This window comes from Pongo pygmaeus, chromosome 9 (assembly GCF_028885625.2).
Source record: "Pongo pygmaeus isolate AG05252 chromosome 9, NHGRI_mPonPyg2-v2.0_pri, whole genome shotgun sequence".
NCBI classification, from domain to species: domain Eukaryota; kingdom Metazoa; phylum Chordata; class Mammalia; order Primates; family Hominidae; genus Pongo; species Pongo pygmaeus.
This window is the reverse complement of record NC_072382.2, coordinates 15279987-15352075: the sequence shown is the minus strand read 5'-3', so window position 1 is coordinate 15352075 and position 72089 is coordinate 15279987. Positions and strand designations below refer to the sequence as shown.

Below are 72089 nucleotides of genomic sequence, written 5' to 3'. Positions count from 1 at the left end.
CAACAATATATTCTTCAAGCTCTGATATTCTTTCTTCCACTTTGGCCAATTCAGCTATTGATACTTGTGTTTGCATCATAAAGTTCTTGTGCTGTGTTTTTCAGCTCCATCAGGTCATTATGTTTTTCTCTAAACTGGTTATTCTAGTTAAAAGCTCTTGTAATCTTTTATCCTGATTCTTAGCTTCTTTACTTTGGGTTAGAACATAATCCTTTAGCTCAGCGAAGTTCATTATTACCCACTTTCTGAAGCCTGCTTCTGTCAGTTCATCTATCTCAGATTCAGCCCAGTTCTGTGCCCTTGCTGAAGAGGTGTTGTAATCATTTGGAGGAGAAGAGGCATTCTGGCTTTTGGAATTTTCAGCATTTTTGTGTTGATTTTTCCTCATCTTCTTGGATGTATCTACCTTTGACCTTTGAGGCTGTTGACCTTTGGATGGAGTTTTTGTGGGGTCTTTTTTTGTTGATGTTGTTGCTTTCTGTTTGTTTTTCTTTGAACGTTCAGACCACTCTTCTGCAAGCCTGCTGCATTTTCTGGGGGTTCACTTCAGACCCTGTTTGCCTGGGTATCGCCTGTTGAGGCCGCAGAACAGCAAAGATTGCTGCCTGTGCCTTCCTCTGGGAGCTTTGTCCCAGGGCAGGACTGACCAGATGCCAGCTGTTACTTTCCTGTGTGAGGTGTCTGGCAACCCCTGTTGGGAGGTCTTATGCAGTAAGGAGGCATGGAATCAGGGACCTGCTTAAGGAAGCAGTCTGGCTGTCCCTTAGCAGAGCAGGTGCACTGCACTGGGGTGAATCCCCCAACCGCTGACTAGAGCTGCAGTAATGGTGGTGGCCCCTCCCCCCAGGTACTCAGTCATCTTAGGCAGACTGCAGGCTGCTGTGCTGGCCAGTGGGGATTCCAAGACAGTGGGTCATAGCTTGCAGGGTTCTGTGGGAGTGTGATCTGCTGAGCAAGGCTGCTTGGCACCCTGGCTTCAGTTTCCTTCCCACAGTAGTGGATGAATCTCTTGCCTCACTGGAGTTCCAGGAGCTGCTGGAGTAGGCAAAAACTCCTGCAGCTTAGTGCCTGCCTGAGCGGCTGCTGACCTGAGCAGCTGTCATGAGTCTGCAAAGCTTTGTGCTTGAGACCCAAGGCCCTGGTGGTGTGGGCTCATGAAGTAATCTCCGGTTCTGTGGGTTGTAAAAATCCATGGGAAAAGTGTAGCTCCCCAGATGGGTAGCACAATCTCTCACTGCCTCCCTTGACTAGGGGAGGGACGGCCCTTTTCCCTGTGCAGCTCCTGGGTGAACCATCACCCCACCCTGCTTTTTCTTGCTCTCTGTGGGTTGTACCAACAGCCTAGTCAGTCCCAATAAGAGAATCTGGGTACCTCAGTTGGAAATGCAGAATTCACTCACCATTTATTTCCATCTCGGCGGGAGCTGCAGACTGGAGCTGTTTCTACTTGACCATCTTGGCCTCTCCTCTGCTCCACTTCTATTTGTTGGGAGATTTTGTGAAGCACTGGTTCTAATTCTTTTTTTACATGTTTGATAGAATTGAGTAGTGGAGCCTGGTGGTGCCTGGACTTTCTTTGTGGGTAGTTTTTGGTTACTAATCCAATCTCTTTACTTGTTATAGGTCTATTCCCCTTGAGCACATTCAGAGTCAAGTCAAATAACCAGGATTTCAGGAAAAGTCAAAAAAATGACAATTCTCTGAAGATGGGGCTTTTAAGGAGCTCCAAACCATCTGTTTCCTCTGGATCCTGCTAGGCTGTTGGCTTTCATAGATACTGTGTACTGGGAAGAGGGAACTTGAAATAGAACAAGTTACAATGCCAAAAAGCTATCATTCTTACTGAGAGTCTATCATTTTTTTCTTGAATAAATGCTCCTTGAATTGTTGCAAGACTTAGGATAATATTCAGAGTCTTAAAAATGTTGAATTTGATAATTTCTGCCATTTTCTTATTGTTTTATGAAGAAGTGGATTTTTTGGTGGTCTTTAGTTTGCATACTAGAAATCACTATTGAATACATAATTACCAAGAGAAGTAAGGAGCATATAATATCTATTTTCCACACTTTACATACAATTTATATACTCAACTAAAATAACCTTCAATAGCAACACAATGGGAAAATAATCATGTTATTGAATTCTATATTTCTATTCATTCTTTTTGGAAACATTTTATTTCTATGAGAATATTTGCTGCATTATTTAACAGGTTGAAAAATAGTAATTCAGTACGACATTTTTGTAAAAATTATCAATAGAAAAACATATACCTAAATGTATTTACAGAAGTTATTCCTGTATTAAGATTATGAATCTTTGACCATAACCGTAGTGGCTTTTTTTTCTTTTTTGACAGAGTCTTGTTCTGTCATCAAGACTGGAGTGCAGTGGCATGATTACAGCATGATCACAGCTCACTGCAGCCTCCACCTCCTGGACTCAAGTAATCCTCCCATCTCAGCCTCCTGAGTGGCTTGGAACCACTCAACCCGGTTCATTGTTTTTTGATTTTTAGTAGAGATGAGATCTTGCTATATTGCCCAGGCTGGTCTCCTGAGCTCAAGTGATCCTCCTGCTTCTGCCTCACCTTCCCAAAGTGGTGAGATTACAGGTGTGAGCCACCACGCTGGACCAACATAAGTGTTTTTGACATCTCCACAATGAGCATGTGTTCAGAAAACACAAATCTTCAATTGGTTCAATATTTTCAGACATCTGGGATACAGCACTGTGATAATGTTTAAGAGCCAAATCAGAAAAAAAACTTGTTAAGTAGAAGCTGTAGCTCTTGTTCCTAGTCTGGCATTTCAAGATTACAATCTTGTTATTTTATTTCCACACATATTAACTGATTGCACTGATGATCAGAAGCCTTGGATGGTGTTTTTTTAAAAATTTTTCTGGTGAATCAGTTTTCTTTTTCCAGCTCTCTGCAGAGAGACCTTGGTGTAGTATAAAGAGATTACATCTTATCTTGATCTGTTCATTGTTCAAATGTCTTTAAAACTCCTGTGTGAGATGACATCAGCTTATAAAGTATTTTTGTCCCATTAGGTTTTCTCATATGGAACAGTTTTTTATTCAGCACTCCACTGTAATATAATGCACAAAGGAGTCACTGGCAAAATTCCTTTCATGTGTATTGTATACGGGTGAGTATAATGAACCAGATGGTTCACAGTTTACCCTCTAAGAACTAATGAAAAGGAAAACATTTGGAATATGAAGCTTTACATCATTACAACCCTGGAGCGAGGTTGGTTTGCATAGTTTCTCTGTGCAATGATGAGGTATTTATCAATGCCTTTTGGCCATTACAGATGCTCTGCCCAAATGCCCTGGGACCCCTCTTGCTATTTCTGTTTGTCCCTCTCCCTGCTTCTGTGTGATCTGGCTTTCAGTGATACCAATCGGGCTTGGAAATTTAACAAATACTTCCCACTCTCATGATTGAGTGATTTGGGGGCATGAAAAGCCAGCTCTGTTTCTTGAGTCAGGGATAAACTTGGAGGCAGGATTTAACTTTGGAGCTCTCTTGAGGGTCCTACTGAGGCTAGGACTCTGCCTTAAATAGCATTCCTGCTTGTTGTTGTCTTTACCTTCTATGTCCTGCTTTTCTCCCATTCCCTTACTGGGAACACTTCTATAATAAATCACCTGCACATAAATATCCTTGCCAAGTCCTGCTTTTGGGAAATCCAAGTAAGATATGGTAAAACGGGTTAAACAGAGCTCAGAGGTGATTGTCCCCATGATCATGTAGCTAGGGAATGGCAAGTCAGGACTTGAACACACCTTCTCACCTAACTGCCACCCCGCAGATCAGGGAATGCTTGCAGAAACAGGAATAGTAGCCAAATTTCTCAGTTTTCAACCCTTTAAGATCAAATTAAAAAAATCTTAGCCTAAGTTGTTCTTTATTCTACATAATACCTAACTTTTCCCCCCTAATTTTGATAGCTTATATAAATCAAAGGGCTTGAATGGGCATAATTGTATTAAAATATTTTAAAAAAGCAATAATTTAGATGTTTTCTTAATATACTATGGCCTTATGACTTTTGGGGAAATCCCTGAAACTTTGCTGTATCTTCAGGATCAATGGATGAACGCTGTTAACCTTTTAGTAGTTTATGAATGATAACTTCTAAAAGAGCCAGGATTCTCAGTTTATACTTGTAAGAGATTGTCTTGGGGATTTTATTTAGCTCACCAGAGCTGATGTTTTTTGTTTAGAATACAATTTCCTATGGTAGGACTTTTTTTTTTTTTTTTTTTTTTTTTGGACTAACACCCCTAAATGGAGGTTTGTTAATCCTTAAAAAAAAAAGTCAAGTAGAAGGCAGAGAGGTAGCAGTGGTAGTAAGTCTACTACTGATAAGTAAAAGGAAAAAAAATGAATTCAGACAAAATGAGACTTACTGGTTTGTTTATTTTTAAACGTAATCTGATGTGCAAATTGTGTCTTCTTTAAAACTTTCAGCTCATCGTCTTTGGATACCACTTCAAGCACTATCCATAACAATCTTACAGAATTCCAAAATGACCCTCTCTCTACCAATTCTCATTCTCCCTGAAACTTAACCAATGCTAGCTTATTTGGATTGACTCAGATTCCATATTTTCAAAACTCCTCAGTGAGGATCCTTAGAAGAGACAAAACATGGCAGTGTCCACATAGAAATGATCATATTGACATATGGAAGGAAAAGCTCAAATCTCTGCTAAGGAGGGTATTTGTTGTTTAAATAGTGTCTAACTACATGATGAGTCTCACATTACATTTCAATCCTGTTTAGAAAAAATGCTACTTCCATGTGTCTACATATATCCTGGTCTTGTCAATAAGTCTCCCTTTACCCTAGTTATGACAAATAAATGAAAATCTCTAGTATAGTTTAAACATAATCTGAGTTGATAAACCACTCACTTTAAATAGTGCTCAGACACTTGAATAAAAATTTTCAACTCTTTCAACCCTTCCCTCTAATCCCTGGCACATAGTAGGTCCTCCATGTTCACCGGTAAATATATTAGTCAGTGTGTTTACTGTGCCAAGTTTATCAAGGGGTTACATTGGAAACTTTTTATTAACTACCTTTCTTTTTTCTCTGTAGGTAGAGGCATCTCATCAGTCACTTCTACTTAATATGTCTCATCCATTAGTCAATGAAAGTGCAAATGTAGCTATATTCTAGGTTTTTCCATGGCAATCCTGAAAACTCTGTTGCTACAGCTTACTTAAAATTTAATTTTTGAACCACTCACTACAGATTTATCACTTTTTGATGCCACTTCCTGAGAGGACATTGGGTTGGGATAGTGCCCAGTGCTTCATATGTTTTTAAAAAGTGCCCCTTTTAAACATAGGCCATTATACCCGTGCATAGTCTCTTATAATACAATGACTATGTATAATTTTTATGTGGAGTTGATCTTACAAATAAAATGTGCTGTGCCTTTGGCTATACTTCTTGATGACTGGATTATAATCTCAAAACAGAACCTAGGCTGGGATGTAGGCATGGAAGGGTCTCTGTCCTCCACCTGCTGTTAGTGTACAAGTCGTGTTTCAAATACAGTAGACTGATAATAATTCTACATAGTTGTTTAATTCCTTTAAGAAAGATTTAGTATCCATGATAGAAATGAACACCATCAGATCAACCAGGAAATAGAGTAGAAAGTTTGACCTCCTGTAGGCCCATGGCTTTGGGAAACAGCGATAGCAGAATATTTCTGTATCTTTCTTCAAGATCAATAGGGTGAGACTAGTTTTTATTCTTGGCATTCTAGGAACTAAACCTTTAGTGATCCCTTAGGACCATCCTTCTTTATTTCAATGACCACTCTCCAGTTAGTAAGAACATCATTCTGAAACATGCACATGAGGATCTTGAGATGTTTCTAACAAAACCTTCAGCTCAAGTCCTGCCTGTGTGATCCTATTCTTCATATTGGGAAACCTTAGGCAATAGGGTTTATTGACTAGATATTTGTTATTTGAAAATAACTGGGTGAAGATAGACATCTTTTAATGTCCATCAGTGTTTCCTGCTGGCAGAACCTAAAGGTGAGGCTTGAAAATCTAATTTTTGAACTCTTGGCTCCAACATTGTAGGGCAGAGAGAGGCACACGTGGTAGTGAGACAACAGGTAAGCAACACATATAGGCTTGCTGCACCAACAGAGCTTCTGCTTTCTATTTTAGTAAGGGGACCAGTAAGGATTTGTGTGTTAATTAGGACTAAAGTTGGTTACAGTTCACTTATTCATTCTTCCTTTCTTCCTCCCTGCCTCTCTCTCTTTCATATCTAGTACTCATTTGAAATGAACGAATCCCTGTTACTTTCGTAGAAAACATTACTTGACATTTTCATCATCCTTTAAATATAAACAGTATATTCAGACTCCTCCTGTCCTTCTTCAAAAAAACCCAGTAATTTAAGAATGAAAACAAGCTGGAAAACTCAGAAAATGGTGATAAAAGTGGGTAGTTTCCATTTCAGCAGTGAAGACATGCAAGAATTTTTGTATTAATTAGGACCAAGAGTGGATAGAGTTTGTGTATTTAATCTCTCTCTTTCATATATAGCATTCATTTGGAAGGAACTTACTACTTTCATTCATAAAATATTTTTTGTTTTTCCATTGTCCCTTAAAGTCAAAAGCCCACCAAGTCCAGAATGGGAGCCAGGGGTGGTAAAGGCAGACAGAGAGTGATAACCCTAGTCACTGTCCCAAAGCTGTGGTGCTTCATTCTTGAAAGGAGGATTGCCAGGCGTGATGGCTCACACTTGTAATCCCAGCACTTTGAGAGGCCAAGGCGGGCGGATCACCTGAGGTCAGGAATTAGAGACCAGCCTGATCAACATGGAGAAACCCCGCCTCTACTAAAAATACAAAATTAGCCGGGAGCAGTGGCGCATGCCTGTAATCTCAGCTACTTGGGAGGCTGAGGCAGGAGAATCGCTTGAACCAGGGAGGCGGAGGTTGCGGTGAGCCGAGGTCGCGCCAGGCGGCGGTGCCGGAACGCGGAACACGGGCGCGTAGGCCATGGCTTCCTCCGGGAGAGCCGAGCTCTGGGCGCTGAACCCGCTGCTGCGCTCGCTGTGGCTCACGCTGGCCGCTGCCTTTCTGCTGACCCTGCTGCTGCAGCTCCTGCCGCCCGGCCTGCTCCTGGGCCGCGCGCTCTTCCAGGACCTGATCTGCTTTGGGAAAACCAAGTGTTGGGGCGCCTTTGATGTCCCCAAGAGATATTTTTTCCTACTTTTCCCACTTCTATATCATCTCAGTGCTGTGGAATGGCTTCCTGCTTTGGTGCCTTACTCCATCTCCGTTCTTGGGAGCATCTTTTCCAAGCTGGCTTTATGGTTTGCTCAGAATTCTCAGGGCAGCACAGTTCCAGGGAGGGAAGCTGGCGCTGTCTGCATTCTTAGTGCTGGTATTTCCGTGGCTGCACAGCTTACGAAGAGGGCTTCTACCTCAGTGTCTTCTCTAATGGCACGACTCACGTCGTGCAATACTGTTTTGGACTTGTCTACTATGTCCTTGTCGGCCTACCTGTGCTGAGCCAAGTGCCAGTGGATGGCAGGAATGCCTGTGTAATAGGGAAAAAGCTGTTGATGCAAGCGCGGTGGTTCCATATTCTCGGGATGATGATATTCATCTGGCCATCTGCCCATCAGTGTAAGTGCCATGTCATTCTCGGCAATCTCAGGGTAAATAAAGCAGGAGTGGTCATTCACTGTAACCACAGAATCCCATTTGGAGACTGGTTTGAATGTTTTCTTCCCCTAACTACTTAGCAGATCTGATCTACATTTCCATGGCTGTTACCTTTGGGTTCCACAACTTGGTGAACAGTGGTGACATATGTGTTCTTCAGTCCAGCCCTGGCTGCCTTTCTCAGCCACAAATTCTACAAAAGTAAATTTGTCTCCTACCTGAAGCATAGGAAAGCTTTCCTATCATTTTTGTTTTACGTTAACCTCAGTCATGAAGAATGCAAACTAGGTGATAGTTTCCATACCTAAGGACAATGAAGTCTGGAGTCCAACGTACAGTTTCTGCAGAACTGCTTGAAACTCTCTGTTCCATTTCTATACCCCACAAGTTTTCACTGAATGAACATGGCAATGCCACTCAAGAAAATGAATCTCCAGTGTCTTCAAAGAAGAAATACTAATGGCAGATCTGCGATTTCTGTGTCCACTTTCTGAGATGCTCTATAAAAACCAACCGATAAAAAGTAGATAAGACTTCTCCAAGCTGCTTCACAAGCAAACTAACCAAAAATATACAGTGTCACACATGCGCGCGCGCACACACACACACACACACACACAAACGAAGAGATAAGTACAAGGCTCTTGTATTGGTTCGAAACCCGAGAACGTGCCAATAAACACCGCAAGGCGGTGTGGAGCAACAGGCTGTTTTAATGAGCACGGGGGGGCAGACGGGCTGAGGCCTAAAATGGCGTCAGCCCCAAGGGAGGTCAGGGCAGGTGTTTTATAGTTTCCTATAAACAGGAAGTGTCCCAGTCTGACGTAACTGCTACGTGGTACCCGGATGGCCTCTCTCTCCAACTCCAGGGGGTAGGTGTCTTTGGGCCAGCTCACTTCCTGCTTCTGCTATCTTGCTGAGGTACACTGCTGGCGCAAGTGGCCTCGCGCCTTGGGACTGGGCCTGAGGAGGGAGGAGTTACTCATCCCCTTAAGCTTTCAGGCCCTGGGGAGAATCTTTCAATAAGATCATCAATGTCTGTAACAGCTTGGTAGGAATGGAATATATAATAATATAGCAGGTGCTCAATAAATATTTGTTGCATTTCAGTAAAAGCAGAATAAACTTTGAAAATAATAAAAGGCTGGGTGCAGTGACTCACACCTGTAATCCCAGCATTTCGGGAGGCCCAGGTGGGCAGATCGCTTGGGCCCAGGAGTTCGAGACCAGCCCGGGCAAGATGGCGAAACCCTGTCTCCGTCAAAAAATATAAAAATTTGCTAAGACTGGTAGCACGCACCTGTAGTCCCAGCTACTTGCGGGTGGGCTGAAGTGGAAGGATCGCTTGAGCCCGGGAGGTTAAGCGTGCAGTGAGTCGAGATCACACCACCTTACTCCAGCCTGGGCAACAGGGCAAGACCCTGTCTCAAAATAATATATACTTTTACACCAAAAGTTTCAGGGAAAAATGAGTTTGCTGGAGTTAATTTATACTTTCACGCATTACCACAAAGATCTCCAGTTATGTAACTATCAATAGCCATTTCCACTCATCTCCCCCTCGAATCATAGCCTAATGGAACGTTTTGAAAGCTCCTTTATTTAATATTTTTTTTACGTCCTTTGAAGGGAGCACTTCAAAAGTGAAAGCATCGGAACAGAAAATATATTTATGCATAGCAAGCCTTCTTGAATGGAAATGACACACTCTGGATTGAATAATACTGTGGCCTCATTCATATGTAGTTATTTAAATTGGATTAATGTCTGCCTGAGTTTATTTGAACTAACAGAATGTATCTGAAGATATTCAGGAATGAAGTTTATATTTAAAATAGCTTATGTTAAAGAAAATACCTGTGATTAATTCAGAGGGAAATAAATGCATGGTATAAAAGAAAACCCAAAACTTGAAAAATAATACTGTAGCCTGGGCAACACAGTAAAAACTGCACATTTGTGCAGCATAATATCTTCTGGCTTATTGGCTGAGGTGTTAAGTTTATTCCTTTTATGCAGATGTCCTATTACAGTCAGCCAAGCACTAAAGCTTTGCATTTATGTGTACTTTGCTATGCGGGAAAGAACCTTATGATTAATAAGACACATATCAAATGTGTAGTCAATCATCCCTGCCCCCATCCCTGGAGCTGTAACCCAAAACTGTTAAACTAAAAATCTTTTTAGTATATCTTTAAATACATGCATGTCAAGAACATTCAAAAGTTCTTACAGCAATTCTGATAGAACATTTTCTCTCCCAACAATTAACACCACTTAATTAAGATTAATCTGTGACCCAGTCTATTTAAATAAATGCCATATTTGTTTTACTTATTTAGAATTTGCCATTCTCAGGAACAAAACTCTTTGTACATTGGAAATGAAAAGCATATTGCAGTTTGGTCTTAATTTCCACGTGATTGTCATGCATAATTTTAAATAAGTTATTTGGGGAAAAATGTATTTTATTTTTAGCATGCAATTTTATGCCCAGGTTAGACTAGGGATTGGGCTGATGTTCTGGAATCTCATTGTACTGTTAAGTAATGAGCATGCTCCATGACACACCCTGTCAGGGGTTGTGAGAAAGTTGCAGTGTTCAGTTTCCCACCTGTTTCCTTTTCCTGCTGTTTGTCTCTCACTCATCCCTGCTTCTTACTTTCCCTTTTCCTTCTTTGGCCAAACATTACATTTCTAGGCAAAGATAAAAGAGGAAATAGTGATGTCCTGAAAGGGATTCAGAACAAAGTAGCATGGCCTTTGGTGAAAGCTTCACCTATGGGAAATAATTGAGAATTGTGCTGTGCTTGCAGTGTCAGAATCAGTACTGTTTTTTTTGTGTTGGTGAAAATATTCCATGTGCCTAAAGGGAGAGCATCAGGGAGTTTGCAAATTCTTCACAAGGATCCAGAAATAGCTTAGAGGTGGAGAGTCATGATTTTCCTGTTGGCTTAGTTGAATAGCCGTAATCTTTCATTTTCTACTACCACTAAGTTAGGGGGAATGACATTGAACTACCTCATTAGCAGCCTTGCCTGGATTAACTACTGACTGAAAAAGTGTGCTGAAAATAGCCTTTGTTTTTGTTGAAGCTCATCCTACACACTAACATTTGCTTATAGTAAGCATGGATTATTTTGTCTCTGCCAAGCTGTGTTCTGTATTATATTTTTACTTCAATGTGTGGTTATTGCTAGAATTCCTGCAAAAATGCCTTTGCAGATATTTTTGTATGTAGTTTAATAGATATTTGGTTTAAGGAGGCTGCAACATTTGCATAAAGTACTTGAAAACTCAAGAACCATTGGTAAGTGAGATCTCTCAAAATGAGCTGATACATTAAAGGGGACCTTAAAACAGAAAAAAGTAAATATATATAAAAAAGTTCTAAAGAGAGAAAAAAAGCACTTCCATTGATTCCCCACCCCCCTGGATTAGTCCCATCCGTGGGAAGTTATCTATATCTTATACATTTATGTACATATCTTCCATTTTTGAAAGATAGAGTTATAAAATAATAAAAATTTCAGAAATAAATAGTGTCTAGGTAGGTAACATAAAAAAAAAGAAAAATGATGAAAGCTGAGGTAGTTTGGAAAGCCTAAACCATTTTTTGAGGGTATAGTCCATATTTAGCCAAAGCACAAATGTACATCTTCTAATTTTGAAAAGAATGCAGAAGTTTAGATAAAATTTCCTGCTTTTTAATGTTAGTTATAAAACATTTAAAAAGCAATAATAATAGGAAAGAGTCATCAATATTTGATCTTTGATAATAGAATAAATGAAGCAAAATGACTGTCATATGGTAGCTGCTCAATACATGTTACTTCTCTTTTGCACACTAGTTCCAAAATACTTGCTGACTGCAGGACAGCTGTTTTGGTTGCCAAGCCCTGAACTTCCCCTCACACTCAGGCGGACTCTGGGAGTATTTGCTTTATTGTCTGCCTTGAAGTTTCCGTTTCTCTAAGGAGCTCTGTGAGTCTGTGATGGCCCTTCAGAGAACATGTAACACGAAACATCACATTCTTTGCCAACTATTCATGTTGTATCTTTCTCTTTTTGACCCTTTACTCTTTTAAGAAACTGGCCATGTGTAGAAGTGGAACATACTTTGCTTGCTTTGCCCTACCATTGCCTGATATATTCATGTAAGTAGCTCCAGACACTCCAGGGAGTTTACCTATGGAACCTTCCAGGAGAATAGGCTCCCCCGTGCCATTCTGGCTTGAAGCTTCCTCATATAAGGTGCTGCATCATTTGCAATGAGTAGGAAACCATGTAACAAGTCTCCAGAGTCATCTGATTTCAGTATCTAATCGCTCCAATCACTGGGTGACAGAGTTTAGTCACAGAAAGCCATCAGCTTATGAGAGTTGAGGTAATTCAATGTCTGTCTTACATTTAAAAGAATGAGGCAAAATAATTTTTTTATAGTAATATACATATCTGGAACAGCCAAAGGGACTGGCTTTTAAGTAAATTTAAAATAGGAAGAGAAATCAGTAAATTATCCTTTTAAAAGTAATGACAGTCAATAGAATTAATGTACTTAATATACATGCATATTAAACATAAAATATAGAAAATGTATGATATGTATGATATGTACTATATATAGAAACTATATACAATGATCACAAGCATAATAAGTACGTTTCATGTTTGTTATAGGTTACAAATATTGCAGAAATGAAATTTTGGTCACAGTAGCAAACAAATGTACAACATTTAGAAAACAAATATAAGACACATGCAGCACCTTTAAAGAGGAAGTCTTAAAAAATCTGGAATATAACAAGATTGAATAAAGAGAGATAATACATTGCTACTGGATAGGAAATACTATGTAAATACACCAAAGTTTCTTTAATAAATCTAAAAATTTTATGGAATTCCAATAAAAATAACAATGGGAACTTTTGGGGGAAACTAATACAATGGTTATAAAGTTGATTCAAAAGAATAGACATGGCAGAAGTTCCGATACATTTTTTTAAAAAGAAGCAAGGCTTTTTTCTATATTAAAATATATTATGAAACTAGAGGGTTTACACACTTTAATAGTGATGCAAGAATAGATACTCAAAAGAGCAAAGAAACTTCAGGAACAGAACTAAATATGTAATGAAATACTATGTAATTATTGGCTAATTAGAATCAATGGATGAGCCAGGTGCAATGGACTTTGTTCTGTGGAAACAGTTATATACATGTCCAACAAAATATATTTTAGGATATTAATGTATAATAATGAAAATATGAAAATTGCTGAAGTATTCACCAAGAGATCATGGGTTAGTCATATATTTCTATAATATATTTTTATGCAACTTTAAAAATGTGGTGGATACTTAGCTACTTGTTCAGAGTGGCCGTTGATCTGGAGCTTAAATTCACAGCATAAGCCTCTGCATGCTGCTCTGTCCAGAGCTGCAATCTAGTCCTGCCTCCTATTTATTTTTAATGGACAAAAATTGTATATATTTATGGTATACAAAGTAATGTTTTGATATATGTATACATTGTAGAATGGCTAAATTGAGTTAATTAACATATTCGTAGTTCCACATACTAACCTTTATTGTAGTCATAACATTTAAAACCTCCTCTGTTAAATTTCAAGTAGATGAGAGGAATAATTTCAAGAGATATATTGTACAACATGGTGACTACAGTTAATAACAATGTATTGTATTTTGAAAATCACTGAGAGAAGGTTTTAAATGTTTTTTGCTGCAAAGCGTAAGTGTATGAGGAAATGTGTACGAGGTATGTTAATTAACTCAATTTAGTCATTCCGTATTTTAGGTTGATGCATAAGTAATTGCGTTTTTTTTGTTTTTGTTTTTTTGCCATTGAAAGTAATGGCAAAACACTGCAATTACTTTTGCACCAAACTAATACATATTTTAGGCACGTTTGGGGTGGTGTGGCCACAGACTACATATATGTTTTAAAACATCATGTTGTATATGATAAACATGTACAATATTTAGTTGTCAAAAAAGAAAATATAGTAAAATGCTCAGCAATTTTCAAGTATACAATACCTTGTTATTAATAATTATATAATTGTATACAATTTTCAAGTACGCAGTACATTGTGACATTGTTATAGTCACCACGTTGTACAATAGATCTCCTGAACTTATTCCTCTTGTCTAACTGAAATTTTGTATCCTTTGATCAACATCTCCCCAGTCCCTTTCCTCCCACCCTCGCCCCATGGAAACCATTACTCTACACTTTGCTTCTATGAGTTTGACTTTTTAAGATTCTATATATAAATGAAATCATGCAGTTTTTGTCTTTTTAAATTTTACTTTTAATTGGTAAATAATTATATATATTTGTGGGGTACAATGTGATGTTTTGATACCTGTATACATTATGGAATGATATAATCAGGCTAATAAACATATCTATCACATACTTATCATTTCTTTGTGGTGAGAACATTTAAAATCTGATATTTTAGTCACTTTGAAATATAGAATACATTATTATTAACTACAGTCACTATGCTGTGCAAATGGAACACCTGAACTTACTCTTCCTAGCTGAATTTTGTACCCCTTGACTAATATATCTCCCCTTTCCCTGTGTCCATCCCCACAAGTCTGGTAACCACTATTGTATTTCTATGAGTCGGCATACTGACCTTTCTGGAGGACTCACCTTAAATTTGAAATAACGACTTCAAGTGCACTATCGAAGAACTCCATCAATGAAGACAAAGCTCTATTGCATCCCTAAACTGATCCCACAAAGGGCCCTGTGAATCAGTAGACCTGTGCATGATATCCTCTCAGGTATTTCAAAAGTCCCCAAGAAGGCTTGAGATTCATGGGCACCAAAAGCAGCCATTTAATTGTATGGGATGCACATTTACTTTTTAGTACCAAAGTTGTCATAAAATGTTATTTTTCTAGAGGCTAAGTGATAGTGGTGTAAAAGTTTTCTTTTGGTGTGTGCTTGCTGTAGGAGGGAATTTCTTATACTTGAACAATGTGACAGGCATAAAATAACTTGAGGCGTCCCAAACCTTAACCTCCTTCTGTTTCCTGAACAGTCCTTGCTGTGAGCTTTAGCAAGATGAAGACCTCTCTGTGGTTAAAAGGGTGGATTCTTTTTCTTTCCTTGGTTTTTACTACTTCTGGGCTATTGTCAGGTAGGTGAGAAACTTGGGTTTATGGTGGTTTGATTGCATGACTGCCAAAGGATGGGGTTTCTAGTCTGGTGTTATTGACAGGATCATTTGTTGCTAATATCCAAGACCAGAGGGTCTCAGTCTGACAAGTTAACTGGTTAATGTCTTTGGAAAATGGTGTTTTTTCCAAGTTCATCACTCTGTTTGGTTTATGCCTCATCCTTCTTTTTAACACCTTCCTGAATTCTTTTGAACTATCTTCCTAGCCCATCTCCTTTCCTTCGTTTTCCATTTTAATGCTATGATCAAACTTCTACTTTAAATCTTCCTCCCTTTGACACCAAAGGTCTGAATGTTCCTCTAAGGCTGTCACAAAATTTTGTGATCTGGTGAGGTGTGAGTGATCTCTCTCAGGTAGCTAAAGAAACTCTGGCTAAAGAGAGAACTCAAGTGCCATCAGCGTGTTTTCAACTCTTCCTTTGAACCTGGAGAATTATTTTTTTGGGAGGCTGCCATGGACTAATTGGAGGATTCATTAATTACTTCCTTTTTTCACTCTCACACTCATTCAGAAAATACTTGAATACTCGTGACATGTCAGGTACCGTACTCAGTGCTTGGAATTCAAAAGGGTGTGATTCCTGTCTTAGGGGAGTTTGCAGTCTAGTTGGGCAGACAGACATTAATTGAATCCTCCATACGTAAACTGCTAAGGATCAGAGTACAGGGAAATGTGGACACTTCAACAGGAGGCTTGACCCACTCTAGAAGGACCATTCTCCTTGGGAAATGATGAGTTAAGATCTTCGGTAAAAGTAGGAGTTGAGTTGGATAACGTGCAGGGGAGTGGATGGGAGGCAAGTGCCAGGCAGTGGAAACAGAAGGTACAGGAGCCCTGAGGTGGTGATGTATGTGAGGTGGTGCAAGATAAAGGGTATGGTGGGATCATGGAGAGAAAAGGGAGCTGCCATGAGATGAGACTTGCTTAGCAGGCAGTGCAGAGAGGGCTGGATGTGGCAGTGGCACAAAGACAGGCCATTCTCCTTTAACTTACTTTTTTTTTTTCTTTTTTTGAGATAGAGTCTTGCTCTGTTATGCCCAGGCTGGAGTGCAGTGGCACGATCTCGGCTCACTGCAACCTCCGCCTCCTGGTTTCAAGTGATTCTTCCATCTCAGCCTCCTGAGTGGCTGGAATTACAGGTGCCTGTCACCACACCTGGCTAATTTTTTTGTACTTTTATTAGAGACGGGGTTTCACCATGTTGGCCAGGCTGGTCTGAACTCCTGCCTCAGGTGATCCACCCACCTCGGCCTCCCAAAATGCTGGGATTACAAGCGTGAGCCACCCTGCCAGGCACCTTTAGCTTTTGACAATGGTGCACCCTGGCAATAACATGACACATTTGCCTAGTGCCTGGCCCACCAATTGTGATTTTGTGATCCTATTGCTAGTGTTCCTCAAAGTGTGGTCAGTGGAGCATCTAGTTTGAGTGGTGGCAGAGAATACTTACAGGCCATAAAAAGGAGAAAACAAACAAACAAACAAACAACTCAGGTTATAGAACCAGGAGAAATAACAGGATAAACTCTAAAAGAATTGCCTAATCGGCATCTCCAACTGAGAAGTAGCTAGCATCTTAAGAAGTTGAGAGCTGAGGCCAGGCGTGGTGGCTCATGCCTGTAATCCCAGCCTTTGGGAGGCCAAGGCGGGCAGATCACTCAAGGTCAAGAGATCGAGACAATCCTGGCCAACATGGTGAAACCCTGTCTCTACTAAAAATGCAAAAATTAACTGGATGTGGTGGCACACGCCTGTCGTCCCAGCTACTCAGGAGGCTGAGGCAGAAGAATCGCTTGAACCCAGGAGGCGGAGGTTGCAGTGAACCCAGATCATGCCACTGCACTTCAGCCTGGTGTCAGAGCAAGAGGCTGTCTCAAAAAAAAAAGTTCAGAACTGAATTTATAATTTTGTCCCCAGCCCCAGCCTGCTCCCCTCCTGGATCCCCTCCTGGCTCCCCTCCTGTATCTCAGTACATGGCAGCTGTGTTCCATCTCTACACCATATTCAGTCTGTCAGAAAGTTCTGTGGCTTCCACCACTACTAACTTGTGACAGGCTGCTGTATTTCTCAGATAATTGCAGCTGCCGCCTAACTGGCATTTTTTCCTTGGTCCTTGTGAATCTATTAAATATTCTCAAGACAGCAGCCAGAGCCATTCTGTTAATACCCAGTGTATTTATTTTCCAAAACTGCTGTAACAAAGCACCAGAAATGGGGGGGGGGGCTTAAAACAACACAGGGTGCTTAAAAAAACTGGGGGGCTTATTCTTTCACAGTTCTGAAGTCTAGAAGTCCAAAATAAAGGTGTCAGCAGGGCCATGATTCCCCTGAGAATCTTAGTAGAGTCCTTTCTTGCTTCTTCCTAATTTCTGATGGTTCCTCCAATCCTCAGCTTCCTTACCCTGCAGCCATATCACTGCAATCTCTGCCACTTACCACATGGTGCTTTCCTTTGTGTGTCTGTGTCTTCACGAGGCTGTGCTCCTTCTTCTTATAAGGGCATCAGTTACATTGGATTAAGGGCCACCCTACTCCTGCGTGACCTCATCTTAACTAATCACATAGGCAATGACCCTATTTCCAAACAAGGTCATATTCTAAAGTACTAGGGGTTAAGACTTCAATATATCTTTTTGGGAGACACAATTCAATCTATAACACCAAGTTAGATCATGGCATCCTCTGCAGAAGACCCCTCATTCTATATCTATCCAGCTCATAGTAAAAGTCATATAGTCTTTATTATGGCCCACAAAGCCCTAGCACTCTGTATTGTCTCCCAGGGAAGAGGGCTAGAAAGTGCCATCCCTTATATACCTTGCTGCTCCATCCTCCTAACTCAACTTTAATTACCCGATGTCCTTGCCATTCATTGAATGCATGCTCCTGCCTTAGAACCTTTGCATCTGATGTTCCTTCTGCCTGGAATTCTCCTTGGCCCTCTGTATTAGTCTGTTTTCATGCTGCTGATAAATACATACCTGAGACTGGGCAATTTACAAAAGAAAGAGGTTTAATAGACTTACAGTTCCACGTGTGTGGGGAGTCTTCACAATCATGGCAGAATGTGAAAGGCACATCTCACATGGCAGCAGACAAGAGAGTTTGTGCGGGAAACTCCCGTTTCTAAAACCATCAGATCTCGTGAGTCTTATTTACTATAATGAGAACAGCATGAGAAAGACCCTCCCCCATGATTCACTTACCTCCCACTAGGTTCCTCCCATGACACTTGGAAATTTTGGGAGTTACAATTCAAGATGAGATTTGGGTGGGGACACAGCCAAACCATATCATTCCACCCCTGGGCCCTCCCAAATCTCATGTCCTCACATTTCAAAACCAATCACGCCTTCCCTACAGTCCCCCAAAGTCTTATCTCATTTCAGTATTAACTCAAAAGTCCACAGTCCAAAGTCTCATTTGAGACAAGGCAAGCCCCTTCTGCCTATTATTCTGTAAAATCTAAAGCAAGTTAGTTACTTCCTAGATACAATGGGGGTACAGGCATTGGGTAAATACATTCATTCCAAATGGGAGAAATTGGCCAAGACAAAGGAGCTGTAGGCCCCACGCAAGTCCCAAACCCAGGAGGGCAGTCAAATCTTAAAGCTCCAAAATGAGCTCCTTTGACTCTATGTCTCAAATCCAGGTCACAGTGATGCAAGAGGTGGGCTCCCACAGTGTTGGGCAGCTCTGCCTCTGTGGCTTTGCAGGGTACAGCCTCCCTCCTGGCTGCTTTCATGGGCTGGCATTGAGTGTCTGTGGCTTTTCCAGGTACACAGTGCAAGCTGTTGGTGGATCTAATATTCTGGGGTCTGGAGGATGGTGGCCTTCTTCTCACAGATCCACTAGGTGGTGCCCCAGTAGGGACTCTGTGTGGGGGCTCTGACCCCACATTTCCCTTCTGCACTGCCCTAGCAGAGGTTCTCTATGAAGGCCCTGCCCCCGCAGCAAACTTCTGCCTGGGTAAGTAGATGTTTCCACACATCTTCTGAAATGTAGGTGGAAGTTTCCAAATCCCAGTCCTTGACTTCTGTGCACTCACAGGCTCAACACCACATGGAAGCTGCCAAGGCTTGGGGCTTGAATCCTCTGCAGCCATGCCCAAACTCTGCATTCAGCCATGGCTGGAGTGGCTGGGATGCAGGGCAACAAGTCCCTACACTGCACACAGCATGGGGACCCTGGGCCCCCAGCCCACAAAACCACTTTTTCCTCCTAGGCCACTGGGCCTGTTATGGCAGGGGCTGCCATGAAAAACTCTGATGTACCCTGGAGACATTTTCCCCATTGTCTTGGGGATTAACATTTGGCTCCTCATTAATTGTGTGTATTTCTGCAGCTGGCTTGAATTTCTCCTCAGAAAATGGGATTTTCTTTTTATCACATTGTAAGGCTGCAAATTTTCCAAACTTTTATGCTGTGCTTCTGTTATAAAACCGAATGCCTTTAACAGTATGCACATCATCTCTTGAATGCTTTGCTGCTTAGAAATTTCTTCTGCCAGATACCCTAAATCATCTCTTTCAAGTTCAAAGTTCCACAAATCTCTAGAGTGGGGCAAAATGCTGCCAGTCTCTTTGCTAAAATGTTAAGAGTCACCTTTGCTCCAGTTCTCAACAAGTTCCTCATCTCCATCTGAGATCACCTCAGCCTGTAATTCCTTGTCCATATCATTATCAGTATTTTGGTCAAAGCCATTCAGCAAGTCTCTAGGGAGTTCCAAATGTTCCCACATTTTCCTATCTTCTTCTGAGCCCTCCAAACTGTTCCAACCTCTGCCTGTTGCCCAGTTCCAAAGTTGCTTCCACATCTTCAGGTATCTTTTCAGCACTGCCCCAAATTACTGGTACCAATCAACTGTATTAGCCCATTTTCATGCTGCTGATAAAGACATGCTCCAGGACTGGGCAATGCACAAAAGAAAGAGGTTTAATAGACTTATAGTTCCACATGGCTGGGAGGCCTCACAATCATTATGGAAGGTAAAAGGCAGGTCTTACATGGTGGCAGGCAAGAGAAGAGAGCTTGTACAGGGAAACTCCCATTTTTAAAACCATCAAATCTTGTGAGACTTATTCACTATCACGAGAACAGCACAGGAAAGACTTGCCCCCATGATTCACTTACATCTCACCAGTTTCCTCCCACAACATGTGGGAATTGTGGGAGTTACAGTTCAAGATGAGATTTGGGTGGGGACACAGCCAAACCATGTCACCACTTTCCCTCTGTGATCAGTTCTCTTGACAATTAAAGAACTCTGCTTAAATTTCAGCTTCTTAGTGAGACCTTCCCTGACTAAAAAAATTACCTAAAATCCTATCGTCTGTACCACATTAAACTTCTCACCTACCTTATTTTTTCATAGTATTTATCACCATGTAATGTGATATATAATTTCCTTATTTTTTATTGTCTGTATTCTTTCATTATGTCACCTACATGAGATTTCCAGTGCATAGAACAGAACTGGCACGTGATATATTTCATCCATTCTAACATGGACAGTTTTTTACACAGTAAAAAATTCAGAATTCTAGAAAGTTTATAGTCAACTATATATAATGATTGGTCAGTGGACAGGAATGCTGTACCTGTCATCATTTGCACATGGAGAACTTGGGTCTGAAACTTTCTGTTGGCCCCTTTTGGTAAGGTCAGAGAGTGCTGGCGTGAAAATTTGAGAAATAAGTACCACCAATTGACATACAACCTGGAGAGAAGAATGAAGCATTCTTTTAAGAGATATTGCATCACCAATGGTGGTGATGTCTCAGACATATATTTGTGGGGAAACAGGAACATTGATGACGGTGATACAAGAAGTGATTTAGAAGAGTGAGACTCACTGTAAAAATATTTTAGGATTACTTTAACCAATTAATTTTGTTTATACTTGCTTTTGTATGCAGCACAAGAGTGACATGATTAAAAATGTCCATAAGAGCTCTTTCAATTTTTATAAAATGATTCAAAGACTAAGTAGTAAATTGTGCCTGATTCATTGGTAGTTTCTTTAATCTTAAAGATATAAAGTTTCCTTAATCTTTGTATGAAAACTACTGGTATAATTAAAGCTTAGATTCAATGAAAAATGGGAGGAGATGCTCAAATATTTGTTAGATGAGTGAATAAAAATTCACCCCAGACTTTTTTTTTCCCTCCAAACGGCCCTGTGGCTTCCTTCCTCTAAACCCATTAAACAGTGCCATCTGCAGGGAAGGCAGCTCATGACATCATGTTTAAATATTAGAAGAACAATAACAAGGTAAAAAAAATTGGCAATGACACCATTCAACTCTCTGTATCTCTTAAAACTAGAAGTTTATTCTGACCCATCCATGAGTCAGATATAAGATGAGCAGTTATTATCTTTAGGCAAGACTGAGCACATCAGATAGAAAAAGGAAAGAGAGAGAAAGAGTTAAAATGTTTGTCCGGCCTATATTTTTCTGACTAACAGCCACTAGGAAAAGCTCGGTTGAGAAAGACCTACATTAACTTTCTTGTGTTCTAGTAACTAAACTTTTAGGCAAAGCCTAAGACTGTCCTGTTTAAACGAAGTGTTTCATCTAGTAAGAAATTACAATGATATGGTATGATGGCAAAGCTATTTTTGAGGCCTGGACTCTCCATTAACCACAGCAGTTTAGCAGAGAACAAGGTCTCTGCCACAATCCATTATCCTAAATTAGCATGTGGGTGTTGGAGACGGGGGATGGCATAACAGCTCCGTATGAATATTAGGGGTTAATAAATGGAAAAGGCTGCTGCTGCTAAATCCAGCCTTATAATTACATTTTGGTCTCTGGGTCAGTTCCAGGTCACTAGCATCTCAACTAGCCTAAAACCCATATAATGCTTATTTGTAATTTTAATTTTTAGTTCCGTATTAATGGTATTTTATATGCCCCCAGTCAAAATGGAACAAGAGTGAATTTGGGCACCAGAAATTCTGATTTTACTACTGATGGAATCTCAGGCCTATATGCTGTCTGAATGCTCATGCAGTGGTTGTAGATACTGTACTTTACCTTTTAGATGGTGAGGGTGTTGAAAAGGTATTTTTTTTTCATTTCCACGTAGGTGCTCTTGGACCACAAAATCAGTTTTACAATTAAAGTGATGTCTAGATTCCTGCAGTGCATCTCTTTTCAAGAGCTTTGTTTAGTAATCTCTATATGCAATAAAGGAATTGCATCTCTCTCTTTTGTGTCTCTCATGGACTTTCTTCCTTCCCCTGGTGCCCTCTGCTGCATTCTTCCTTCTTTGACTGCCAGTCCTGGTTTCTGACAATGTAACTTCTGCTGGAACTTAGGTGATGATTTTGCTTTCCTTGTTTGGTTGAGTAAACTTGTAACCCCAGGAACATGTGGAAAAAATTAGGTATAAAGTGTGCATGTTGTGTTTATAGGGATGCAGTGAAACATTTTCCAGTCATTATGTTGCTTTATGGGTGCTGTGACTTAAGATGCTTAAGGGGATTTGAGCTACTAAATATCTAAGTTTCAGTTTGTATTTATGAGTGTGATTTAAGTCATTGGGAGAGTTTATTCTAATTAGCAAGTCTGCTTTGTTAGAAATTTGAAACATTTGAGAGAATCAGATATATTAAATATGTAACTATACTTAAAATATCTAAGGATATTGACATTAAATCGCATCAAATGAGTAGGGAAGATATCATTTGTAAACTTGGATTAATTGTACATTAATCAAAGAAAAAGTCAAAAAACATAATGATTTTAATACTTGAAAAAATAGGATTTATAGGTTGAGATACTTTAAAAAGTTTTACATGTTTAATCAAAATAATACTTATTAGAACAAAATAAAATTAAATTTTTCATACACAGAAATGCCTTTAAGATAGTAAAATGTCAGTAACAAATGTCACATACTTAAAATTTGGTTCCATAGAAATATGTGATCTGGGAAACTGCAGTTTCTTAACAAGCCTGCGCTATCTTGGAGAAAATGTTTGTCTAAAAGGTAATAGCTTCATGAAGGAATAAAGGATTAATACATCCTGAGTATGGAAATAGGACATTGATAGCTAGGAACACCTTCTCCAAAAATGACTGGGTATCTTATGATGCCTTTGGGTAAAGGTGTCTACTGAGGTGGTCATATGATTATTCTTTTTTATTCTGTTTATATTCACTAGAAATTGTTGTTATTTTCACTGGATATTGAAGCCTAGATTATTATTTTTTAAGTCAGCATTTTGAACATGAATTTTTGTCTACTGTTCTCCCTATTTCCTTCTGATACATCAGCCTTCATTCTTATTACTCTACTATTTGTAATATGTCTGTATTAGTCTGTTCTCACACTGCTATAAATAAATAGCTGAAACTGGGTTACTTATAAAGAAAAGAGATTCTGCAGGCAGTACAGGAAACATGACTGGGAGGCCTCTGGAAACTTACAATCATGACAGTAGGTGAAGGGGAAGCAAACATGTCTTACACGGTGGGAGCAGGAGAAAGAAAGAGTGAAGGAGGAGGTGCTACACACCTTTAAACAACCAGATCTTGTGAGAACTCACTCACTATCATGAGAGCAGCAAGGTGGAAATACATTACCATGATTGAATCACCTCCCCACCAGGCCCCTCCTCCAGCACTGGGGATAAGAATTTGACATGAGTTTGGGAGGGGCCACAAATCCAAGCCATATCAGTGTCTTTTTAAAAAAAAGCTTGGGAATCTTTTTATATTTCTTGTTTACAACAGGAAAATTGTCTTTGTACTGGCACTTTAGTTGCACCTTGTATAGGTGTTGCATTTCTTCATCAGGTGGGCAGCTTCTGGATGGTATGGTTTATGATATGACCCGTGGAACTCTTGATCATGTGTCTTGCCCTGCACTTCTTTTTATAAATGAGTCCATTGGTCTGGCATGATGTTATCTGGGATCCATGCTGGTGGTGAATTAAATACTCTAAGCCCTCAGATAGTAGTGTTGACTAAGGCCCTGCAGGCAAACCTATACCTGGTAGGCATATGATGTGGTCAAATTGTCACCAAGTTGCTGATTGGTCTCTTCCAGTGACATGTGACCTCAGGGACTTAGGGTTATTGTCAGGTTGGACATTTGGTAGCAGCAGTAGCTTGATTAGTTTGTTAAGTCAGAACCGATGCTATTAAGCCAGATATAGCCTCCATCCTTGCCACCACAGCTGTTCTGTTTGGGTTCTCTTGTGCTAACAGTGGCATGGCTAATGACAGAAACTGGCCAATGTCAACTGGCCAAGTCATTTTGTCCACCTATTTGTGTAGAAATTCTTCCATGGTGGATGCTCCCAGGTGGATATTAACAAGGGTTATGTTTTGATCTTCATGGTGGGAGATGCAAGACACAATTATTTGTCCTTTACAGGAAATGTCCCAGCATGTTCCAGACCACTGGACACAAAAATTTCAATCTGTTCGGGCCACTGAAACTTTATAGGGTTTATCTCCCCTCTTTGGAACTCAGGTGTCTTACCAGTTCTTCCAATGTACCAGCCACTTCTTGCTTATCCAGCTCAGTTAGTACAATATTGTCAGTATAGTGTGCCACTGTGATATTCCTTGATATGTTCACATGGCCCAGGAATCTTTGGAATATATTATGGGAGGGGGTAGGAGTGTTAATATATCTTTGAGACAACACTATACATGTATAGTGTTGTCTGTTCCAAGTAAATGCAAACAGTTTCTGATTGACCAGATCCAGGCAGCAGCTGCATACTATGCCCTTGAGCTTGGGGTATCATCTCTAGCAGAAATACCACCCTTGGCATAGAGCTTTTAAGAAGGACTGCAGGTTTCAGGTGGGAACTTGTGAGTGTTAGAGCTATGGCTCCAGAAAGGTTTAATTCTTGCCTCCGCACTGGGAACTGAGAAAATGGGTAACCAAAGTATCACTCGATTAGAATCAGGGACAGTAACTAAACTGATAAAAGATTTTATGAGCATGCAAATTTCTATTTCATACCAACATCCCAACCTAAAAGTTTCCACCAGGCAGATTTGTTTGGAGAGGCAGAGGAAGAGGAGGGAGAGTGGGTAGAAAGAGAGTGAGCTTTTACTTGGGCTCTAAAAGGAGAAAGATTGCTCAGGTTTCTTAACACAAGGAGACAGGTGTTAGAGAGGTAGAGTTTGGTTGCCTATGACTCCAAGCCTTTGTAAATATACCCCAAGGGGTTCTCCCTTGCAAATGTGACAGGTATGTGCCAGTTCTAAGTTGGAAACTTTGGCCTGGCCTATAGAGTCTTTGCTCTTTCATATGATGTGTGTCCCCTTTAGCAACTTTGAAATGGGGAACTCTTACTTTTTTTATTATGGACATTTTCAACCTTATAATAGCCCACATTTATGTATTGAATCCCCATATACTTATCACCAAGCTTCAAAGTTAAGGTATATCAATATTTTACCAGCCTCATTTTATTCTTTCCCCTTTGCAATTTTATCTCTTAGGCCTACTTCTCTCTGTAGCTGTCAAAACATTTTCTTTCCTCCTGTTTTAGCTACACTACTCTGAATGTTGCCAATGCTCTTTCCAATTCCTTTCTTCCCCTTCTCTCTTAAACTCATTTCAATTGGACTTTCACTCCCACACTGCACCCAAACTGCTTTTTATTAAAATCACCAATTGCTCTCCACATTGCTTCACCAATTACCCTCCACATTTGCTAAGTCCAGGGATTGCTTTGCAGTCCTCCTCTTGCTTTATCTATCAGTAGCACTTGTCTATTTTCACTACTAGTATTCTATCTTGACATCCAGGCTGCCACACTTTCTTCATTTCCTCCAGTATAACCTCACTGACTTCTTCTCAGTGTTTGCTGTTTCCTCTTCATCTCCCTGACCCCTAACATTAGAAGGCCCCAGAGCTCAGCCTTTGACACTTAATCCAACTTTTACTAAATTATAGACAGTAATGATAGACATCTAATGAGGTAAAATAAACTTTATTCATAAACATTGTCTTATATAAAGTTAAAAATGAAGAGAGTGCCTACTAAAAAGGGATTGTGAAAAGGTACCTGGCTATTGGCAGCAAGCCCCCAAAATCTGGCCATAAACTGGCCCCAAAACTGGCCATAAATAAAATCTCTGCAGCACTGTAACATGTCCATAATGACCCTAACACACAAGCTGGAAGGTTGTGGGTTTATGGGAATGAGGGCAAGGAACACCTGGACCGCCCAGGGCAGAAAACCACTTAAAGGCATTTTTAAGCCACAAACAAAAGCATGAGCGATCTGTGTCTTAAGGGTGTGTTCCTGCTGCAATTAATTCAGCCCATCCCTTCATTTCCCATATGGGATACTTTTAGTTAATTTAATATCTATAGAAACAATGCTAATGACTGTTTTGCTGTTAATAAATATGTGAGTAAATCTCTGTTCAGGGCTCTCAGCTATGAAGGCTGTGAGACCCCTAATTTCCCACTTCACACATCTATATTTCTGTGTGTGTGTCTTTAATTCCTCTAGTGCCACTGGGTTAGGGTCTCCCCGACCGAGCTGGTCTCGGCAAGTGGCGCCCAACATGGGGCTCGCTTCCAGGTTGAAGGGTCGCCGGAGTGACGGTTGGAATGGAAAACTTGCTGGAAGACACCCAAGTACTCTTAAAGCAATCCCCGTGGTGAGTAAGAAGGGGAGCTCAGAAGCATCAGGGTAACAGTGGGACAGATTTGGGGTCTGGTTCATTCCACCTTGGAACTTTTTCACACTGATGAGGAGAAAGAACAAGAGTATAGCGAAGTAACAGAAGAGGTTACAGAGCATGTTTATTTGCCAGCTAAAGCTAAAGTGGCAAAGGAAGGAGAGGTTCATCTCGACCCTTCTGTACCCCCTCATTATTATTTTGAAGAAAATGACCCCCAAGATCTTTCTTTTCTGGAGGACACTGGGCAAAAATTAGTTGCCCCAGTGACTGTTTGAGCAGTGCCTCTAGCAATAGCTGTTAGTTCTATTCAGGCAGGAATTCAGCAAGCTAGACAAGAGGGTGACTTAGAGGCTTGGTAGTTCCCTGTTAGAATACACCCCCCCCCCAGATCAAGAGGGAAATATTACAGCTACATATGAGCTTTTTCCTTTTAAATTACTCAAAGAATTAAAACAAGCTATAAATGAGTATGGACCAGGTTCTCCTTTTGTAATGGGACTGTTAAAGAATGTTACTGTTTCCAGTCAAATGATTCCTACTGACTGGGATGCTCTTATTCAAGCTTGTCTAACTCCTGCTCAGTTCTTACAATTTAAAACTTGGTGGGCAGAGGAAGCTTCCATTCAGGCTGCTTGCAATGCCCAGGCCCAACCTCAAATTAATATAACTGCAGACCAACTTTTGGGGGTTGGCAGCTGGGCTGGTTTAGAAGCACAACTGGTCATGCAGGATGATGCCATAGAACAGCTTAGAGGAATGTGCATTAGAGCTTGGGAAAAAATCACTTCAGGTGGGAAAGAATACCCTTCCTTTAGTGCTATAAAACAGGGACCTAGGGAACCATATGTTGATTTTATAGCTTGGTTACAGGAGTCTCTTAAAAAGATGATTGCAGATTTGGCTGCTCAGGATATAATGCTGCAGTTATTAGCTTTCAACAATGCTAATCCCAATTGCCAGGCTGCTCTGTGACCTATTAGAGGGAAAGCACATTTAATTGGTTATATCAAGGCCTGTGATGGTATCGGAGGTAATCTGCATAAAGCTAATTTGTTGGCACAGGCAATGGCAGGACTGAGAGTGGATAAAGGAAATACTCCATTTCCTGGAGCTTGTTTTAACTGTGGGAAGCATGGTCATGCTAAAAAAGGATGTAGAAAAAATCTGTGAGTCAGGCTGCCAGATAGGGGAAGAAAGAAAACTGTTGAGCCTGAAATATGTGCAAAATATAAAAAAGGAAAACACTGGGCTAGTCAGTATCACTCTAAGTTTGATAAAGAAGGGAACCTGATTTCAGGAAATGCCATGAGGGGCCCGTCCTGGGCCCCATTTTAAACCAGGGCATTTCCAGCTCAGGTCATTCCCTCACCCCTGTACAATGTCTGTCCCCTGCCACAGCTGGTAGTGCCACAGTAGATTTATGCTGCACAAAAGCTGTGAGCCTTCTGCCTGGGGAACCCCTGCAAAAGGTCCCAACAGGAGTCTGTGGACCCTTGCCAGCAGGGACTATAGGATTACTTTTAGAAAGGTCTAGTTTAAGTTTAAAAGGTGTACAAATACATACAGGAGTCATTGATTCAGATTACAATGGGGAAATTCAAATTGTTGTATCTACTTCTGTTCCCTGGAAAGCAGAGCCAGGAGAGCACATAGCACAGCTCCTGATTGTGCCGTATGTGGGAATGGGAAAAAGTGAAATTAAATGAACAGGAAGATTTGGAAGCACAAATAAACAAGGCAAAGCAGCTTATTGGGTAAATCAAATTACTGATAAATGTTCTATCTGTGAAATAACTATTCAAGGAAAGAAATTTAAAGGTTTGGTAGATACAGGAGCAGACATTTCAACCATTTTTCTACAACACTGGCCATCCATGTGGCCAATTCAACCCACTCAATTTAACATAGTTGGAGTTGGTAAAGCTGCTGAAGTATATCAAAGTAATTGTATTTTGCATTGTGAGGGGCCCAACTGACAACCTGGGACTATTCAACCAATTATAACTTCTGTACCTATAAATTTATGGATTTATTATGACAATGGGGAGCACAAATTCTAATTCCAAAACAATTATATAGCTCTTAAAGTCAAAATACAATGCATGAAATGAGATATGTCCCTGGTACGGGACTAGAAAAAAATTTGCAAGGTTTGAAAGAACTGCTTCAAGTGGAAAAACAAAGTTCCTACTAAAGATTAGGAAATAATTTTTGATGGCAGCCATTGTTAAACCTCCAGAACCTATACCTTTAAAATGGTTAACAGATAAACCAATTTGGATAGAACAATGGCTGCTAAGTAAAGAGAAACTGGAGGCTTTAGAGAAATTAGTTGCTGAACAATTAGAAAATGAGCGCATAGCTCCAACATTTTCCCCTTGGAATTCCCCAGTTTTTGTAATTAAGAAAAAAATCAGGTAAATGGAAAATGTTAACTGACTTAAGAGCCATCAGTTCAGTTATACAACCTGTGGGAGCATTACAGCCAGGATTGCCTTCTCCTTCTATAATTCCAAAAAATTGGCCTTTAATAGTCTTAGATTTAAAAGACTGTTTCTTTACTATCCCCTTGGCTGAACAAGACTGTGAATGGTTTGCATTTACAATTCCTGCAGTAAACAACCTGCAGCCTAAAGTGTTGCCACAGGGCATGTCAAACAGCCCAACAATTTGCCAGATGTATGTGGGTCAAGCAATTGAACCTACTAGTAAAAAATTTTCACAGTGTTACATTATTCACTATATGGATGATATACTTTGTGCTACCCCTACTTGAGAAATATTACTCCAATGTTGTGATCACTTGCAAAATTTGATTTCTCATGCTGGTTTAATTATAGCTCCTGATGAAATTCAGACTACTACTCCTTATTCCTACTTGGGGACCTTAGTAAATGACACTACCATTGTGCCACAGAAAGTAACCATATGTAGGGATCAATTAAAAACATTAAATGACTTTCAGAAATTACTAGGGAATATTAATTGGATACAACCTGCTCTAGGCATTCCTACCTATGCCATGAGTAATCTGTTTTCTATCCTTAGAGGAAATCCTAGTCTTACTAGCCCTCGGAAATTAACAAAGGAGGCAGAGGCAGAGTTACAACTGATTGAGAAGCAAGTCCATAAAGCTCAGATAAATAGAATAGATCCAGAGAAGACTCTAGATTTGCTAATCTTTTCAACTCAGCGTTCACCTACTGGTGTTATTGTCTAAGAATAGGACTTAGTATACTGAGTGGCTTTTTCTTCCACGTACTAATTCATGGATTCTAACTCCTTATTTAGATCAAATCACTACTATGATAGGGATTGGGAGAACTCGGATTGTTAAATTACATGGATATGATCCTAGAAAAATTATTGTCCCTCTTATGAAGGCACAAATACAGCAAACTTTTATAAATAGTCTTACTTGGCAAACCCATTTAGCTGACTTTGTGGGTATTCTCAATAATCATTTTCCTAAAACGAAGCTGTTTCAGTTTTTGAAATTAACTAATTGGATTCTCCCTAAAATAACTAAATTTAAATGAATTGAAGGTGCTGAGAATGTTTTTACAGATAGGTCTAGTAATGGTAAAGCTTCTTATTCTGGCTCAAAAGATAAAGTTTTTCAGATGTCCTATACTTCAGCTCAAAAAGCAGAGCTTGTAGTTATAATTGAGGTATTGACTGCTTTTGATATGGCTATTAATGTGATTTCTGATTCTTCATATGTGGTTCATTCCACAGTTAATTGAAAATGCTCAGTTATGATTTCATACAGATAAACAACTAATGACAAAAACAAAAAAGGAGGAAAAATAGGGATTACAGGACAGCCCACACACAATTGAATCTAGCATTATTTGGTGAAAAGATCCAATAACCAAAGTTGGGAAATAGGTAAAACATAACTTGGGGTAAAGGTTATGCTTGTATTTCTCCAGGCCAAAATCAACAGCCAATTTCGATACCATCAAGACACCTAAAACCTTATCATGAGCCAGATGCCAAAGAAGAGATTCCAGGAGTTTCCCGAGGACCTCCCGATTGCAGCCATGTTGAGACTGATGCTGAGGAGGATGCCAGCCATCACGAGCAACACCTGTTGAACACAGCCATCCACCTGGGGACAGATCAAGAAGCTGTACAGATGACAGAAGAAAACCTGAGGAAAGCAGGACAACCAGTCAGAATGAATAATTTATAGGTAGCTATGATAGTGGTTATCACCACTGCTGTAAGTATTCCTTCAATAAGGGCTGGCAATAATGCCTGGATGCAATCACTCTATGACACAGTTACACATGCTTTCTGATCTCAGTATTTACCATAATAAATCTGCTCCTATAATTGAGGCATAGCACCCTCAAAAATCTACTTGTAAACAGGATTGGACCCAGTTAAAAAAATGAATGTAATCATTTAGGAAGATTGCTCTGCAGAACAGGCAGAGGTGCTGCACAATGATTCCTATGGAATCATTATTAATTGGTCCCCTAAGGGGATGTTTAGCTTGAATTGCACCTCTCAGTCTGCATGCCAGTGTCACACTATGTTCAGATGATCTGAACAAAACGGTCAGATGATAGCTATAATAAAAAGTATAGCAAAAGTTCCTATTATCTGGAACCATGGCAATATAGTGGCACCTCAACCTCAAATGATATGGACCGCTCTAGGAGCTAAACATAAGGATTTGTGGAAATTATTAAAGGCTTTTAATAAGATCAAAATTTGGGAAAGAATAAAAAAGCATCTAGAAGGACACTCTACAAACTTGTTTTTGGGTATAACAAAATTAAAAAAACAAATATTTAAAGCATCCCTGGCACACCTGACCTTAATGCCAGGAACTGGAATGCTTAAAGGAGCTGCAGACAAATTAGGAGCTAGTAACCCATTAAAATGGATAAAAACACTTAAAAGCTCTGTGATTACAATGATAATGGTGCTTTTAACCTATGTTGTTTGTCTTTATATAGTCTGCAGATGCAGATCCCAACTCCTGCGAGAAGTAGCTCACCGTGACATAGCTGCCCTTGCTTTTATCTCTTTGCAAATCAAAGAAGGGAGACATGTTGGGAGCAAGCCCCTCAAAATCTGGCCATAAACTGGCCCCAAAACTGACCATAGATAAAATCTCTGCAGCACTGTAACATGTCCACAATGGCCCTAACACCCAAGCTGGAAGGTTGTGGGTTTATGGGAATGAGGGCAAGGAACACCTGGCCTGCCCAGGGCAGAAAACTGCTTAAAGGCATTTTTAAGCCACAAACAAAAGCATGAGCGATCTGTGTCTTAAGGGCGTGTTCCTGCTGCAATTAATTCAGCCCATCCCTTCATTTCCTGTAAGGGAACTTTTAGTTAATTTAATATCTATAGAAACAATGCTAATGGCTGGTTTGCTGTTAATAAATATGTGGGTAAATCTCTGTTCAGGGCTGTCAACTCTAAAGGCTGTGAGACCCCTGATTTTCCACTTCACACCTCTATATTTTTGTGTGTGTGTCTTTAATTCCTCTAGCACCACTGGGTTAGGGTCTCCCTGACTGAGCTGATCTCGGCACCTGGCCATTTCATTTAAAAGTAAATTATTTTCTCAAGTGGAAGACAGCCTATGGAATAATTAGTCCCAACTTCCTGAAAATGACTAAGTAGCTCATCTGATACACAATCCTTAAGCAGTGATGGAAATTGGTGTCAAGATACGATTTGGTCAGAGTTGTATCTTAAAAAAATATGCAATGATGTTTTGGAGGGAAAAAGAGGCAATTGGATCAGGGAGGCCAGTTAAGAATGTGTGGTTGAGATAGCAGCAATGGTAAGAGAGTGTCATGTGGAAGAGCAGATAGTCCAAGGATGACTTCATAGGAAATTCTAGTAGCTGACAAGTAGGACAAAGTAGGAGGAGAAGAGGAAATACTAATTCTGAGAAACCTCAGAGAAAATAAGAGAAACTTGAGTGGAACACTCTCTTTCACTCAACGGTATTAGCTGGACCAAAGGGGAAAAAAAGCATGGGACTAAGAAGAATTATTGAGTTCCAAACCTTTAAGATGGAGCCATCAGGTTCTAGCAACTACGAGACCCATGACTCATGGTCACTGAGAAACTACCCCTTCAAGGCACCATAAATCAAGGTCCATTCTTATACCCTGCCCAGAGCACATCCAAGTCAAGGAAACAAGTAGAAATAGCAGTCCTAATACCTCCAGGGTCTTCATTATGCTGGATCATGGACTAAAACCTCCTGAGGCAACAGCAGTTGGAAGGTGCTAGGAAGCCTGAAGTGTTTTTAGAGCCAGTGCCACACTCAGATGTATTCAATTAAGCTAATTTTCAGAGACAAGAGAGAAAATCTTTCACATATTGTCAACTCCACCCCCTAGCCTTTTCTTGATCACTTTGGTACAGGAAACCATAGTGTTATAATAAGGGGACACAACAAAGCATTATGTAGTGCCCATAGAACTGTTATTTAAGCACTTTTGAAATGCTTAAATAGATGTCATTTGTTGGCCAATTTTTAATACTATATAAGCTCATTTAGAGATGCAACAAAACTTTGACCTGATGATGTACTTTTACTTCACTACCCACTGCTAGAGCCATTTTTCACAGTCTCTGAATTATATTGTATCTATCTCGATAATAATAATATATATTAATCTTACATAAACACCCCCCCTGTAAGATTAAGAACTTACTTAGAGGCCGGGCATGGTGGCTCATGCTTGTAATCCCAGCACTTTGGGAAGCTGAGGTGGGCGGATCATGAGGTCAGGAGTTCGAGACCATCCTGTCTAACACAGTGAAACCCCATCTCTACTAAAAATACAAAAAATTAGCCAAGCATGGTGGCAGGCGCCTGTAGTCTCAGCTGCTTGGGAGGCTGAGGCAGGAGAATGGCATGAACCCAGAAGGCAGAACTGGCAGTGAGCAGAGATCTATATACATACAAATGCTTATAGCAGCTTTATTCATAAGAGCCAAAAAGTGGAAACGGTCTAAATAACCATAAACTTACAAGAGATTAAACAACTTGTGGTACAGCCACATACTGAAATACTCTATGATAATGAAGAACAACCTATAGTTACCCCTGACAACTTGGATGAATCTCAAAAGCATTATGAAACCAAAAGAAGCCAGATACAGAAGTCTACACATTATATGATCTAACTTCAATTACATTTTGGAAAAGATAAAATTATAGACACAGAAAACATGCAGTTGCTTGGGTCTGAGGATGAGAGAACAGATGACTACAAAGAGGCATGTGGGTACATTTTGGGATGAAGGAAATGTTCTATATCTTGGTTGTTATGGAGGTTAGGTGACTGTATACATTTATCAAGATTCATGGAACTGTGTACTTAAAAAGAGTGAATTTTATTGTTTGTAAATGATGCCTCACTTTAAAAAAAGTAAAAAGAATAAAAATTTACACTGGAAAAGGAAGTCAGGTGTTAGACTTTGGTATGTTATTGAAAAATGAAGTGATATAATAACCGAAAACAATGCATGAATCTTTACTGTAGTCAGAATAAAACAAATAACAGTAAATAGCTATAAAAAGACTGGTGGGGGAGGAAATGGGGACAAGTAGGTCAAAGGCTACAAACTTGCCATTATGTAAGATGAATGTCTAGAGGTCCAATGTACAGAGTGAGGAGTATAATTAATAACATTGTATATGTACTACAAATTTTCTAAGAGATAAGATTTTAGGTGCCCTCCTGACAGACGAGGTAACTATGGAAGACGATGGTTATGTCAGTTTGCTTGTAGTAATCATTTTGCTATGTATATTTATATCAAAACATCAGCTTATATACCTTAAATATACACAATAATAAAAAGAAGACATATTGAGAACAATGGGAAAACCTTAAATTTGGTTTTTAGATAATCACCACCCCTCAATAAATCTGGAGGTTTCTAGCATTTCAAAGTTGGAAAAGAGGGGTAGGTCCTATCTTAACTTTCAGCTATTTCCTATGCTACTTCTTTTTTTAACAATTTTGCTCCAAAAATTGAAATATTTTTTTCACTAAAATATATATTATTAATGGACTTAGTGTTTGTAAGTATTTAAAATGTAGTTTAAAACATTAAAAAAAGTTTATTTTAAAAAGAAGACTTTTTTTCAGGACGTGAAAGCAATCATTAAAAAAGGGTGAAAGCCTGAAGACAGAGGCTTGTCAGGTTCACAACTAAGCCAAATGTCACGATGAGGTCTGAAGGGAGTGGGTGGATGAGGAGAACACTCAGGGGGGCCGTAGTTAGGTGAAAGATGATTTTATTTAGCAGCAGCTCTCATCAAGAGCTTTCTCACACTGTCTGCCCTGTCTCGGCTGCTTAGTCCAGAGGCTTCCACACAAAGGCGCACGACTGGCTCTCCCTTGCCTTCAGGGTCAGCAGCTTAACTCTTTCTCTGTCTGGGCATGAGCAAGCTGAGCTGTGTCCTGGCTCCCCTCTGTCCATCTGCAAAGAAGGATAGCTTTGGTTCTCTCTCTTTCTCTGGGTGCCAGCACAAGCAAATGTATGGTTAGCAGGGCAAATATACCTTTTACAGACAATAGTGGCTTAGAGTCAAGTGGTGGTCTTCCCATGTTATGGCTACATGGCTGTGATAACAAGGGAGTTATACACCTGTGCCCTAAACTCGCTGAATCACAAAGGGTGTTAATAGCCTACCTTGGCCTATCCTTGACTAAAGCACAGTCATGTTCCTTACAAGGCTCATGGGTAGAAACAAAAAGGATAATAGAATTTTGGGCAACCACCTCTTCAATGCTTCCATCCTCACCTTGAAGGTATTGCTCTTCCAGTGATTTAACCAGGTAATTTTAAGATTCAAACCACCTATTCTTTACTACTTTATTGGCAATTTGATAACAATAGTAGTTTTGCAGATTGTCAGATACAGGAGGCTAAGACTGGGTGGCTGAAAGTCGGAGACATTGCCTTGTGCATCTTTAGGTACCTGTGGACAAGGTTTTGACATTCATTTGGACTGAACCTTAGCACTGTCTGCCTAGATAGCAATATATCTGAAATGATGTTTTAATGTGCTTTTAATCTCAATACACGTTAAATTTAAAAAGCATAATTATTAAAATTAAAATATATTTGTGTATTTAACACAAGTGAGATGTAAACATTTCAAAAACTTAAAAAGAGGCCAGGCACAGTGGCTCACACCAGTAATCCCAGCACTTTGGGAGGCCGAGGCAGGCAGATCACTTGAGGTCAGGAGCTCAAGACCAGCATGGCCAACTTGGCGAAACTGCATCTCTACTAAAAATCCAAAAATTAGCTGGCCGTAGTGGCGGGCACCTGTAATCCTAGCTGCTTGGGAGTCTGAGCAGGAGAATCACTGGAATCCAAGAGGCAGAGAGTGCAGGGAGCTGAGATCGTGCCATTGCACTCTAGCCTGGGTGACAAGAGCTAAACCCCATCTCAAAAAAGCCAAAACCAAAACAAACAAACAAAAATTTTTAAAAGGAACAAATGCTAACTAATTAATTCTATTTTTTTCTTCTTTCTCCTTCCATCTTTTATTGGGCACCCATTTTGTGAAACTTAGGACACACAAAAATACAGGGGAATGGTCTCAACCTTTGAAGAGCTCATCATTTAATGGCATTTTAGAACTTTTAGAACAGACTAAATTTAATGATAAAATTCAGATAATATCAAGGATAGTTAAATGCATTTATATAGTCTTTTCTATTTGCTTTTGGTAAGCTTCTGCTTTCCACATTCTGTTAATGTAGGACACAGTTGCTAAACTCTAATAACTGGTTATTAGCGAAAAAAAATCAGAATATATTTGAACCAAACATTCATTTAGGCTTGTTTTGGTAATAAGATTTTGAATTTCTCATTTTTAAGTTGGCATCTTCTGTTTTGAAGAAAGGAATCTAAATGTGAGTAACTATTTACAGGCATTGCTACTCACAACGTAGTCTCCAGAGCAACATCCCTGCAATCTTAAAATGCAGAATCTTAGCCTTCATCCCAGACATTCCGAATTAGAATCTGCATTGTAAAGAGAGCCTCAGGTGATATGTGTGCTCCTTAAAGCTTGAGAAGCAAATGTCACTGCTAATGGGCATCAACACAGCATGCACTCTGAAGGCAAAACCCTGTAGACCAGGGATTCTCAAAGTGTAGTCCCTGGGTGGCCAGTATGAGCATCGCCTGGGAACTTGTGAGAAACATCAATTCTCAGGTACCAGCCCAGTCTTAGTGAATCAGAAAACTAAATGACACTCAGCTGTGCTTCAATAAGCTCTCCCGGTGATTCTGATATCTATTAAGTTTGAGTACCACTGTTTAGTTGGTGAAAACAGGTGAAAGTAGATGAAATCTTTCAATTCCCATGTTCTCAGGGCTTTGCCTTCTGAGATGCACAGAACAATTAAATTATCATCCAGTTATTTCTTTCATGTTCAGATGTGGAGACAGATGTTATAGGATGATAGGAAGTTTTAATAAAGTAAACCTTAGTTCATAAAAATAACTATATCTGATGCTTTGGACTCTAAAACAAGTGAAGTCTTCTATTGTACTTCTAATGCACATTTTGCTTTATCTTTGCTCTTGTTTTTTGACATTTGAGTAAAAAAGTGTAACATCTTAGAAAATGAAACAAAATTATATTTATGGCACGTGTGTGCTGTCCAAAGTTGTAGTTAATTACCCACACCTGTGTGTGGCTTCAGGCATTTTGTCATATAAGGCTATCTATTCTCTCCAACTTCCTGTTTCCTGAGTGAGGTTTGGTTTTCAATCTGGGCAAATGAAGACCGTTCTGGGGTTCAAAGGGCTCTTTTATCTGCATTCCTTGATATGGACCTGTGCTGGGGACTGGTCAGGTATAACTTATGACTTGGGGAATAGAAGTTTCTTAAAGAGGGCTGAAAGATGTGGCTTTGGATTCTTTACAGTTGTGGTCTGGTTGAATCTTAATAATAGCCAAGGACACATGGAGGGGTGGTGCCTCTTTTCATTGTGCAATCTTGAGATACCATGTTTTTCTCTTGCATACCGGCACTGAGACTAGGGAATGTGCCCTAACCTGAGACTGTCTTTCTCCAACTCGCCTTTCCTTTTCATCTTATTCTGACCATATCAATTCTTGGGGCTCAAGTACTTGAAGTGGGTTTAATATAAAGAGTGTGGAGTGGCCTGGAAAGCAGAGGAGTGGGTGGTGGTAGGAACTCGGGACTACCACATACAGGAAGAAAGCCTTATAAGGCTTAGCCTTTCCTTCCCTTCCTTCCTCCTTTCCTTCTTTTCTTCCTTTCTTTTTTTTGAGACAAGAGTCTCACCGAGGCTGGAGTGCGGTGGTATGATCTGGGCTCACCACAGCCTCCGCCTCCTGGTTTCATGCGATTCTTGTGCCTCAGCCTCCCAAGTAGCTGACACTGCAGATGTGCACCACCACATCCAGCTAATTTTTGTATTTTTAGTAGAGACGGGGTTTTACCATATTGGCCAGGCTGGTCTCAAACTCCTGGCCTCAAGTGATCTGCCCACCTTGGTCTCCCAAAGTGCTGGTATAACAGGCATGAGCCACTGTGCTGAATGCTTATTATTGTTTTCTTTTCTTTCTCTCCTTCTCTCTTTTTCTCTTCCTCTTCCCTTTCTCTTCCTCTTCCCTTTCTCTTCCTCTTCCCTTTCTCTTCCTCTTCCCTTTCTCTTCCTCTTCCCTTTCTCTTCCTCTTCCCTTTCTCTTCCTCTTCTTTCTCTTCCTCTTCCCTTTCTCTTCCTCTTCTCTTCCTGTTCCCTCTTCCTCGTCCCTTGCTCTTCCCTTCCTCTTTCTCTTCTTTCTTTTTCTCTTTTTTCTTTTTCTCTTCTTTCCCCTTCTCTTTCTCATCTTTCTCTTTCTTTTCTTTTTCCCTTTCTCTTCTCTTTCTCTTCTTTATTTCTCTTCTTTCTTTTGTTTTCTTTCTTTCTTTGTTACCCGGGCTGGAGTGCAGTGGTGCCATCCTAGCTCACTGCAGCTGTGAACTGCTAATTAAAAAAAGTTTCTTTGTAGAGACTTGCTATGTTGCCCAGGCTAGCCTCCAATTCTTAGCCTCAAGGAATCCCCACCTTGGCTTCCAAAGCTTTAGGATTAAAGACGTGAGCCACTGATTCCTGCCTGGGCTATCAATTTCTAAGGTTAAGATTTCAGAATTGCAGTGAAAGGTTGTGTATACTTGTCAAGCTACCTATTCAACAAGACAACCTGGACCTGACATGGGTACATGTTAGAATCTTAGTGTATTTGTTATGCTTTCTTTTATTAGGAACTATTTAAAATAGATAACTAAGTTTAAAAAAGCAGGTAACTATAAGGAATCATATCAATATCCACTGACCTGCTCTTCAGCTTTATTAAATCCATAATTTGCTACATTTGCTTACATTTTATTTTCTAATAGAAGTAAAAGTTCAGGTAGAGTTGAAGTCCCTGTGGTCATTCCTGATCCTATTCTCTTCCCTCTTTGCCCATATGTGAGTTTGGTAATTATTCATTTTCCTGTGTGTTTTACAATTTTACGTCAAATTTGTGGATCTGTAAATATGTTTTGCAGGCGTTTATCTTCTATTTCTATTTAATTCTACAGCTTTTTTGTTGTCCATCACTTGGAGATTTACATTTGTAGCTTTGGTTTATTTTAATTACTATTTAGCATTCCAATGAATAAATGCATTGTAAATTGTTTCTGTTCTTATGTTGATAGAATTTTTCCAGTGTTGGGCTGTTACAAATAATGTTTGTATTTGAGTGGTTTATTTTTTTTTGTGCATATCTAGGAATGGAACTGTGAGGCCACAGGTGCAGATCTGAAAAGTAACTCTCTTGCTCAATTGTTCTTTAATTCTAATTGGTTCTCACAGATGTCTTACTTTTTGCTAATCTGGATATGAATAACTGGGGCTTTTACATTTAAGGAAAGTCTTATTTTTAGGTAATTGTAGATTCACATGCAGTGTAAGAAATAATACAGAGATCAAGTATACTATTTATTCAGCTTCACAAATGGTAACATCTTGCAGAAATATAATACAGTATTACATTGGGATATTAATATTGATGCAGCCAAAGGACAGACATTTCTATTGTAATCAGGATGCCACTTTTAGAGCCATTTCTACTTTCCTCCTGAACCACTCATGCCAAACCTTCTGTCTCCGCTTTCCTTAATTTTTGTCAAGCACAGATCTGTTCTCCGTTTCTACAATTTTGTCATTTCAAGGGTGGTATATAAATGGGCTCAGAGTTTGTAACCTTTTGGAATTGGCGCTTTTTTTCCCTCAGCATAATTCCTTGAAGATTCATCCAAGATGTTGTGTGTATCAATACTTGATTCTTTTTATTGCTGAGTGGAATTCCATGGCATGATTGTACCATGGTTTGTTTAACCATTCACCCACCAAAAGACATCTGGGCTGTCTTTAGTTTTTGACTATTACAAATAAAGCTATGTTAACATTTATGTACTTTTTTTTTTTTTTTTTTTGAGACACAGTCTAGCTTTGTCGCCCAGGCTGGAGTGCAGTGGCGCCATCTCGGCTCACTGCAACCTCTGCCTCCCAGGTTCACATGATTCTCCTGCCTCAGCCTCCTGAGTAGCTGGGATTACAGGCACATGCCACCATGCCTGGCTAATTTTTGTATTTTTTGTAGAGATGGGGTTTCACCATGTTGGTCAGACTGGTCTTGAACTCCTGACCTCGTGATCCACCCACCTCGCCTTCCTAAAGTGCTGGGATTACAGGAGTGAGCCACCTCGCCCAGCCCATTTATGTACATTTTATGTGAACATACATTTTTATTTCCCTGGGATAAATGCCAAAGAGTTTAATTGTTGAGTCATATGGTTGTTGTATATTTAGTTTTTAAAGAAATTGACAAACTGTTTTCCAGTGTGGTTGATACATTTCACATTGTCCCAGCAATGTATGAGTGACCCAGTTTCTCGGCATCCTCACCAGCATTTGGTGTTTTCACTATTATTCATCTTAGCCATTGTGATAGGTGTGTAGTGATATTGTGATTTGAATTTGGATTTCCATAATGGCTGATGATATTAAACATCTTTTCATATAGTTATTTGCAATATGTATAGCCCCTTCTGTGAAAGGATTGCAGATTTATATTGCTTCGGTTTCTCTGCTGAGTTTTCAGTATCTCTTGAGAACTCAGGCTCCTTCTAGTATCTTAAGAGCAACTGATAAAATTTTCCTTTAGTGAAGTCTAGAAGAATAGCCAAACTTACTCTTTAAAAAACAAAAACAAAAAAACTCATGCCTACCCAGTCTCATAATTTCTAGTTTGTTCTAATTCTCTTTCCCTGGGACCTAATTCAAGTAGCAGATTATATCAGAAAATTATTTCCATTTCCAGAGTAAAAAAACTTAATGTCCAGATATTTCAAGATAGAAGGGAAAGGATAGCACTGTTTTCACTCAGTTTCTATAAAAGCCTGATTGCTAGCTTGAATTTTCTGGACAAGTCTTTATATATCATGAAACTATGGGTATAAAAATGGAAACTTGCTTGCTTCCATAGAAATGGAAGGGCTTGCTTCAAAGAGCTTCAGTTGAACAAGGGAGACAGAAAATGCTCTATACTTAGTATAAACATTATAATACAGATATAGTCTTGTGATTCTAGCTCTACAATAAGTGACTTTGGAGGGTTAGATGAAATCTTATTTTGTATTGATTTTTTTCCCCTATATATAGATTCACTAAAGAATGTATCTGAAGGATGAGTATATGTGTGGATATATTTAGGGGATGAAGTAATAATTCAGAGACCATGTTTTGCAAACTTGTTCACCTCTTAAGACATTTTGTTTTAGTAAGGGATGATCTCTTCATTTGTATTAACAGGGTATGCTAAATTTTTTGAGCTGATCTATGTAATTGCATACTAACAGAAAGTTTCTCTTTTCTGCTTTTCAGCTATTCAAGTACACTGCACCCAGTTTTGGTTCTTTGCCAGGATTAAACCCACGATATTTTACAATTTGTATGTGAACCCCGATGAAGTGTTTCTAGGAGATGGCTGCTGTGTAACCCATGTTTTGCCAAATGTCTACTATGAGTTTTTCTACCATCCTCATGACTGTGGTATTGTAACTCAAGTAAGAGAAATGGCTATCTTACTTAAAATCCAAGTGTCCCAGTGTGTGATGTTCCCCTTCCTGTGTCCATGTGTTCTCATTGCTCAATTCCCACCTATGAGTGAGAACATGCGGTGTTTGGTTTTTTGTCCTTGCAATAGTTTGCTAAGAATGATGGTTTCTAGCTTCATGGGGCCTGTTGTGGGGTGGGGAGAGTGGGGAGGGACAGCATTAGGAGATATACCTAATGTTAAATGACGAGTTAATGGGTGCAGCACACCAACGTCGCACATGTATACATATGTAACAAACCTGCACATTGTGCACATGTACCCTAAAACTTAAAGTACAAAAAAAAAAACAACAACAAAAAAACCCAAGTGTCTTATGGTTCCTTCAACATACCTACAAACTAGAAGTCATTAAGTGTCTATTTGTAATATGGCTAGACTCTTTAATGATCACATTTAGGACAGAAGCAGTTAAGAAAGGAGATGCTAAATGCTTTTTTCTTGTTAGGTGGTAATTGCAAACACTAATTATTCATTTAGTGATGGAGCAGGCTGGAGAGTTGAACATTTTGAAGGAAGAAAGTATTTTCCATGTATCACAAGGTTTTTCAACAGTTTCTCTAACTAATTATTTATTATAATTCATGAAGTTTGGTCAATTGCAACCAGAAGGAGGGAGTAACACTAATCAAGCATCAGAAGCCTTTTCAAAGTAAATATTCAGTAATCTCCCAGCCCTAGCCCCTACTCACCAGATATTTTGGGTATACTAAGTCATTGAGCATATCACTGATAAAAGTATAACTGGAATTTTGACTTAATTTAAAAAGTTTTTAAAGTTAGTAAAATCTTGCTATATTACTTATTTTTTTCATTATCCCAAATAAAATGCTAAGAGAAGTAATAGAACTTGATCAGGTTTAGATAAATTCCACAGACTGGGTGACACAGAAAGCAAAAGCAAAATTTGAGGTAGAGTTGAGTGTGCAGAATATTTATTAAGAAGTGCTTTTGGGAGAAAGAAGATTGGGCAAAGGGCAAAGCTGAGCTGTGATGCAGGCTCAGAGACAGCTTTGGCTGACCCTGAACAGGGCTTCATATTCCTGCTGGGTAGGTGATCAGAAGTGGGCAACCCTGGGAGAGGGGTGTGGCCAGGGGTAAGACAGCCCTCAGCAGCTACGTAATTCCTGGAGGCGGTGAGAGCCGAAGGCTGAAGGCTATCTGGTAACAGCATTCCTAGCAGCTGGGTCAACAAACCCTTAGGGGATCTGGGAAGCACATTACAGGTCTAATATACCACAGCAGGTATTAGGGGGGCACTATCAACCTTGATATAAACTGGAAGGGGCAGGGAATATTCAAATGTTAACTGAATAATCTGGGTGGTGGTAGTATGTTAATTTCATTTTATCTATGCTTATATTTTCAAATTATCCAAAGAGAGCAGGATATATCTGAGATGGGAACATTTAAAATTATGTAATGAATATGGGTATCTCTGAATCATCATATCCTCCTATGCTGTCAAAGACTGGGCCTTATATTGAGAACCATATGCTAAATGTTCTTAGAAAAATATTTTATTATTAATTGTCTTAACTCCATTCCACCCCACCCCCCCTGAAAACAGCTATTCTTCCTGTTAGGTATTTACTATATGCTGATAACTTAATCACTATTACTCTTTACCACCATAATTATTGCTTTTTTTTTTTTTTTTAGAAATAAGAAAACAGACTTAATTGTTTAAACACAGTTTCCAAGGATTCATGATGAATAGAGGCAGCTCCAAGATTCCAAACGTGATTCATATGATCTCAAAGCCCATGCTCGCTTTGAATAAGCAATGCATCACTACAACTGTGTGTCTCAAAAAGAGGTGTCAATTGCTTTCTTGAATGTGAATCACAAAGCTCCTTTCTCTTTTAACTAACAAGTATTGCTTGCCTTTTATGTACAAGCACTGTGCCAGATTTTAACCCATCTGTCAGTTTGGAAAATGGTCCTGTTTCCTGTGAACAGATACTGTTTATAGTTTAGTGAGAGTGTGACCATTTTTAGAAAGCTTGATGTATCTGTAAATTCCTATTTAAATGCCTGTAAGTTTCCTGAGATAGTTGAGACAAACATGGGTTTAAAACCTCTCTTTGTCTTGTAGCCTCTCCAGGAAGTTCTTCTGCTTAAAACTAAAATCAAGCATATCTCAAGAGACTCTACTGTCCGATCTGAAATGCCTCTGTCATGTGTTGTCCACAAGTGAGTATGGAATGCCAGATCCCTGTCCTAGCCCCTGGCTTCATTTACTGTCCAGATGAAAATCCCAAACCTGAAAGGTTAAATGGTACAACCAGTGATGGGAGTGGGGGAGACACCAAACCCTAATGAGAACACAGATCTCTTGATCCTTGGTGTCTTAGTCCTCTGTTGCATTGCTATAAAGAAATGCCAGCTGGGCTCAGTGGCTCATGCCTGTAATCCCAGCACTTTGGGAGGCTGAGGCAGGAGGATCATGAGGTCAGAAGATCGAGACCATCCTGGCTAACAAGGTGAAACCCCATCTCTACTAAAAATACAAAAAAAAAAAAAAAAAAAAATTAGCTGGGCGTGGTGGCGGGCGCCTGTAGTCCCAGCTACTCAGGAGCTTGAGGCAGCAGAATGGCGTGAACCCAGGAGGCGGAGCTTGCAGTGAGCTGAAATCCTGCCATTGCACTCCAGCCTGGGTGACAGAGCGAGACTCCGTCTCGAAAAAAAAAAGAAAAGAAATGCCAGAGACTGGGTAATTTATAAGAAAAGAAGTTTAATTGGCTCATTGTTCTGCAAGCTGTACAGGAAGCATGGCTGGGGAGACCTCAGAGTTTTTACTCATGGCGGAAGGCAACGGAAGGCTACAGGAGGCAAAGCTGGAGCAGGCATATTCACATGGCTGGAGCAGGAGGAAGTGGTCGGGGGAGGTGCTACACACTTTTGAAAAACCACATTTCCCGAGAACTCTTATCATGAGACCAGCACCAAAGGGATGGTGCTAAACTAGGGGTCCATAACCCCTCAGCCATGGACATGTGGTGGTCCCTTGCCTGTCAGGAACCTGGCAGCACAGAAGGAGGTGAGCGGCAAGCCAGCATTACCACCTGAGCTGTACCTCCTGTCAGATTAGTGGTGGCATTGGATTCTCATAGGAGCACGAACCCTATTGTGAACTGTGCACGCGAGGGATCTAGGTTGCACACTCCTTACGAGAATCTAATGCCTGATGATCTGAGGTGGAACAGTTGCATCCCCAAACCATCACCCCCTATCGGTGCAAAAATTGTCTTCCACAAAATTGGCCCCTGGTGCCAAAACGTTTGGGGACTGCTGTGCTAAACCATTCATGAAGGGTCCACCCCCATGACCCCATCATCTCCCACCAGGTTCCACCTCCAATATTGGGGTTTACAATGAACACGAGATTTGAGTGGGGACAGAGATTCCAAACCATATCACTTGGCCTTGTATTCTTCAAAAGTTGTTACAACTGTCCCCTAGAACATAGGAATACTAGGAATATTATTGAAAAATGAAATGATGACTTATTTTTTGATATAAGTGTCAGGGTCCCTGAAAACCTGATAGGTTTTCACTAAGCAAATCAAGTTATTTAAGTTATTTAAACTTGAACCCATATGCAAGTTTCCTGAAGGCAATAGAGAAAGCATAATGAAATCTAAAAGATACTGAACTCATCGGGTTGTCAAGATCAGCATGTACTATGCAGGGCTGACAGTGTTGGGAGAGAGACATCTTAAAACAGGATTTGTGGGTTAAGATTGGGTCTTTTTTTTTTTTTAATTAATTGACATCTTGAGAAAGTCTAAGTGCTTATTTCATATTATATGCCTGTATCAAAATATCTCATCTACCATATCTATCTATCTATCTACCTACCTACCTACTATGTACCCAAAAAAACTAAAAATAAAAATATTTAGAAAATTAACAACCATTTTGATTAGGTCTTAGCAAAAGTGTGATATATTTGGCAGGACTTTGGACAACTTTTCAATTAGGTTTTTCTGGTTAAAATCCTGAACTGAAATTTTTTCCCTGAGTAATTACAGAAGAGCCATATTACATAGAGCTCTTCCCACAGATAATTATAATAGCAGCTAACATTTATTTATCACTTAGCATATGCCTACACTGTGCTTGTATGAATGTATTTGTTCCTTCTGCTAACTCAATGAGGTAGATATTATTCTTTTTTATTTTTTTATTTTTAAGTGGTTGAGCCTCCTTATTTTGTTCAGGCTGATCTTGAACTTCTGGGTTCAAGGAAGTCTCTTTCCTCAGCCTCCCACATAGCTGGGACTATAGGCACCCAGCTGTGGTGGTAGATACTATTATGCCAAATTCAGGATGAGAAAATTGAAACAGAGAAATTAGGTTACTCGGTCAACATCATTTGCTGGTAGATGGTGGAATCAAGAAGTGAACCCAGAAGTCTGTTTTTTGTCTTTGCTTCTCAGCACCACAAATACTGCCTGTGATGTTCTGGGGCGGGGTGTATTGGGGACTGGTGGCGGGAAGCAGAAATCAATACATCTACTAATAATAGGAATTTGGCCCCAAGTTCAGCTTTGCAAATGCTAGGATCTGAGTAGATCTTAACCACTATGTGATATTTTTCTATCTGCTCTTATTTTAGTCAGCTTCGTCTTTTAAATGCAGTTGAAATGAGAGATGGGGAAACTGACAATGTTAATGAATGGGAGATAGAGGTGAGGATACACATTGCGAATGAAGACATGGCAATAACTTCTGCAACACAATCTTGGTAAGAACCCTTCAAAACTGGCATCTTATGATTTTTGTCCAGGTATGTCCTAGATACCAGTCAATACAATTGTCAAGGAAATGGCACACATTTGTGTTAAGGTGCATTGTGCCTAAAATGTTTCCGGTTCAAGAATGCAAATTCATGATTTCCTATGTTTGTTGAAGATCTTATTGATCATGGTGGTCTTGATAATCTGTTACTAACTGGGAACACCATATAACTAAGAGCTATCCATTTTGGGTATTATGTGAAATACTATAATTAACTTAAAAAGAAAATACCTATCAATTTAAATATCAATAAAGTTCTGAATTGTAATAAATGAGTATTAACACTGAGCCTACAAAGTGGGTTAGATATGTTGATGATCCCTGGGAAAGTGAACTCAGAAGTGTCATAAGTCTGTGTTGCAACTTTTTCCAGAAAGTACCAAATGAATGTAAGGTAGTACAGTTTTTCATTCTTGAGCCCCATATGAAGGTATATTATGAAAAATCCACACATATTAATATCTGGCTATTAATAAAAGGATGGAGCTGTGTTTAATAGAGAATAAACAGGATACCTAGAACATTTGGGATGTACTTCATAGCTTAGAGGACAAAAGTATCCTTATTCACTTATACATACATCGCACTTGAATCATTAAACACTTAAGAATTACAGTCTCAAGGATAGAACATACACTTTCTTTCTTCTCCTCCCTTACCTCCCACTTACACCTTCTCCTTCATTTCCATACATATACATTGCTTTACTTATGAATAACAGGCTCTTAGAAGTAGGGAAGTAATGTTTACATTGGGACATATATTTTACTGTCTTCCATTTCAGTAAGAATCTGACTGCTACACTCCCTTGTTCATCAAATGAGTACCTTTATTGCAAGAGAAGCAACCATTCTGTCCAGTTTGATATTGAGAGGCAATTTGGAATCTCTGCCATGATTGCTTAGGACTGAGGATTTAATGTGCTCTTTTGTGAAAGTCTGAGAAGCAGGAAGGGGATTTAATGCTCTCAACTGTTATCCATCTGAAAAACCTAAATTGTGATTTTAAATAAAATGCAGGCTGCCTTCCACTATTCCCCTTTTAAAATAGGAACTGCCACTGCTTTTAACTTTACAAAGTTTTATTTATGAATAAAGTTTATGCTACTATATATCTGTTTCTAGTTATTGCAAGACTGACTTGTATGTAATTTTAAGCTTCAATGCTCATTAGAAATAGGTTTTTAAGGGTACAGTTACTAACTCTTCTCAGTTGCTGATTCATGCCCTTAGCTAAGGCTTAGTTGTGGTTGGTCCTGGTAACAGTGCCTAATCATTCATTTATTCCACAAAGAATCCCTCATGGAGTTCACACTTTAGTAAGAGGAGGCAGAGTATACACAAAAAACATACTCTATGGTATTTTAAGAAAGAGTAAATGCACCTTAGGGAACAGAGGCAGAGTAAGAAGATAGGGAATACTTGGGTGAGGGTTGTGGTCCTTAATATGGCATCAGGGAAGGCATCCCTAGAAGGTGATGATTGAGGAAAGAGCTGGAGGAAGTGAGGGAATAAGCCCTGCAGATCCTGGAGGGAAGGTCATTCGCATGTGTACCCTAAAACTTAAAGTATAATAATAATAAAATTTAAAAAAAAAAGAATATGGGAACAGCTGATGTAAAGTTGCTGAGTGTTTGCAGAACAAGGCCAGCATGATTGGAGAGGGAAAGTCATACAGATGAGGTCTTAAAACAACAACTGAAACACCTAAAACAATGAGTGGAGTACCTCATCTCATGTCTCAAAGTTGATTGACACACTTGGCTTTTGTTTGAAATAAGATGGGAACCCCCTGGAAAGCTCCAAATGGAGGAGTGATGTGATCTGACTTGGATTTTTATGATCAGGATCACCCTGGCTGCTGGATGGAGAATGGATACCAAGAGGAAGCAGGGACTGAAGTAGGGAGAGGGATTAGGTAGTGATGACTACAAGGCCAATGGTCCTCAGCCAGGGGCAATTTTACCCTCTGGGGATTGTATCTGGAAGCAGCTTTGTTCATTACAGTGATGGTGTTAGTGTGCTACTGGCATCTCTATAGACCCAGGGATGCTGCTGAACATCTACAGTGCCTAAGACAGCCACTGATGACAAAGAGTTTTCTGGGCCCAGAGTCAATAGCACTGAGGATGAGAACCCTGGTTTAGATGTAGCATGGATTTCATAGGAAGAGTTCAGGTCAATTGATCTAAGGATTTGCAGACAGCTAGATATGAAGTATGTTAGAGGAATCTGGAGAGTTTAGGATTTATGAGCTACTACAAAGTGGGAGATGCTACTATCTTGGATAAAAATGTGGAAGATGTTGGTTCGGAAACCTTATTTTGAAAATGCCATGTTTAAGATGCTGCTTAGATATCCAAGAGGAGAGAGCAAGTGAGTAGTTGAATATAGAGGTCTAGAGTTCAGAGGGAGAAGGTCCAGACTGGATGTAGAACGTTAGGATTCATCAGTACATACTAATACTTAAAGCCAGTAAGATTGCATGAGTTCAAAGCAAAGAAGTGAGGAAAATGAAGATAATCAGTCCAAGGTTTGGGTCTTGGCATATCCAATGTTAAGAGGTTGCTGAGAGAAGGCAGAACCTTTGAATGAGCCAAAGAGAAGACCGTAAGGTCAATTGGAAGTAAAACCAGGGCAGAGTGGGGTCCTGGGAGCAGTGCAGGTGGAGCTGTCAGCTGTATCTTCTGTTGCTGAAAAGTTAAGTGGGATGAGAACTAAGGGTTGTCCATTAGATCTAGCAATGTGGGGGGCATTGATGACTTTGATAAAAGACAGTTTTGGTGGAGAGGTGTGGGTGATAGTTGGTTGGATCAGCTTTAAGGAAGTATGAGAAGAAAGAAACCCAAAGGAATGAGTATAAATGGCTTTTTCTAGGAGTATGGCTGTAAAGAGAAAAATAGAAACGGGCTTATTGTAGGGGAAAGTGGAGACAGAAACTAGTGTATAAGATAAGTACCTGCACATGGTAATAGTTTTTTTTTTACAGATTACCATGAATTTCTGAATAGTTTTTAAAGAGATCCAGATGTTTAAGAAATGATTAAGAAATTTTGGCTTCAGAGTTGTATCCTTAAATAAAAACTGCCTGCATTACTATCACATGATAGTAAAAAGTCCCAAACATTTATAATAGTCACTACAGCTATTTATGATAAATTATCAAATTGCAAAAAAATCCAAACTAGTGTATAGGTGGAGGGATAAGATGGATTGCTGAAATGCTGAATATAAAAAAAGGTGGGTAGAAGGTTGAGGCACATCAGTAAGTCAGGTGGGGTCACCTCGTATTGCTCAGATTACCTCCACAATAACAGATCCTAAAATTAAAACAAAAAACAAAAAACACGGCATGAAATTATACACATTTGCCTTTCTGTCACTACCATAGACCTAAAAAAGAGACAGATCGCTGAGCACAATTTTCATGCTTACTTTACCTACTCTCTTGAACTTTAGAGCCCAGGTAATCAGGAAAGGCTAGGATTTTTAGAAAATTGGGCTGAGTACATGGTAAAGCATTAGAAGGTGTGCATATGCAGCGCCTGAGTTCATTGCGAGCTATAAAGTCACGCGAGGCAGTGGGCGGGCTTCATTTTGTGGTCTTCATCCTGAGAGGTCATTGCTTTGGATCTGGTATCATGAAGGCTCTCTTGGAGTTAGCTTTAGTTCATCTGCTTGTTGCTGTGATTTTTCTGGGTGTGGAGAACCAAGCAGTATAAATCATACATTTCAGACATTTGTTCAAAGAGATGGTTTTTGTTGACAGGCTCAACGTGCGTGTTGAACGAATGAACTGCATTTTTTTTTTTTTGAGATGGAGTCTCATTCTGTCGCCAGGCTAGAGTGCAGTGGCACAATTTTTTTTTTTAGCTGACAACCACTATTTGGATAAGTTTCCAAAATCATGCTTCCATCTTTATAATTTAAAAAGAAGTCAAACTTCCTAACTCATCAGAATGCAAAAATTAATCAGCCTGACTAGTTCCAGAGGATTGATTGGTCAGCCAAGTAATTTCTTACTTTAATTTGAATCAATACCTATGAGAAAAAATATTTTTAACATTCCATTGATTCATGTTATATTTGGTATAATATGAATCAATGGAATGGAATCAATGGTATAACATGAATCAATATTTAAAATGGAGCACTAGATATCAAGGCCTATTATAAAAGCATTTGGTTAAGGTGGTGTCTGTCATGTTGTAAAGTTATTTGTTATTTATTAGAAAGTTATTTATCAGAGGCAAAAAGTAGTATTTTGTTGGAAGGATGCTTGAATATCCTATTTCTTCAATATGGAGATTCCTTAAAGAGCTAAAAGTAAATCTATTTGATCCACCAATCTTACTACTTGGTATCTACCCAAAGGAAAATAAGTCATTATATGAAGAAGACATGTATGCTTATAGCCACACGATTCACAATTGCAAAGATGTGGAACCAACCTAAGTGCCCACTGACAAATGAGTGGTAAAAAAAAAATGTGGTGCATATATATAACATGGAATACAACTTGGCCATTAAAAGGAAGGGCATAATGTCTTTTGCAGCAACTTGGATGGAGCTGGAGGCAATTATTCTAAGTGAAGTAACACATGAGTGGCAAACTAAAAACCCTGTGTTCTCACTTATAAGTGGGAGCCAAGCTATTAGTACACAAAGACATGCAGAATGATATAATGGACTTGAGAGACTCAGAAGAGGGGGAAGTTGGGAGGGGTGCTAGGAATAAAACATGACATGTTAGGTACAATGTACACTACTTGGTCATGGGTGCACTAAAAGCTCAGAATTCACCACGATCTAATTCATCTATCTAACAAAAAAATCACTTCTACCCCCAAAGCTATTGAAACCAAAAAAATCCTGTTTCTTGTCAAATTTTTACTAGTTTTAGCATCCACTGATTTTTGTTCCAAGTAATTATTAATGTGGTGGCTGCAAATATTGATTTCTGCCCCACCTTTGCCCCCATTCAATCGTTCCTTCTATTAGTTGGCATTCTTAGGTAAGTTAGAACTTGCCCCTTCCCATTTTCCATTATGTCTAATGAAGCTATATTAATACACATTTTCCTCTGGTTAGCATGTATGCTGTCTTTTTCTATTGGTTTACTTTTACATTTTTCTGTCTTCATGCTTTAAGCATGACCATTTCCTCCAGTGAGTTTGATTTTCCTTCTGCCTATGGCTAGAAAATGTCCTTCTTCTTAGGAACTACTTCAGCCCCTTGATTGTTATGGCTTAGAGCAGGAGTCCCAGACTGAGCTTCCCTACCTGCTGTTGTGAGTTTTAGTATTTACAAAGGACTTTCGCTAGAGGAATTGGGCCCAGAGCAAATTTTCCCTTGTTGGCTTCCTTGTTGCTCAGTTTCCTGCTACTCAGGCTCTGGTCTCCTGACTTTGCTGCCTTGCTTCTGTTTCTAAGATTTCTCTTAGATCTCATATATACGTATATATATATTTTTTCTCTCTAGGAAGATGATCCTGAACTGTTTCCTAAGACAGAAATGTACTGATGTGTTCTTGTTGGATCTTTCAGACTTTGACATATACTGTACTCTTGATTCACTTCATGTCAAAATTAAAGCACTGACAGTTGATGATTGGTATGTGCTTTCTAATGCGGTGTCTCTGGAAAGTGGGTGTTCTGTAACCAACGTATGGCAAGACTTTTTGTATGTTTCTGTACCCTACAACTGACGGTGGCATCAAGTCTCAGATAAGAGCAATTGCTATTTCTCTCGGTTGGGTTGTTCGGGCAGCCCAGGAATCAGCTGCCTCAGAGAAGGTCCTTGTAAAGCAAGGCTAATCTGATTTTTATAAATATACTTTTTCAGAACATAGGAAATCAACATGTAATATAGATAATAGTTCCTTGCCTGTCAGTCAATGAATTAAACCTCTTAAGCATATTGAGCTCTAGGATAGGGATTGGCAAACTTGTTCTGTAAAAGTCTCTATAATATAGTCATGAGTTGCTTACTAATCAGAATATGTTCTGAGAAACGCATTGCTAGGCAATTTCATCCTTGTGCAAACTTCATAGAGTGTACTTACACAAACCTAGATGGCATAGCCCATTTTACACCTAGGCTATATGGTATAGCCTGTTGCTTCTAGGATACAAACCTGAACAGCATGTTACTGTGCTGGATATTGCAGGCAACTGTATCACATTGGTATCTGTGTATCAAAACATATGTAAACATAGAAAAAGATAAACAGGGTACGCTCGTATAGAGAAGCTCCATTATAATCTCGTGGGAACACAGTCATATATGTGGTCTCTTCTTGACCAAAATATCATTGTGCAATGTGACTGTATGCATTTTAGGCTTTGTAGATCATAAAGTTTCTGTTGCAACTACTCAGCTCTGCCCTTGTTCCATGAAAGGAGACATGTGCAGTACATAAATAAGCATGGCCACATGTATTCTAATAAACTTTTTTTTTTTTTTTTACCAAAATAGGTAGTGGGCTAGATTTGGCTTGTGGGCTGTAGTTTGCTGAACCCTGCTCCATGGGATGCTAAGTTAAATTGAACACAGAACTTGCTCTGAATATGTTGACAGTTCTACAGAGAGTATCGTTTTTATTTCTCTATTTACAGCAAAATCACTCATCTAGTAGTTTTAAATTCAATGTAATTATTGAAATTGTAGAAGTTCAGTCCATTTTCCACCAGAGAAAAGTGAAGGGACTATCTATCTATCTAATCATCTATCTATCTATCTAATCATCTATCTACATATTCTTCTACAAAAATAATAGCATCTTTCATTGAGTTTGCTCTTTCCCTGAGTTTGTGCTAAGCTTCTCAAGGGTTGGAGGGAGAAAACTGTAGTTTTGAGGATTCATGTATGATCCTTATATAGAATTATCTGAATATACATCTATACTTGTCAAATTCTGAAGCCCAATTTAGGTGTAGGCCATTTTTTCTTTAATCAGGCTCTCCTTTGGTTTTCTTCTTCTTTTTTTTCAACATGTAAAAAAATTGTAAGAATTTATCTCAGAAATCAAGAATCCTTTTGTTACACAAAGAGAACATTTAGAGATGCTAAACAAACATGAAACTGAGCCTATATCTAGTAGTGGTATCATGAGAACTTTTTATTATTATTTACCTATTTTTTCCTAATACTTTAGAATTTGCATACCTTCTGGGAAGAAAGCACAAAAAAACACATTATGGTTTACATTAGAATGAGATAAAATTCATCAACTGGCCAAAGGAAATCTAGGACCCAATATTATATAGAAAATAAAATATTTCAGTGAATGTGCTTATTAAAGCATTTCATCAACCATTAACTATCTTTTTAAATCCTTTCAGTCTAATTGTGGATATTATTTATATTGACTTCTTAAGGGCCAATATCTTTATGAATTTTTCATATCTTTATGTTTTTTTTTGTCTAATACTACAATGCTATGAATCTGGCATTGTCTCATTTCATAGGAAACCATGACTTTTAGGAAGATAGAAATAGTAAGATATTCAGGGAAAATACAAAATTTAAACAAAGAATAAGCCCAATTATACAATAAATGATTTAATTGCTTTTAAAATAGTGGTATTTGAATAATTATGTTGTATCATAGAAGCAATAGATTTAGATTAAATTAAAACTTACTAGGGGTTCCTACTTTCCTACACAGTGTGCCAAGTTTAATAGATCATCTATTTTTTTTTTTATTTTGAGACAGGTCTTGCTCTGTTGCCTGGGCTGGAGCACAGAGGCATGCTCATGGCTCACTGCAGCCTCAACATCTCAACAGTGCTCGGTGGGCTCAAGCAATCCTCCCACCTCTCAGTCTCTGAGTAGCTGGGACTACATGCTCACACTACCACAACTGACTAATCTTTGTATTTTTTGTAGAGGTAGATTTATGCCATGTTGCCCAGGTTGGTCTTGACTCCTGGGCTCCACTGATCCTCCTGTTTTGGCCTCCCAAAGTGCTGGGATTAGAGGCATGGGCCACTGTGCCTGGCCAGATCATCTATTTTTATTTATTTATTTTCATTTATTCCATTTATTGAAAAGAACAAAGTATGTGGAGCTGTGCTAGGTGCTGTGAGACAGTGCCACTCAAAGAATGACATGTGATTAATGGACTAGTACACCAATCTGTGACCAGTGGATACAGAAATGGAGGGTGAACTACTTTTGTAGCAATTGAATATCAAAGAATGCCATCATTAGGCGTGCAGTTTTCTTTCCTCCTTCCCTTTCTCTCCTCTCTTCCTTCCTTCTTTTTTTTTTTTTTAAGTAATTCATTTTCATTGTCAAAATTAGTTCAAGGTGGGTTATGGACCAAAATCATGATAGCAATAGCAGCTTCCTTGGCTGAGGACATTTGCCTCAGGGAGTCATGGCTAAATTAATCACGTGACTGGCAGGGTGGCCAGTCTCCCCTTGTTTCCCTCCTGTCTTCTTTCATCAGAGTCCTAAGATAGTCCTGAGATCTCAGGAGCCCTATTTTGTTGTATATCCTCTGCCCTGATTTGAAGAAAAGATGATTCTTACTATGGGCTTTAGCCTTTTGTTTTTCTGTAAGTAGATTCATTTGTTTACATTCCTCTTGTTCTATAACCCCATTTCTCTTTCTCTGACTCTTTTTTTTTCCATTGGTTACTGGGGTACAGGAGGTGCTTGGTTACGTGAGTAAGTTCTTCTGTGGTGATTTGTAAAATTTTGGTGCACCCATCACCTAAGCAGTATACACTATATTTATAGTCTTTTATCCCTTGCCCCTTTCCCACTCTTCCGAGTCCCCAGAGTCCATTGTATCTTTCTTATGCCTTTGCGTCCTCGTAGCTCAGCTCCCACATATAAGTGAGAACATACAATGCTTGGTTTGCCATTCCTAAGTTAGTTCACTTAGAATAATAGTTTCCAATGTCATCCAGGTCACTGTGAATAGTGTTAATTCATTCCTTCTTATGGCTGAGTAGTATTCCATTATATACATAACAGTTTCTTTATCCACTCGTTGATTGATGGGCATTTGGGTTTGTTCCATGATTTTGTAATTGCAAATTGTGCGGCTACAAACATGCATGTGCAAGTATCTTTTTCATATAACAGATCATCTAATTTTAAAAACAAATATGCCTTTCTGTTCATTTTAACCTAAATTTATTCCTTTTTAAAACTTTGAATGCTTCTTTGATTTCTGTAAAAATTTAACTGTAATGTAATTGATAAATCTACTTAAAATTTAATTTGTACCCTCAGGTTTTAAAATTGAAGGTTACTTTTAGATCTCTGCTAATATTTATCTCAAGAACATTATCAAGGCGAGGACTCATGCATATTTCATGTGCTGTCGAGCGAGATGGATCTTCATCACACTCTGCAATTTCATTTATCCATCCAAGGTACTTGTGTTCAGAGAGAACATTAAATGTCACCCTGGAATGTCTGTTTAATGATGATACTGGTTTCTGTTTTAAAATGTGTCATCATACATGTTCTTTGGATCTTCAACCACCTATTTTCCAAGTAAAATTCTGAAAACGAGCTGAAGCGGCACTTTCTTTTTTTTTTTTTTTTTTTTTTGAGACAGAGTCTCACTCTGTTGCCCAAGCTGGAGTGCAGTGGCACGATCTCGGCTCACTGCAAGCTCCGCCTCCCAGGTTCACGCTATTCTCCTGCCTCAGCCTCCCGAGTAGCTGGGACTACAGGTGCCCACCACCACGCCCGGCTAATATTTTGTATTTTTAGTAGAGATAGGGTTTCACCGTGTTAGCACGGTGAAACTTAAACAAATTGTTAGAAGCTTAAACAAATTTACAAGAAAAAACCAACCCCATAAAAAGGGGGCAAAGGGCATGCGCCCAGCACTTTGGGAGGCTGAAGCAGGTGAATCACCTGAGGTCAGGAGTTTGAGACCAGCCTGGCCAACATAGCAAAACCCCATCTCTACTAAAAATACAAAAATTAGCCAGGCGTGGTGGCATGTGCCTATAGTCCCAGCTACTTGGGAGGCTGAGGCAGGAGAATCGCTTGAACCTGGGAGGCAGAAGTTGCAGTGAGCCGAGATAGCACCACTGCACTCCAGCCTGGGTGACAGAGCAAGACTTCGTCTCAAAAACAAACAAACAAACAAACAAACAAACAAAAAAAGAAGACATACATGTGGCCAACAATCATATGAAAAAAAATCAACATCACTGATCATTAGAGAAATGCAGATTAAAACCACAATGAGATACCATCTAACACTAGTCAGAATAGCTACTATTAAAGAGTCAAAAAATACAAATGCTGGTGAGGTTGTAGAGAGAAAGGAATGCTTATACACTGTTGGTGGGAGTGTAAATTAGTTCAGCCATTGTGGAAGACGGTGTGGAGATTCCTCAAAGACCTAAAGACAGAGAAACCATTTGATCCAGCCATCCCATTACTAAGTATATACCCAAAGGAATATAGAATAATATATATTCTATTATGAAGACATGCATGTGTATGCTCATTGCAGCACTATTCACAATAGCAAAGACATGGATTCAATCTAAATGTCCATCAATGATAGATTGGATAAAGAAAATGTGGTACATATACACCATGAAATACTATGCAGTCATGAAAAGGAACAAGATCATGTCCTTTGCATGGACATGGATGGAGCTGGAGGCCATTATCCTTAGCAAATGAATGCAGAAACAAAAAACCAAATGCCACATGTTATCACTTATAAGTGGGAGCTAAATGATGAAAACACATGAACACATACAGGGAAACAACACACACTGGGGCCTTTTGGAGGGTGGAGGGTGGGAGGAGGGAAAGGATCAGGAAAAATAACCAGTGGGTACTAGGCTTAATGCTTGGGTGATGAAATAATCAGAACAACAAACTCCCATGACACAAGTTTACCTATGTAACAAACCTGCACTTGTACCCCTGAACTTAAAAGTTAAAAATACACAAAAGGCCGGGTGCAGTGGCTCATGCCTGTAATCCCAACACTCTGGGAGGCTGAGGTGGGCGGATCACTTGAGATCAGAAGTTCGAGACCAGCCTGGCCAACATGGTGAAACCGCATCTCTACAAAAAATACAAAAATTAGCCAGGCATGGTGGCCCTTGCCTGTAGTCCCAGCTATTTGGGAGGCTGAGGCAGTAGAGTCACTTGAACTCAGGAGGTAGAGGTTGCGGTGAGTCGAGATCAGGCCACTGCACTCCAGCCTGGACGACAGCGTGAGACTCCGTCTCAAAAAAATAAAAAAAATACAGAAAACAAAACAAATGAAATGTAAAATAATACAGCCACTGTGGGGGAGTTTGACAGTTTCACTCCTAGGTTGTCATGTAAGGACTAATAGTAAGGCCTGGTATCATGCGCTGTCTCGGCATCTGGTGAAACTGGAAGGGCTGTAAAGGCGTAACTGCATATTTATCTCCCTCCTCCGCTCCTGAAGATAAGGTCCTCACTAAACAGCTCTGCTTATCAAGGAGACCAGATACAGTTCCTGCTTATCTCTGAACAGTGGGTTTCAGTTCCCTGGCAGCCTGCAGAATTATTCAAACAAGCCAATCATACGCTCCTGTGGGATCTAGGGGTCACCTCACCCTCTTGATGTTACAACGCTTATGTCCCAGAGCCCCTGGTTGTTCCCTCTGCTCCTAAGTGTGGTCCTCGTGTGGACCTATGTGCTATGTGGTGCTCTCCTCTGCAAGGCTGTGAATGTACACACCAATGAATTGCTTTGGAGCGCATCTGCTCAGTGTCAGGTGTTGTGTGTTTGGCTATCACCATAGCCCTAGGATAGGAATCTCTCCCTCAGCAAGGCGGTGGGTGAATAGGAGGCGATTGAAGCTGAGTCAAATACCCCAAATAATTGAAAACAGGAATTCAAACAAATGTTGAACAAGAGCTTTCAGAGTAGTACTGTTCTCAAAGATGGAAACAACCCAAAAGTTCATCAATGAATGAATGACTAAAGAAAATGTGCTATACCCATACGACAGAATACTATACAGCCATAAAAAGAAATGAAGTACTGATTCATGGTACCATGTGAACTAAAAATAAAATTCTAGGCCTTCAATTGATTGAATGAACCCCCATCTTGGCCAAGAGGACCCCAGAGAAACCTTAAGAACTATGTTCCCAGCCATCACAGGGTGGGGGGTTGGATATGCCTTGTTACACCACTTTCCTTCTGTGGTTTAGACACAACATCTGACTAGTATTAATGTTAAAAAAGAGATCAGGCTGGGCGCGGTGGCTCATGCCTATAAATCCCAGCATTTTGGGAGGCTGAGGCGGGCAGATTGGCTGAGGTCAGGAGTTTGAGACCTGTCTGGCCAACATGTTAAACCCCATCTCTACTAAAAATACAAAAAAAAAATTAGCCGGGCGTGGTGGTGTGTGCCTATAATCCCAGCTACTCGTGAGGCTGAAGCAGGGGAATTGCTTGAACAGGGAGGTGGAGGTTGCAGTGAGCCGAGATCGCACCACTGCACTCCAGCCTGGGCAACATAGTGAGACTCCGTCTCAAAAAAAAAGAAAAAAAAAGATCATAAGGCTGACACAACAAACTCTTTGTGGCAATAACATACCAACTTATAAACAGGACCCAAGGCCATGCCAAATAGTGGTTAAGTCACACACCCCTACACTTAAAGAATAAATTTTGTTCTAACTGCCACAAGGTTTTTCTTTTTCTTTTCCAGCAGTTAAACAAGCACTGGCCTTGAGATAAGCCGTGTTAAAACAATGACAGCTTGTCCACTGCCAGATGCTAACTGACCCTCCTGTGCCACAAGCTGTAACTACAGCTTTGATTGGACAAGGGACTCATTTCAGAAACTTTCTCCTGATAAAAGACGACTGAGCAAGAACTGGTTCTGGCCAGTTTACAGAGGTTGCACACTTGTATAACTTAGTGTCCTGGAAAGACCTTTAGATGTACAGGGCCTAATTGTAATAGATTTAAATGTTAAGTCTCCACCCCAAAGTGAACATGAGTCATATATAACATGCATGTTTATTCAGCACTTATGTGTTAGAACCACCTTAGTGAATATTCATAGCTCCTCCTATAACCTGTTTAATACATATGCTTGGCCAACCCATTCAGCATAAATTCCCATCTCACTCCTCCCTCCCTGCAATGTGCCTGCCTTTCAGGCTCTGCTGGAGGCTATGCATCCCAGCCTGTTAGGATGGCCATCTTGCAGTCTGTAACCCTTTATAAGAAATAAAGCCTCTTTTATTTGTAAACAAATAAATAAATAGCGTGATTTTTAAAGTTAAGAGTATGATTCAATTTTTACAAAGTGTCCAGAATAGGTAAATCCAAAGAGATAGAAAGTAGCTTGGTGCTTGCCAGGGGCTGGGAGAAAGGAGGAGTGGAGAGTTGCTTAAGAAGTATAAGTTTTCCTTTGGGGCGATGATGAAAACATTTTGGAACTATAGGGGTGATGGTTTCACACATGTGTATGTACCAAGTGCCACTGAATTATATACTTCAAAATTGTTAATTTTATGTGAATTTAACACTTATAAAATTAGTGGTTATTTCAACAGAGGAAAGCATGTAAGCTATTGGAATTAGAAATTTCAGTATTATTTTATGTACTTCTATGTAGTTAGCTATTTAAAATAACAATATATTCATTCACCTCTTAAATAAGAAAACAGGTATTTTCAAATAAAAACCACTGAAATATTCTTCATAAGTTTAATCTACTGTAAGGTTCTCATTCTCAAATATAATTTAAGTGATAGATACCTTAACATAAAATCCTACTAATTTTAAAGAACATGCAATATAATAAAAACATTTAGTAGAAAGGACTTTGAGATTTCTGATGTTCACAGATGTTACTTTTTGCTTGCTCTTTGTTACATCAGTTCATAATCCTGGAGATTCATATAGCTAAAAACAATTATTTTGTACTTAGAAGCTAAGGCAATCTGTGTGATATGCTACACAATTTCTAAAAATAATTTATTAGGCTTTTACTTTTACTTTTTGAGAGGAAGTTTTTTGGAGGTTGATTTCTGCCAAAATGTAGAACCAAGTGATGCTGTTATTCTTATCTATTATCCCTTTTTCTCACAATTTTTCATTACTAGATTTAATAGTCCAAAAATGCCCTTAGAGAATATTTCTTTAGATCTCTAGATATGTGCACATTCATAATAAAATGCTTGTAGGGAAAGCAAAATTAAACCAGAAAGCATTGTTTTGTCAAAGCTTAGACCACAGGTGTGTGGATTTGTTTACCTGAATCAAAACCTCTTGAAGCTGATTACAAGCACCGATTAGTGAGCGCATCTTGTCCCAGGTTTACTGGATCTGAATCATTGGTTGGGAGGTAGAGCAATAGCTTTTTTTTTTTTCTTTTTTCACAAGAACTCAGAGTGAATATAATATGCAATATTGCAATATTGTTAATCAATTCATAAATAATTCGTCTGTATCACCACTTGAATTTCTCAAATCATCTTGCAAAGCCCTACTTTAACAATTCAATAGACACATATCAAATATTAGGTCAGACACAATTTCAGACACATCTCCATGCTTGAGAAAAAAGACATCGTGGTAGGGGATGCAGCCTAGAACCACTTTCCACGTGTTCTTTCCTGAGTTTCTGATTTACCTTTCAGTGGCAAAAACTGCAATTACTTTTGCACCAACTTAATAACTTCAGCTGTGAGGACAAAAAGCCAAAACTATGCTAAGGGGTTCTCAGTGCTTTCCAGAATGATAAACCATCACCCACAGCTGAAGAGACAAGAGGTTTATAAACACCTGTGGAGGTCCACTTCCCTAGGTTTTCTGTTTCCTGTGATACCTTGGGCTGGAATCTGAAGCAATGAAGATCTCTTGTGTGTTGGGAGAGCTCCTCCTGCTTTTCAAGTTGATTCATGGTCTCCAAGATTGTAAGAAAAAGAGGGAATTTTTGGAGGTGGCAATTTCAATCAACAGGGCTTTTTTTTTTTTTTAACATATTGTTGACTTTGGGAGTTTTTTTATAACCTGGTGATCAAATGCTAATAACTAATGATCGCAAAGTTACAGCCAGACACAGTTTTATCTTTACCCCTGTACTTCCTCTGGAATTTTTCCTCTAAGCTGATCTCAAGGTGCTGTTGCTTTTTATTTTTTCTTACATGCAAAATATTTCCAGGTTCTTTCTCTGCTGGAGACTAGCTTGTTACTTTGCTGAATGTGAAATACTTATAGTGACTGGCAAAATCAGGAGAGACTGCCCAGTGCCTAAGAGAGGAGGTTGCCTAGGTCTACATTTCTGGCCATGGGGTATGAAGTTTGGACAGAGAGTAGTCAGCTGTATTCAATTGTATATGATTCTTTTCAGAGTTGAGGCTCTGAATAGATTTTGCATAGATTTTAATCCTGATCTGCCACTTAATAGCTATGTGACCTTAAATTTATCCATGTGTAAATATGGGATAATAATAAAATTGACCATAGAAATGTACTGAAAATGAAGTAAGACCTCAAACCAAAATGTAACATAGTTGGCAATCAAAATTATCGTCAGAATAACTGCAATATTATTTTGTTTCTGAATCCTTAGTTTCACATACCAATTAATATTTATTGGCTCAGATATTTTGATGCAAAATAAAATTTTAAGTGGAAGCACATGATATATTTTTCCATTGTGTGCAACCAAATATAAAGCTTTCTCTTGTTTCTCCATTTCAGATAGATATCACTTACACCTAGATATATTTCAAAAATGTATTCATGAGACCCGTTAGTAAAATTTGAACAATCCCTAAAAACAAAGTGTGCATGTTGGGATATTTGACTTATTTAGCTTAGAAATTCTCAACTATCGCAAAGACAAAAATCCAAACACCGCATGTTCTCACTCATAGGTGGGAATTGAACAATGAGAACACATGGACACAGGAAGGGGAACATCACACACCAGGGCCTGTTGTGGGGTTGGGGGAGGGGAGACGGATAGCATTAGGAGATATACCTAATGTAAATGACGAGTTAATAGGTGCAGCACACCAACATGGCACATGTATATATATGTAACTAACCTGCACGTTGTGTACATGTACCCTAAAACTTAAAGTATAATTTAAAAAAAATTCTAAAGAAGTACTTCTATGGTTTTTCCACATTCTGATGAAAAAAACTGAGACACATAGAGATTAATTGACCCAAGATTTCCCATTGGAAAAATATACAAATAGGAACAAAACATTTTCACTCTACAGTTGGGAATTCAGCTCAAGAGGTTGGAAGTTTCCTGAGCTCTTTGTTTGGGGGCAGACGTACTATTTGATGTTTTCCCTTTTTAAATTTTCTTTCAACAGTGTCTATAACCTGTTCTGAATCCTGGCTCCAGGTCAAACTTAGACGAACGCCGCTGTTAAATGACCTGCAACCTTTGCAAAACGAACTCTCTCTAGGAATTGGCTGTCCTGTAAACATGGTCGAGGTGGATTTCTTTGGGTTCCTGTATCTTCTAACTTTTTGCGGCATCAGAGTGAGCGTAAGAGCAGTTATTATTTCAACCAATAATATATCTTTTGACTGTTTTGGATCCACAAACCAATGACTAAAACTGCAGTATTCACATTTTAATTGTCAGTTAATTTAATAGTTCATGTAATATTGACTAGTCTCTTCAACATTTTTGGATATTGCTTCTATCTGTAGGAAAGACAAATGGAATTTGGGATCCTAAAAACTATGCGTTCCTACTTCAAAAATTATTTTGTTTGGCAACATATCTGTTTTGCCTATGATAGTGGTTTTTTTTTTGTTGTTGTTTTTTAAAATATTCTGTGTTAAATCTAGTTTGAGAGAAACATTTCGTTTTGAAACAGTACCACAAATACCCAACTCTTGTTGTTGACCTAAAATTTTGATGAAAATGGGGTATATCAGTTTATATAGTTCCTGTATTAATAAGAGAGAAATCAATCTTTCCAGTCACCAGAAAACTTTTTTTTTTTTTTTTTTTGCTTTATGTTAAATTGTTGCTGTGTTTTGTAATTATAGCCTAGTTTTTCATTTTTGGAATCACATCTGTTTCTAGTAAAGATTATTTAGGTGAACTGATTCTATTTTTGGATCCAAGTGCATGACTTTATCATTTGTTTGCTGCTGTATCTCTAGTATCAAAAAAAAAAAGTCTGGTATTTGGCAAGTACTCAATTTAGCATGAGGCTGACTCAACTGCTTTTCTAAAGTTGTCAAATATCTAGTCAAAATTCACACTGAATAATTTAGGTCTGCCTAAATGAGACTCTGACTCTTTTTTTTTTTTTTTCTTTTTGAGATGGAGTCTTGCTCTGTCGCCAGGCTGGAGTGCAGTGGCACAATCTTGGCTCACTGCGACCTCCACCTCCCGTGTTCAAGCAATTCTCCTGCCTCAGCCTTCCGAGTAGCTGGGATTACAGGCATGCGTCACCACACCTAACTAATTTTTGTATTTTTAGTAGAGATGGGGTTTCACCTTGTTGGTCAGGATGGTCTCGATCTCTTGACCTAGTGATCTGCCCACCTCCACCTTCCACAGCGCTAGGATTACAGGTGTGAGCCAACGCGCCTGGCCCAGACCTTGACTGTTAAATAAATGTGGTGATCAAAAGTTGTCTATGCAGACTCAACTGCCAAATACAATATCCCTGCTACTATGGCAGGGGCTATTAATGTCTTCTAAAACCAGGGCTTTTTATCACTTAGCTCTGCTCTTCTATTGTAGACCGTGCACTCATACCTACTTTATTTCATAAAGTAAAAATAAAAGTAAAAATTATTATTTTGTTTTTAATCTATATTTTTAAAATGGAATTTGAAAGCATTTGAAAGAGACATAATTAAGATAATTTATATCCTTTACACCTTTAGGAACATGGAGTAGGTATTCTCATTGAAAGTTTAATCGTATATGAACCAACGAATTTTGACTTCAATTTACACATCCCAGTATCATGCTATGTGCAAAGGTAAGTGCAGTGCACTACTGAGATTAAGGCTATCTAACATTATCTTTGGCTTCTAGGTGTTCTGATCAGTTAAACTGATGAACATTATGCTAAGGTTGGACGTTGGATCAAATCTGATCTATGGTGTTCTGTTTGGTCATGTGAGCAGGTCTAAATAAATTGATTCTCTCAATGTAGTTTCCGCATGAGTAGATGAGGCTCAGTTGCTATATGAGAATTGAATTCTACAGTCACTAAAGAGATTATGTCAGAAAGTTTTTGTTAGTAATCTTTCCTTTTTTGCAGTGTTCCTTGTCTGCACCTACCCATACTGCCTCATCCATGGCTATTATAGGAGCTCTTAAGTTTTTGTGCAAACCATACCACCTTTCTGCAGATGTGGGGAGGAGCCAAGAGATTCAAAATCAGCATTTTCTCAATTTTAAAACTAGAATTGAGTCAGTCTCTGACTTGTCAGTTTCTGCTATATATATAAATAAAATCAAGATTTGCTAATGACCAAAATTCTCTCCTTATCGGAGAAACTTTTCTGCAATGAGAGAATAAAGCAGAAGAGCCTGTTGATGAAGGTGGAGGCAATTCTGCTTGTGGTCAAATCCCTGGGTGAGCTGTTCACAAGGCCCAATTGCATGTGTGTTCTCTCTGCCCCTAGAATGTTCATTCCAACCTATTTTGGACAGTCTGACCTCTGGAGACACAGAATTTAATGGCTATATTTATCTTACAACCACTGACTTCAACTATACTTTGTGATATCTGCTTTTCTTATTCATTAACAACATCTTTGGTCCTTCTCATAAGTGAAAATCAAATGAGGTCCCTGTCTCCAATGTTATATCAAATTTAGGTTTCATTTAAGGCTCCTAGAGTTTTACGGAGCACACAAAGGATTTGGAGAAGAAGAGGGTTTAATATAATCTGAGTAGTACATTTCCCTTTGCTGCTTTTATCTTCATGTTTTGCTGATATGACAGGATGAAAGAGGTTGGGTCACAATTATCTCATGGTTACATGGTGCAATTGTGGTCCATTTCCAGCAATGCTGGCTAGATAATCATACCTTCACCCAGAAGTGTATCTCAAATTATGGATGTGTGAGTTTTTTGGAGTTCTTAGAAAGGGGGTGGTCATCACAACTGCATATTTCCTGATGGACCAATTGAAAACAAGGCTTACTTCTTCGTCCATACAACTGCCACTGTAGGCCTCCACGCAACCTGCTGATTTTCTGTCTTGGTTGTTTTTTATTCCAGTATCTTGACTTCTTGAGGTCACCTCTCCAGTTCACAGGTATTCTTGAGTGAAATCCTGGAAATACAGCTAAAATGTTGGTACCTGTGGGGGAAATTACTTAGTCATACTACAGTTCGTGGTGGGAGAATATGCCCTTTCTGTCCCCTTTTCTACACCTTCATGTCTCTCATGTGTCATTCTACTGCATAGGCAGATAGTTGGGAGTAAAATGTCAGGCTCTTGCTGTAGGAAACTCTGTTGGAGAAGCTGATAGAAACACCTTTATTTGGCTTCATTAAGGGAGGGAGAATTTTAGTGACCCCACTTATCCCTCTGTCATAGGCTAAGAACTCAGAACTGCATGCCTCTAATCATTCTCTGTAGATGTCTGTTGAGATGATTAGAGATAAGAGCTGCTTCAGCCACTTATTAAGAGTTCTTGGTATTTGACATTCCTATGAAATTAGCTTCAGGTCACAATAGTACATTTTGGGATAATGAAAAGTTGTATGCAACCATCTGTGAATTTTTTCTCATATTCTGTGAAACAACATATTTTCATATTTGTCTCAGCTAGCTGATTTGGCATTCTCTCACAGCTGGAAGAGATCTGTTTAATTTAGTTTTTCTCCACATTTCAACTTTTTCTCCACCTCCAAAAGCATAATATATACAAAGCTTAAATCTATTTTTTTTCTCTTTTTCAGAAGATTTCCAATAATCTTAGTGATGAGAGGTAGAGAGAATGATAGCCATCGTGAATGCAGAAGGTCAGTGGGACAGCACCGCTCACTATCACATGAACTTGAAGACTTGGAAATCCATCCAAGAGTGTCCTATGTGTAAGAGTATTTTGAATTAGTACCATAAATGTTTACAGTACATTTATATAAAAAAGGCCAGGGTTTAGTAAGGTGGTGACATACGCCACATTTTGTGTACTATTGCCCGTATGATTTTAGTTCAGGATCATTGGAATACTGCATTTTTTATGTTTATTAGGCATATATTTTATCTTGGCATTTCTCATTATTTCCTTACATAAAACAGATTTGCAATTGTAACCTCAATAGTTCTTTTGTATTAATTTACTTGAGCTAGAGAAAAACCATCTTTGGTGCATATAATATAAGTATGGAATGGGATCATGGATTCCCATAAAGATAGTAATTGATATCTATGTTAACTCTAATTCCAGCTTTTTGTTCTAAAAGAACTAAATGTCAGCAAGAGAAAACTCAAATGAGCCATAAGAATATTCAAATAGGCTATAATCTTTGGACTTTAGTATGCTAGAGGGACAGGCCCTTATTCCACGTATCAACTGACCCTCATAATTCTAAACTTGAGATGGTGTCCTCATGTAAAATTTATGATCATTTACTAAGCATTTGTTAACTAATAGCTACATATACACATAATATGTATGTGTGTATACATGTGTATATATCGTATTTGTGATACTTGAATCATTAGAATATTATAATGCTTCCTGGGGTTTAAAATTGATGCCTTTTTCCCATGTTCCCACTTTGTTGAGCCTCAGTGGATAGTTAGATAGTAGTTTCCAATCAGTACAACAATGTAACTGTTTCTTTTCCGTCCTTACAGGAACAGTGTTCCCTTGTTGAGCTACCTAATTGTATCCCTTCCTAAGTGTAAGCACAAAGCTATACATTCTGGATGATGAGGCCACCCTACTTCACCTGGTACTCTGGCTGCTTGAGGATTTCATTGCCTTTTAGAAGTTGGACTAGTCACTGGATATTGTCTTTTATCATTTCAAATGTGATATTTTTAAATGAAAAACCTGCTCTGTTGTCCATATGTATGAACTGTTGGGGTAGGGAGAAAAGCCTTCCTTTCCCAGATTTTAAACTTGTAATAAAGGTATTCTTAAATAAAGTTTTACAATTCTTAATAGTTATTTATATTTTTAAAAGAAAGCTTAAGTCCTGATTCACAGAACATTATAAAGTGTGAGGCAATTGCATTTTGTGAATAGGCTTACCCATCATCATCTGTTTTGGGTAGCAATTGAGTATCTAATACACAGTAGTCTTTCCTCATTCAATTTTGCTTCCCATGGTTTCAGTTTCTTGCTGTCAACTGGTCTCAACATACTAAAATATTCTTAATATCTTCATGGAAATTCATAATTCCATTTCATACTTGTTATGTACTCCAAAGAAAGAGAGACATTCGCATAACTTTTGTTGTAGCATATTTTATGATATATTTTATTGTTAATCTCTTACTGTGCCTAATTAAACTTTATCATAGATATATATAAGAAAAATTATAGTGTTTATACAGGGTTTGGTACTAACCACAATTTCAGAAATCCCCTGGCGGTCTTGGAATGCATCCTCTATGAATAAAGGGAACTACGGTCTCATAATCTAATTCTCCAGTTGTTCCCCATTTCACTGACTTCTAATGATATGTGTAAAATAAGATGAAATCAGAATTTTCTTTATAAATGGTTCAGAAAATAGCCTATTTCAATCTCTTCTGTATTTTTTCCTGTCTGGATCACTTTCCTTTTCTGTGTGTTAGCAATTTCAAATCAGTTTGGAAATGTAGGTTCATCCATCTGGTCATATAAAGAGGCTGAAATTGAGAGGAAATAAAATTCCAGTTGGTTTCTGCATTATTGATGATTGTTTCAAACCAAAAGTGAATCTTTCTTGTCCAAATATCTCTAAAGGCAAGTGGCAGCATTTGAAAAGAATGTAAAAATCTTCTGCTTTTAGGGATTCTCTTGAAACTCTTCACTCCTAATCTCTGGATTATGGATCAGTTGACAGAGGTAACAATGGGTCATAATCACAGCATACTCTAGTCCTGATAAGGCTGTCAAACAGTTTAGAGCCCTGGATAAATAAGAATTCCTGCAAATCTCTGCTGTTTCTTAACCAGTCAGAGGGAGGAACCTCTGCCTCAGAGTTTAGAAGATGTAAAGGGCCTGGGGCAAGGAAGATTTCCAGAACAGCAAAAATCCAGGTAAGGCTGTAGGGTGACTCTGTTTCCACTCACCAGTGGAATAAAGATTGAATTTTCTTATGAGGAAAAATGGAAAGTTGAAGTCCATAAATGTGTCTCAAATGCTGTTCTTTCTTTGTTAATGTAGTAAATAAAAATGGTCCCCTAATACTATCCTGTTCTACTGCCCTTTATTTCTGTTTATTTCCCAGAGCATTTTCCCCTTTTAAAATAAGCCCCTAAGGGAATTTACTAACACAATATGAACTATTTCAATGCTTGAATATAAGAACATGAGTTTCATTTTAATTCATGAGACATTTTTCATTTTTCTCTAGAGAGAAATGTGTTACCTATTTTAAGTAAATTTGACAATAATTTAACTGAGTTGCTGCAATTCCTTGTTTTAATGAATGACTCATACATGTATATGCTCTCTTTTCCTCAGTTCTTTCAATTTAAGTGTCTTTTTTGTTAGGCTTATGTTTTAATTTTAGAAAACCAAGAGTTGAGAAATCCTACAGAGCAGGGTTTTTTTTGGTTTTTTTTTTTTTTTTTTTTTTTTTTTTTTGTGCATTTCACTCTTGTTGCCTAGGCTGGAGTGCAATGGCACGATCTTGGCTCACTGCAACCTCTGCCTCACGGGTTCAAGTGATCCTCCTGCCTCAGCCTCCCTAGTAGCTGGGATTACAGGTGCACACCACCATGGCTAGCTAATTTTTAAAAATATTTTTAGTAGATATGGGGTTTTACCATGTTGGCCGGGCTGGTCTCAAACTCCTGACCTCAGATGATCCACCCACCTTGGCCTCCCAAAGGGCTGGGATTACAGGCATGCACCACCATGCCCGGCTAATTTTTTTTTTTTTAATTATTATTATACTTTAGGTTTTATGGTACATGTGCGCAATGTGCAGGTTAGTTACATATGTATACATGTGCCATGCTGGTGCGCTGCACCCACTAACTCGTCATCTAGCATTAGGTATATCTCCCAATGCTATCCCTCCCTCCTCCCCCACCCCACAACAGTCCCTGAAGTGTGATGTTCCCCTTCCTGTGTCCATGTGTTCTCATTGTTCAATTCCCACCTATGAGTGAGAATATGCGGTGTTTGGTTTTTTGTTCTTGCGATAGTTTACTGAGAATGATGATTTCCAATTTCATCCATGTCCCTACAAAGGACATGAACTCATCATTTTGTATGGCTGCATAGTATTCCATGGTGTATATGTGCCACATTTTCTTAATCCAGTCTATCATTGTTGGACATTTGGGTTGGTTCCAAGTCTTTGCTATTGTGAATAATGCCGCAATAAACATACGTGTGCATGTGTCTTTATAGCAGCATGATTTATAGTCCTTTGGGTATATACACAGTAATGGGATGGCTGGGTCAAATGGTATTTCTAGTTCTAGATCCCTGAGGAATTGCCACACTGACTTCCACAATGGTTGAACTAGTTTACAGTCCCACCAACAGTGTAAAAGTGTTCCTATTTCTCCACATCCTCTCCAGCACCTGTTGTTTCCTGACTTTTTAATGATTGCCATTCTAACTGGTGTGAGATGGTATCTCACTGTGGTTTTGATTTGCATTTCTCTGATGGCCAGTGATGATGAGCATTTTTTCATGTGTCTTTTGGCTGCATAAATGTCTTCTTTTGAGAAGTGTCTGTTCATATCCTTTGCGCACTTGATGGGGTTGTTTGTTTTTTTCTTGTAAATCTATTTGAGTTCATTGTAGATTCTGGATATTAGCCCTTTGTCAGATGAGTAGGTTGCAAAAATTTTCTCCCATTTTGTAGGTTGCCTGTTCACTCTGATGGTAGTTTCTTTTGCTGTGCAGAAGCTCTTTAGTTTAATTAGATCCCATTTGTCAATTTTGGCTTTTGTTGCCATTGCTTTTGGTGTTTTAGACATGAAGTCCTTGCCCATGCCTATGTCCTGAATGGTAATGCCTAGGTTTTCTTCTAGGGTTTTTATGGTTTTAAGTCTAACGTTTAAGTCTTTAATCCATCTTGAATTGATTTTTGTATAAGGTGTAAGGAAGGGATCCAGTTTCAGCTTTCTACATATGGCTAGCCAGTTTTCCCAGCACCATTTATTAAATAGGGAATCCTTTCCCCATTGCTTGTTTTTCTCAGGTTTGTCAAAGATCAGATAGTTGTAGATATGTGGTGTTATTTCTGAGGGCTCTGTTCTGTTCCATTGATCTATATCGTTTTGGTACCAGTACCATGCTGTTTTGGTTACTGTAGCCTTGTAGTATAGTTTGAAGTCAGGTAGTGTGATGCCTCCAGCTTTGTTCTTTTGGCTTAGGATTGACTTGGCAAAGCGGGCTCTTTTTTGGTTCCATATGAACTTTAACGTAGTTTTTTCCAATTCTGTGAAGAAAGTCATTGGTAGCTTGATGGGGATGGCATTGAATCTATAAATTACCTTGGGCAGTATGGCCATTTTCACGATATTGATTCTTCCCACCCATGAGCATGGAATGTTCTTCTATTTTTTTGTATCCTCTTTTTATTTCATTGAGCAGTCAGATTTATTTATTTAATAAATAATTAAGGACATAAACAACAATTATATGCCAATTTATCTGAAATGTTAGAAGATATTGACAAATGCTTAGAAGTACATTACTCACCAAAAGTAATTATGGAATCATTATTTTAAAACTGTAGTTTTATAACAGTAAAGTAAATTAATTATCAAAAACCTTCTATAAATCAAATTCAAGGCCAAGTTTGCTTCATGTAATATTTCTACAAGACATTTAAGAGGAAAATAATTTCAATCTAAAACTCTTCAAGAAAATTGAAAAAGAAATAATTACCAACTTACTTCATGAAGCTAGGTTAATCTTGATAACCTTCTAAGAGAAGGAAATGACAGGCCATTTTCACCAATGAATACAGATGTAAAAGTTTTAAGCAAAATAAAAAACAATACTGAAATATATAAATAATAATACATTATAATTTGGTTTACATCAATAATGAAATTTGGATTAAATATTAGAAAAAGCTATTACAGTATCCTTTTTTTCTTTGAGACAGAGCCTCACTCTGTCACCTAGGCTGGAGTGCAGTGAGACGACCAGGCTCACTGTAGCCTCGACTTCCTAGGCTCAAGCAATCCTCCCACTTCAGCCCCCCCAAGTAGCTGGGACTACAGGCATATACCACCATGCCCGGCTAATGTTTTTGAATTTTTAGTAGAGATAAGGTTTCACTATGTTGCCCAGGTTGGTCTTAAACTCCTG

At 39.0% G+C, this 72089-nt stretch overlaps 3 protein-coding genes and 1 pseudogene across 3 annotated transcripts in view; all 4 read left to right on the top strand.

Moving 5' to 3' along the window:
• Window positions 1–5204, top strand: part of OOSP3 (oocyte secreted protein family member 3) — a 17719-nt gene extending 12515 nt beyond the window's left edge. The window contains 3 exon segments of the mRNA XM_054437356.2: window positions 3061–3158; window positions 4490–4643; window positions 5124–5204. Coding sequence (XP_054293331.2) covers window positions 3061–3158; window positions 4490–4643; window positions 5124–5204 — 333 coding nt within the window.
• Window positions 5205–7062: 1858 nt separating this feature from the next.
• Window positions 7063–8042, top strand: LOC129008579 (polyprenol reductase-like; annotated as a pseudogene).
• A 29362-nt stretch (window positions 8043–37404) lies between these two features.
• On the top strand, window positions 37405–56160 carry OOSP1 (oocyte secreted protein 1). The gene is made up of 5 exons (XM_054439861.2): window positions 37405–37503; window positions 41591–41772; window positions 43921–44018; window positions 46447–46575; window positions 55877–56160. The coding sequence occupies exons 1-5, from the start codon at window positions 37428–37430 to the stop codon at window positions 55881–55883; spliced, it is 492 nt and encodes a 163-aa protein (XP_054295836.2). The 5' UTR covers window positions 37405–37427; the 3' UTR covers window positions 55884–56160.
• Window positions 56161–61476: 5316 nt separating this feature from the next.
• Window positions 61477–67741, top strand: OOSP4A (oocyte secreted protein family member 4A). Its single transcript, XM_054440042.1, has 5 exons — window positions 61477–61543; window positions 62963–63141; window positions 64506–64603; window positions 66544–66678; window positions 67448–67741. The coding sequence occupies exons 1-5, from the start codon at window positions 61477–61479 to the stop codon at window positions 67521–67523; spliced, it is 555 nt and encodes a 184-aa protein (XP_054296017.1). The 3' UTR covers window positions 67524–67741.
• Window positions 67742–72089: the final 4348 nt, after the last annotated feature.

Excerpts from the sequence above, each read along its gene's own strand:
- OOSP1 (XM_054439861.2), top strand. The coding sequence starts at position 37,428 with ATGAAGACCGTTCTGGGGTTCAAAGGGCTCTTTTATCTGCATTCCTTG. Across the intron at positions 37,504-41,590 it reads CTGTGCTGGGGACTGGTCAG|CTATTCAAGTACACTGCACC; the intron begins GTATAACTTATG and ends TCTGCTTTTCAG. Across the intron at positions 41,773-43,920 it reads ACTGTGGTATTGTAACTCAA|CCTCTCCAGGAAGTTCTTCT; the intron begins GTAAGAGAAATG and ends TTTGTCTTGTAG.
- OOSP4A (XM_054440042.1), top strand. The coding sequence starts at position 61,477 with ATGAAGATCTCTTGTGTGTTGGGAGAGCTCCTCCTGCTTTTCAAGTTG. Across the intron at positions 61,544-62,962 it reads GATTCATGGTCTCCAAGATT|TGTCTATAACCTGTTCTGAA; the intron begins GTAAGAAAAAGA and ends TTCTTTCAACAG. Across the intron at positions 63,142-64,505 it reads TTTGCGGCATCAGAGTGAGC|GAACATGGAGTAGGTATTCT; the intron begins GTAAGAGCAGTT and ends TTACACCTTTAG.